Below are 72,089 nucleotides of genomic sequence, written 5' to 3'. Positions count from 1 at the left end.
TATAAAGAGTGACAATAGTTTTATAGAAATCCAAGAGGAATAAAATCTTTATCTTGTGACATATTTGAAAAAAAGTGGTAAATATACGTTGAAAGAAAATGTTGATCCCTGCTATTGGAAATATTTGACTTTTTGCTTCATTCTTTTGTTGTTCTGATGAACTTATCATTACCTCAACTAAAAAAAAGAAGACTTTTTTTTTTTTAACTGGGAATCACTCTCATCTACTTCATGTTTTCTTATTTCATTCATGTACAGTGGAAATAACATGCAAGTTTTACCTTCTGTCATTCAACAAGCATTACATTTCAATATATTTGTATAATTTCCCTGTAAACTTTATGTATTATATGTTGTCATCATTTATAAGATTGATATTTGTGATAATAAAGACAACTAAAAATTACTGCCTCAGACAAGTGCTTTTATTAAAATGGTCCATATAAAAAAAAACCAAAAAAAAACCCCGCAAGTCTCACAAGTTAAAGTTAATACTAGAATACACTCATATGCTTGTTCCTTTCAGGTATTAATATTAAGCAGAATCAAGCCGTAGCCTCTGCCTAGCTGTGAATAGCTGTGGCTTGAAACATTATTGGAAAAGAAGAATAAAAGACAACATAAAGTTAAAACAAAAAATCATCATGTGGTATCCTTAACAATTCAGGGTTCAAAGAGCCACAGAAAATGTAATGGCCCTTGGTGACCACAAGAGGTCGATGTCACATTCAGTGCTCACCACCTTACAAAGATCCTTAAGAGATAATGCGATTGACATACTGTATCATGGCACCTTATTTTGATCCTCAGATTTTGTGTATTGCAGCCCCAGCATGAATGGCAATGCACATGCATATTTTCTTCAAATCATCCTTCATGTTTACATACTGATATCTTTTATTCATATATTTGAATGGATATTTTATTTTTCTATTAAAAGAGTTGTTTTCATTCCAGATGGTCAGGAATGTCTTGGGAATCTAAGAATAGCAGTAAACAGCAGTGTTCCTGTGCAGCCTGGTGTGACGTCCCTTTTGAAGTCGACCCACTGTCTCTTCAACAGTGAACTTGACATCCCTTTCTGACATAAAGACCACTTCCAGAGTGTACATCTCTTGTGTGCAGTTTTTATTTTGTATTTGTATAATATATTAATGAATAAAAGACATTTCGATATAATTTCAAATACATAATAAGACACTGTCGTTGTTTCTGTTGTTTAATATCTGTGAGCTGTTGAAATGTTAAACTGGAATGGGTAATGTCTTGAACTGGGATTCTGTAACAAGCTTAGGAGAATTTCATCACTTTCTTACTCTTTACCACGCTGCAGGCCTGCTGTAGCAGAGCACCTCCCAAGGTTGTAGCAGTCCCTGCTTACACAGAGCAGTACTGGATCAAGCTCGCTAACAAATTTGGCTTCTGGCGTTTTTTACTTTGTAATTCATTTACTTGAGAAACTGGGTCAGTGGTAGCACATTAGAGCTTGATTTGTCCTCCTGGCTTTGTCTCACTAAGGAATCTTCTCTTTCTTTTTGTTAGTAAAATGCTAACTTGCAAGTCTAAAATCCATGCCATGAGGTTCGATGGCCAGTTCTGCTTCACTTAAAATCATCCAATTACTTTTCCTAGATCTGTGCAGTATGCAAAATATACGGTAGGAAGGCAATTTTCTTAATCAGGTACATCTAAAGAACAGATAGAGGACAGTAGAGTGATGGAACTGGACCTCACATGACAGAGAAATACCACCTAGAGATGAGGACCTTTTCTCATTCAGCCGTTTGCTGCATCAGCAGTACGGAGCAGCAGTGCAATTGAATGGCTTTGCTTGGACCCAGTCAAGCATCACACTGCTGACAGAAGGGAAAAGATATAACAATAATAGATAAAGTGCTCATATTAAAAAAGAAAAAAAAAGATGTCCTTGCTTTACTTTGATCAATATTGAATCACACTGGTCCATATGTATGCTCACTAAGGTATTGACCAACCGAGCTGGACACATCGGAGAGGTTTTGTAGACACATGCGATGTTTGACAGACAGTTTAACAAAACAGGAAACAAATTCAACAAGATTAAAAAATAATAATAATTATTGATATGAAACAGAAGGCTTAGTATTAACTCTACCGCTTGGAAATGTTAACACACTGAGTGTTTTTTGTAAACTGGTAAATAAAACATGTTTATTAAGATTTACTATGTAGCATACATAATTTAGTACTTGCTGAAAAATGAATGAAATTAAGCTCTGACCACAAGTCTTAATTGTGCAGAATATTGAACAAAATAGAAAATTCCCTGATCTTATTGGGTCTTTTTATCTTTCTACATGTGTTGTGATTATTAACAGATGCTTGAACGTACCATGTAGTTTATGTGTTGTATTCCTTCATACCTACAACATAAGATTTATTGTGTCATCTTAATCCAATTCACTTGTAAAACATCTCCACCCTAACAAAACCTTGACCCACCACTACCCTGCCCTGTCCTGAATCCTGGCTTTCCTGATTTCGAAACTTCCTTTTTTGGGACTGTCCGGCTCACCAGATGTTTCCTCAACCAAAAGGGCGCTAAGCTTACTCCCCTCCCCTGTGGTGAAAGGCACAAGAAGGACGTAGAGAGGAACTCTGTCATTCTCATTTGGTCCAGCCAGCTACAGAATGATTCCTGGAGTCCAGGACCTGGATGAGGTCCTTTCTATGTGCACCCTCTGCTGCAGAGCTGAATAGCACATATAACAACTGAATTTTACTTTGGCTGCAGTGAAAAAAACATTTGGTTACGCACCTGCAGACACGGACAAGTGTTACACAGACTTTAATTTTGGACCTGCACACCTTTGATAGTTTTTGTAAGAGTTGTGTGAGCTCACTTTTTGTCATTTTGCCAGCTGGAAAGCCAGTAAATTGTCTGCTGACAATGTCGTGGGACTGCGGCCTCAGGTACATGTTCTCTGTGTCCCCTGCGCTGCAGCAGGGGAACAAGTGCATCATACGTGACAAGGAAGACTTGTCCAGACTGGAGATGGTCCAGAGACTGGCAAAGGATGGATGCCGCTTCCTGCAAAACCACAGCAAGAGCCCAGAAATGACACAAGAGGTAAGACTGATTTTACTGCAAACAAATAAAATATCTTAACAATTGCTACTAAACTTTCAGTAACTCAGCTGAACACACAGTGTAACCATGAAATACTGAACTGTTGGACATATTTAATAGAACAGCAATGCCTTATCAGTGTGAACATGTCAGACAGACTACTATACTCTGGTGTATATCGTGCTGCTTTGCAAAATGCTTCATTAATGAACTAGAACAAGACTGTGTTTAAACTGTTACAGAGGAGATGCACACACGGGTTATATACACTCAATGGCCACTTAATTAGGGACAACTTGTACTATCCATTTGGACCAATCTATGCCTTCAGAACTCCCTTTAATTGATTGTGGCAAAGATTCAAAAATTGAAAAAATTTATCAGAGATTTAGATTCTTATGGACATTGTAGCATCAAGGTGGTGCTGCAGATTTGTTGGCTGCACATCCCGTTCTACTACATCCCAAAGGTGCTCTGTTCGATTAGGATCTGGTGACTTTGGCTCCTAAATATCATGACATGAAAAAAAACTGTCTGCTCCTTAGCAGGTTTTCAAATTAAATGAATTCAAGCTCAGATAATTAATAAAACATTAAAATGTGTCATGTATGAAAACAAGAATTCAGACAAAACAGAGGAGGGGGGGGGGGGGGGGGGGGGGCGGTGAGTATAGATATACATGAAGAAGCATGCTTATTGAATTAACTTGATAATTACTGACTATGATCGCCTCATTAAAAGAAAAAGTTTCAGCATCTTTCTGCTCAGAGACATCTGAGACATCATCAGTTATTTTAGAAAAGCAGGTGTTGTTGCCTGTCAATGTACAATTGATAATTAATGTTTTTTGTTTTATTTTAATTCTAAACATGCAATTGCTATCCATATATTAGCATTCAGCGTTGAAAACTTGAAAAGTTTGGATATCAGACCTTTTATGATCTGTCAAGCATGATGTTAATGAGGTGATGATATGGACGTGTTTCCAGTTAAAAGCTGATCACCATGTAGTCGTTAAGTCCTTCATAGGACTTGACTCTTTTATTTACAAAAGTGTTTTAGTATCGAAACTGATGCCAGCTTTCTGATAAAGAGATGCGATAAAAAGAAGAAATAAGATTATACAGTGACCTAAAGTTTAGATATCAACCTGATTAATCTGATGTGACAGATAACGAAGAGTTTAGAAACTTACAACTGAAGCTGTGCTGATTGATTCTTTCTAATTCCACAACAATGTGATGGATTTATTACGTCATCATATAGAAAAGGACCTAAAATATTACTGGTAAAGGTGTTCAGCAATCTACTGAATCAGGTACTATTTTTTATTCAGTAAACAACACATTGTGTTGATTTTTTACCTGAGGTTCTATTTGCTTAACATATGAAAGACTTTGGATTAAAAGATTGTACAGCCTTCTTCTTTCCACAGGACAAAACTGTAAATTGTTTAGAATGGCAGCATCTTCAGTTATTGGTGGAGGTCGGGGGGACAGGTTGCTCCAAAGCACCTTGACTGACATCTCTCACGACAGAAAACATTAGTGCACAAACTGTTCGTTCTCTCCAGTCTGCACTTTTTAAAAAAACATTACATCATCCGGCTGTTAGCTGCCCAGGAGCCACCTGATTGGCTAACCCTGTGGTGGGCTCAGCTTCTCCCTTCCTGCCAGCTGTATTTGCTTGCTGAACTAAAAGACAATTGCAGGAAAAGGTGACGTAGGTGGCCAGACCACCATGCCAATACATTGTGTGGTGTCAGGGTGGGTTCCCGTACGTCAGATCCCTGACCTTTCTTTTATAATAGAGCAATATCTCTCTATTTATGCTGGTATTAACTAACAATCCACTAATCTGTGTTTGATCAAATGTTAGTGCTTTACATAATACAACAATCAGTTGGTTTTTTTTATGTTGCTTTAATGCTGAACAAGTACAAAGTGTCTTATATTTAGAAGGATAAAGGATAAAAAAGGAAGGGGATATTAGCACAAGTACACTTGTGACTCCAGTGAAAATGGCCAGTCAAGTTGGTATTTAATGCTTGACATGATCTGAAAATGTTGGTATCATGTGGGATTATGTGTCTTGACTGTGGAGTGGTTTAAAGTGATGTTACAATGATGCCATGAAGCACATCTGACTCATATAAATATCTAAGTTGATGCATCAGAGAGCTTAGATGTTAGTTAAATCCCAGCTGTTACAAGCAGGGCTGCTTAGTATACATTAGGCTGTAAACCCACATATGGATATGGGTGAGGAATTCAGGGGCAGGTAGGTTGTGAACATCAGGCAATCTCCTTTAGTCCAAATAAGGACATTTCTTTTGATAGTGTAGTTCAGAGACCATGTATAATTAATTTATTGTAAAATATTATTTTTTGCTAAAGAAAAAAACCTTTTCGTTGATCCCATATATTTAACCTCAGTTGCCAATATTTCTACATGTCATATAACAGCTGAGATAATAGTGAGCTTGTGTGTTTTCAGATGTATCTAATGCAGCATTATTTAATCTCTTTTTGATAATGTTAATTTTTTAATTCAATTTTTCCTGCTGATGACGGTCTGATTATTCTTCTCAAAAGGCAAAAACAGACTTTTCTTTACATGCACATGTTTTTATTTGCAGTCATTTTAATCAATCCCTGTGGTTGCCTTGAGTTGATACACAGAGAAAAATGCTTTAGAAACCAAAAATTGGGATAAAACATAAAACATGGAGAAAACAAAACTCCAAATGTTTCAGAAAAAACAACAATTTTTTAAAGATAAGAACAATGCAGTTGAAAAAATAATAAATCTGAAAAAAAGATTCTGCAAACCTAAAAAAGTAAATTTTATGAGTTGCTTTAGCAGGTGTTCAGGGCTTAAAGGCTGAAAGTCCTCATTCCTGCATCAGAACATGGTCTTTTCATAAAGACTTTATGTTACCTTCTTCTTACCATTCTGCAGAATCTACACTATTGGTTGAGAGGAATTAGGACACATCTGCACTCTAGTCAGGGCTGAAACCTTCAGGCATTTTAAGCATTTTATGTGTCCCAGTATGCAGGCAAGAGGGATCCCTCTAACTAAAGAAAGACAAAGTCATGTTTGGTCTGAATTTCTTTTATGTTGGGTGGATTTTTCAGATACAGTTTTATGGTTAGGGAAGGACTTGTGTTGCCTGATGCTCTGATTCACTACAATCATCATTTAAAACGGCTCTGCTGGTTTGGTTTTTGGATGAGGACATTATTAACCACAGAGCCCAAAGCATGGTGAGCACGAGTGTTGAAAAGCTCAGGCAGGATCAATAATTCATTGTGAGGACAGGAAGACTTTTACAATCTACAGAAACACCGGCTTTGCTGTCATGCTTTATGGGATAAAACCTGTCTATTCTGATGAATTTGACAGAGCTAAAATCACACCGTGTGCGTCATGTGTTGATTAAGATAGAACCACTAACGTATTTTTAACTTCCCAAGAAGCAGGAAGCTAGTCAGTGCAGCCTCCCCTTTCTGGGAATTTTCTAATTCTTTTTTATTTTTGCCATATTTAGAAGTCTTGTGATGGGAAATACACACCCTTTCACTGCTTTCATTACGCAGGACCAGTTTGTTTGCATATATGCACGTTTGCAACAGGAAAAAATTCATGAGATGTGCTTCCCATGAATCATGGGAAATACTGCCAAATAATGCAGTTAATTCTCACTATCTTTTTAGATGCACCTCCTTGACTGTAAAGCATTCAGAAATAAGGCTTAGGGACTTGTAAACACAACTGTTGTGTTAGATACATGTGAGCACGTTCTTGTGTGGAATCTTATCTGTTGAGCACCCATTTTGTCCTTTTGTAAGTGTTAATGTGCAAGGAAACCATGCTAAACTGAAGAATGCTGTATGCTTCTCTACAAAAGGCTATTAAAGCAGCAAACTGTAGCCACTTCCAGCCTGACTGCCCTGGCTAATAGCATGAACAGAGGCTTGTGTTGCACCGACTGATGGCTGGAGAGTGGAGGAGGGGTTAACCCTGATGCAGGATGACTATGCATATACTGAACTCCTAAGTAAAACCAATAAATCTGATCTAAACACTCACGCTTGTATCAGAAATCATTATACTTCAGTAGCTGAAACAAACCCCTTTGTTAGATATATTGATTTTTAAACAGACTGCTGAGACAAAGATATTGAGCCATTAATGAAAATACATTTTCTTAGTGTTAAGCTTGTTAAGTGAAGAGGATACAGCATAGCAAATGTGACAAAGTTTACATAATTATTTGATCTTTTTGTACCTCATGTTGGCAGTAGTTTTCAGTCAAAAGAAAGAAAGACTAATTTTCTGTTTTCACAAACAGAGATGTTTCTGTAAATGAGAGGATCAATGATAAATGAGCAACGATCTTAGTAAAATCCCAAGAAATATAGAACAAAGTTAAAAATATTTGGTGTATTTCATTGCTTCTGAAATGGAGATTTCTGGGTCATGTGTGAAATTTACATTAATAAAGTTCTTTTATCTGTTAATGTTTTTTTGTACCAATTTAAAAATCTTCTCTGATGTATATCACATACAGTAACAGAGTGCAAATCACTTTTTTTTAACATTATGTATGTCTTTATTAGATGTTAGACATGGCGTGTATTGAACCATTAAACTAAGAATAAGTAATCACAAGTAGTGGGGCTGAGTTTACTCTAAATACATGCAGCTTTTAAACTAAAAATTTTCTTTTGGGTGTTTTTCTAAATAAAAAACTAAAAACTCATGAAAGTTTGCAATATTTACTGAATGAAATTAAAAGCTATGCAAACAAAAGTTTGTTGCCAGAATTATAATGAAATTATATATATAATATCTCTGTTATGAAACATTTTACATAATATGTTCTGTTTCATGTGCAACAGTATAAAAAAAAGTTAGACATGGAAATGAAAAGTATCAACATTGTGCAAATGTTGAAAAATAATATGGCAGTTAAATAAATCTCAAACTCTCCAGGTCATCCATATTGTGCATTTTTTTTTTTTTTTTTTTTTGGGGGGGGTGGGGGGGGTGGGGGGGGGGCTTTTGGGCAAATTAGTGGTGCAACCATTTATTTACATTACTCCACTGCTCAGAACTGCACAGAAAGATTCTGCATCAGTGTACTTTACCTGAATGTCCCTGCTGTTCTCTTTTCAGTGTGATTTTCAGGGATGAGTAACTAGAAAACTTAGCAGGGAGATGAGGCAGAGATTTGATGTTCTTGCTGATTTAGCCAAGCAGAAAGAGATTAAATAACCTGCTCAGTCTACCTGCATTAGGAAGCAGAGCAATCCTGAATATTAATGGATGGTAATTAGTCTCTGTTTAGTCAGTGTGTTGTCAAATAAATGAAATATTGATATGCTTACTTTCAGATATGTAAATGAAGTAATACGAGTTAAAACAACATCTATTGTCAAATGAACACTGAATTGAAATAAAAATGAGCTCAAATGAAAGTTTAATTTATTTATTTATCTTGTAGGTTGACTTTAATGTGGCATGAAAAATATTTTACGCTAACATACAATTAAATTAGGGCTCACAATACATATATGACTGAGTTTCACAGAAGGTTTGATTGGTTAGGTACTTCCGTGACTGAGATGTGCGCTTGACACCTTAAGAAGTCAGTCACTAAGTGAACTAAATTCAAAGGTGAACTCTGAACCACTAAACCATTGTTAGTATGCACTGTGTGATATGACAGCTTGAAATAGACTGTCCCCAGACACTAGCCATAATTTAATTGGCTCTACGCATGAATCTATGTGGCTCATTTATGTTAATCCCTGAATGGGCCCCCGTGATAAGGACTAAATTATGATATATGGAAATCCTCCTTCATTTGCAGTGCTGTCTTTGACAGAGTATTATGATGGAAATCAGTGGTGATTTGTGTGAGCAGGAGAGAAATACGAGGGAATCTCCTTGGTGATGACACACTCCATCCTCACCTCCCTCCTCCCGTGCTTTTCTCTCGCCAGCCCCGGAGTGACGAGGCAGTCCGCTTGTGTCTGAGAGAGAGGGGCCACAATGTGCTCGTTCTCCAGAGAGTGTCGTCAGAGCAGCCAGCCCTTACTGCATCGGTAAGGGGAGGAGGGAATGTGGAGGCAAGGAACAGGAGGTAAGCCTCTCTACTTCCCCTCCCCTTCTAGATTCCCTCCCTCCCTCCCATAATTTCTCTCCCTCAGCACTCCGTCTCTCATCATTCTCCTTTTCTGTCTCTGCGGATCACACATTCAGTCAGGCATACTTACATCGCAGCTCCCAGCACATAAATGATTACACTGGATACATATAAGTAAGCAGCATGGGGCTGTGAGGCAGAGCGCTGTTGGCAGCCTTCCCATTCAGGTCATTCAAAGGGTTTTTCAGTCGCGACCGTACCAGGATAGTTTGCTGGAAAGAACAGAGAGCAGTGCACCATCCTGTAACTGCTGGAGGTGTATGGATACATTTGTGGAGGTGTCATGCAGCAACATCCACAGCTGGTGTAAGGGTACAGGAACTCTCCAAGGATGGGATCTCGTCCACAGCCTCTGAACCTCCAGCAGGATGAGAGCAGACTGCTCCTGTATGCTGCCTTGGTGGAGCAGGAGGAGGATGAGGAAGATGAGGAGGGCTCAGAGGAGAGCAGCAGCGGTGACAGCACAAGCCGGGCAGAGCCGGTGACAATGCCCACTTTTGACGTCCCCTACTTTCGCTACATAGATGATGAGGGCACAGAGGGAGAGGAGGAGTGGAGCAGCAGCCGATCCATGTCCTCTATTGACGAGGACTCGTCCGCTGACTCTGTTGTGTCTGACAGGTACATGGTGGTGTCAGGGACCCCAGAGAAGATCCTGGAGCACTTGCTGAATGACCTAACCCTGGAGGACGACCGAGGGACAACACAGGGGAAAGAATCAGGTCAGCTTTATACTTTTGTGTCAAGAAAAACCTTTCTTATCATATTTTACCTTACTCTGCTATGTCAACGTGTACAAAAGCATTCTGTATTTTAGAGCCAAAAAAATGAGTCTAGATGAGTCTTTTACCATATGATGTACAAATCCTAAGATGCTGTGCTGATGCAAAAGCTCTCTCTGTGTGTGTGTGTGTTTATGAAAGATAGATTGAAAAGAAAAAAGTACTGCCACTTTTTGTTTTACTTCTGCCCTTCCCCACCTCCTTCCTTCCATAATAAGCTGGGACAGCAGCCCCCTGTGGGCAGTATCACTGGGTTAATCATGCGCTGTGATTGCCAGAGTTTCACTCTGTTCCTTTTTAAAGCCTTTGACAGAGATCAGCTTTTCTCATATCTTTTGAGTGAGGTTTTAACAGATTGTGCGACATCCACTCCAGCCTCACCGCAATGACAAATCAACACACTTCCTCTCATCCCAGCAGGTACATAAAATTGTGGCACTGTTGCCAAGGCAGAGGAAATCCTCTGTTGCTGAAGCTGGAGAGATAGCTCGATGAGAGATGACGACTGAGAGCAGCACCACAGTCAGACAGAGGAAGAAAGTGGAAACAAGGAGAAAAAAAGAAAAGAAACGCAGATTTTCCCCAAGAGAATGAGGTGTTCATTGATGAAGACAAATGAATCAGATATCAGCAATCATTATTTCTTAATGGAATTGATCTCAATGTCCTCTCTGGAGTGCAGGGCATCCTTTACATGTTTTAGAGAGATATATATTTTCTATTACACCACATATCTACTCATATATCAGTGTTTATCATCAACATTGTGGCTAAAGCTTGCTGGCCGCAGGAGGGCAATATGTTGTTCATAAATGATTCACCATTAGTGCATATCATTGTAGCTGTATTAAAGGAAATTCTTCCATATTACTCAGCATGATGCTGTAATGTTTAGTAGTCTTGCTGGCTGTGATTGTGTGAAAACAGAGGTTGTGTGTGCTCTGGGCGAGTGCAGCTGCTGAGCATGTCTTTGGAAGTTCAGTGTAACAGAAGTACAACAGTATGAGATATTTTGACTCTAAAAGATTTGGATGAACCTCTTTATCTGAACATGCAGCAGGGTGCTGTTTCAGTATTTCTCTAAAGCTGGTCGACAGAAACTGTGAAGCAACATGACATCGTTTTTGCTGTCAATTGTGTGTCAGGAAGACAGTTTAACCTCACTGTGGTAGCACTTCTGTTCATAAGTGTATGCCATTAAAATGCACAGAAGCATTCTGTCTTAATGCAAGTGGTGACACTTTTCTAAAATTACCTCAAGTATGTTGAAGAGAAGACAAAACTGCTAACCGCTGCTGTGTAGTTGTCTGATGTTCTTGTGTTTCCTTTGAGCTCACAAACGCACAATGTTGCAGTTTTACCTGTGCCCACTCTCAAGAGTTGTTCCTGATTCCTGCGCTGCACAGATCAGGTGTGCACATTGCCACCAGAGAAAAATCTGTAATGGAACATTTAAGGATTTTAATGAGAGGATGTTCCAGTCATTTCACCAAAGCACCATGTCGAGAAATGATGATGTCTAAGTAGAGTGGAAAGAAACATCACATTATGTGAACGAACATTGGAGTCAAGCTCTATAAAGGAAATGATTAAAGCCCCCCTGTGATTCTTGTGGATCGCATATTAATATACTTAACCTAAAGCTGTGTAGACAAATGCAAAATTGTATTGTCGATTTGATTGATTTCATGCTACAGAGACGGGTAAAATGAATTAATCAGTTCTGCAATTTCTCTGAAAAGGAGGCCAATTTTGTTATGGACCATATGTGACAGAGGACTAACAGAAGTGTAGGACATATGTTTAATATGTCAAATAAGGCCTCTCTAATAAAGCACATCCAAAGAATATTAAACATGGATTCACAAATAATCCCAGCAGGATGCTGAAGCGTATTCCTAAAATTTATAAATTTAATACTCACATGTCTTTGTTTTATGAAATGTCTCATTGCTCTGTCCAGCACTAATGTCCCCCCTCCTCTTGCTATGTAATCAGTAAGAATTTGAAAAAACAGTTTTTGGTGATTGAATTAAATATTTATTCTGCTTTACAACAACAGAAAAGCTGCAAACTGTACAGCCTTGGGAGTAGTAAAGCTGTTACTCCTGAGAAAAAGTGTTCCACTTAAGATAGCTTGGAGAAAACACACATGTAACCATCAGTGTAAGTCAGTAAGCATGGTAAATGTGTGTGTAAAACTGCAATACTACACAATCTGGGTTGTGGTGGTGTTGGTCCTCTTGGTCATGGGCTTTCTGTGAGAAGGTGAGTTACTGTATTCTTTATGGATGCTGGATGTACATGTGAGTGACTGCTCATAAGCAGTGAGTGATGCATCCACAGCTGCTCTGAGCGGATTAACATAATGATGCCAGGGAGTCTTGTGGACCAGAACGCACACAAAGGCCTCAGGAAGCCAGCGAAATTAAAGGGAACAATTTATAATTCTGGATGTGAGGAACCCTTACAGAGGCTTGAGAGGAGGTTGGCTCTAATTGGATTTTTTAAGATGTTGGCCGAGCAATGTGTTCAGAAGCTGGAGCTCTTATCTTTTCCATTCTTAATCTCAAGACAATTTCTCATCTGCAAGCTAACATTATAAGCTAAACAGCTGCTCACATTTTAGATGTTCTATTAGAAATGATTTTTTACAATTCTCAAAATGACTCCAAAAAAATATTTAGAATTTAATCCCAAATATAAATTGATAACGCAGTTCTTGTTACAGGGAGCTTTTAGGGATCTTTTTTGACCTGTGTTGATTTATTGCATTGCCAGAAATAAATTCTATGTGTAACCTTGAAAAGAAATTGTGAAAGGATACACTGGTAGCAAATGAATCCATCTAAACACAATACGATGAATAAAATCAGATTGCTTCCCTGTGAGACAATAGCAATGAAAACCCAGACTTCATCTGAGGTCAGGAAGAGTCAGCTGACACATTAACATTATTGGCTTATCTTCACCGATGCAGCCTGCTGTGTTCAATGTGTGAGAGTGAAGATAATGCCTGAAAAGGCTTGTGCGAACTTGTTTGAGCAAAATAGATCTGAAGACTCCTCTGTTTCTTTTTTTTAGACCGACCATCAACAGTGATGTAAAACTCCCTCACATTGTGTTTGCCTCTGAGACGTCTTTGCATGGCAAATATTAAGTGATATTTGACAGTAAATAATGACTTCTCGTGGTGTTATTAAAGTGTAAGAGGAAAAATTCCGACCATATGAATGAAAAGAAAAACCTACTGTATGTGCAGCTTAGCAGGCATTAATCATGCAGCTGACGAGGTCAGTAATGCTTCTGCCCTTCAGCATCTTGCAGCATTAATGAGGCATGTTTGTGCACAATTAAGCTTTTTTCGTCTTGCTTCAGGGTTTCATTTATTTGGTGGAACTATCTTTCTAAACTGCATCACTTAGATAAGTACTTTTTTTTCTTTATTATTTATCATGTTTATCTATTTGCAGATACACTTATGGACGACTTCCTATTGACCTACCCAGTATTCATGTCTACTGGTGATTTATGTCAAGCTCTGCTTAGACAATATCCTTTTAAGTTTTCAGAAGAAAATATTACATAGTAATTCACCTCAGGAACTTTTTCAAATTATCATTAAACATCAGTCTACTCATGCCAGACTGCATGATGCATTTGATGTAAGCTAATACAATCCTTAACCAACTTCCACCTACTGCACCAAGCGACACAGATGCAAAGAGGATCGGAAAGAGGCTTTGGAGAGGAAACAAAAACTTCTGCACCTGGTGTCTCAGTGGATGTCTCTCTGTGAAGACTTCCTGAGAGAAGATGAGCATGTCAAACTCTTCATGAAGGTAGGGCAGACTGTACAGCTTGTGCAGAAAAAGCTAAAAAGTGGATGTGGGGAAAAAATGAAAGCTGACATTTCCTTCCAGACTTTGTACCGTTACGTGTTGGATGATCTTTATGAACACCCAGCTCTGGAAAAAGATGTGGGAGAGCTGCAGAAACTCTACCAGCTGCATCGAAGACAGTAAGTGGCCATACGCTGACTGCTCGTCATTGGAAGTAAAATAGTTAAGAATCTGGTCAGAAAATTCAAAAAGGAAAAACTGATCATGTCTGGTTTTGTACAACATCCAGTAAGTCCCACTGCTGGAAGTCTCAAAAAAGACTTTGAACACAAAGACTGACTTCTTCTCATCAGGCTCCCTTTTTTAGCTTCTCAACAATGAGTCTATTCAGAAATCAAAAAGTAATTGCAGTGCTCTGGGGTGTTATGTACAGAAACATGAAGGTCACCAAGCTCTTTATTCTAGACCTCCAAAAAAGAAGGAAATCCTGAAATGTTGAAAATTATTCACAAGCTGCCAGAAATGTTTTCCACTTGCTGTAAGATAAAGTAATCGTGTGAAAAAGCAATGCTCCACTTTTAATCTAACTGCCCACTTGATAAATGTATGCAGACCTTTTTAGTCAACCTTCTTTTCTTTATGTTTCTTCTTCCCGTATTTATATTTCATTTGTTTTCATGTAGAAAGGACATTAACAGTATATATTTTGGGAAAAATGCAACCAAAAAAAACCAACACTGTTAATATGGTACATAAATCAGTCATAGGGTCAATTGCACCAAGAGGAGACATACTTTACATTTACACACACACATATATATATATATATATATATATATATATATATATATATATATATATATATATATATATATATATATATATATATATATACTGGGCTTTTATATATATATATATATATATATATATATATATATATATATATATATATATATATATATATATATATATGTATGATTATGAAAAAGAAAGCAGAATACAAGAAAATAAAAGACAGTCACGATTATATCAGGTATTCTTTAGTTGTTCTTCGAGGGACAAGAGTAGGCCATAGGCACCGGAACCATAGTTTTACCCAGCAGTAAGGCTGTAAGTGTAAAATCCACAATCTGTGCCTACAGAACAATGGGATACACACATAAACAATGATGTTGCATCAATAATATCAATCAAAAGATGAAAATTGATTGTTCTTTTATATTTCCCTGTATAATGTGCCATCGTAAGAAAAGTCTTTATTTCTTTCTTATAAATTATTTACTAAATTTTTTTTGTAAGAGCAGCAGTCTTGATTTTTAACACTGTGTATGAAGACCTCCATGTAACCATTATTGATTTTTTTTTTCTCTTTGTAACATATTTTTGGTTTAATATTAAAGCATATTGCTTTTTGACACCACACAATGATCATCCCTACCACGCCCATATCCCCTTACCCTCTCTTCCATTGCATCCCCTCCCCTCCACCTCCAAACTGGGCTTCTCCCCTGGGAGTACTACAACCCGCCACTCATTATAAACCATTCCCTAACTCTGTTTTATTCATATTATCAACGAAGGGGAATCCACAACACCCACCCTACAACAGTGGACTGTGTATGTGGATGTCACCAAGTGACATTCTTGTGTATTTATGAGCATTTTACAATCTGTCCCACACCAGAGGAGGACAAGGTTGACTGCTTTGAGGCAATCTGCTACCAAGTCAAAAGGTGTCACTTTTTTATAGACAGAGGCCTCCCATCAGCTTCCATCTGGCCTTTGTGCAAAAAGAGCATAAAGTCATATGACTGTGAGAGCTCACAGTTGGAACAAGACTGTTTTCTTGGACTTTATCATTCTGTGGCATAACAACTCTCACAGACCTCATTGGATTCTGTTAAAACGTGGAAGAAAAGAGTGAGTTAAATCACTGTCTTTGTTTTGAAATGACAGAGCGAGTCAGGTTTTTCATTAGCGCAGAGATGCTGCCGGCTTCTGAGAGGGGATCCCTTAGGGCAGGCTTTGTGGCAACATGCCTTTTGTGATGCAGAGCCCAGTAAAAGCAGAGGGATGATAATGGACACAGGGCTATCCATCATGCTAGCCAGGACTAACTGAGGAGAATAGTGTTATTAAATGCAGGGATCATGCTGGAAGGCCTAAAATCTACTAAGCACTCTAATCTCTCCTTGACACTGAGCTTCAATAATGGACTAAACACAGTAGAGGAGTATATAGTCTATAGAAAATACGCTTTCTTACACTGATTATAGAGTGTGTGTGTGTGTGTGTGTAGGGTTAAGCTGTCATCAACAGATCAGTGACTGTGTTTGCATGTGGAAGCACATGGACATGGCTGAATACCATGTGTATTTCACTTCATGTGGAACCATTACATAGCAGGATAAGTCAACAATTAATTCCCTCATGTAATTACTAGATTACGCCTATATTTTAAAACACTTTATGACTTTGGACGTCTCATCCCTTTATTCACCTGATAGGTTTTCTGTCATTCACATCATGTTTTACATGTGAAGACATGTTGTTAGATAGTCCAAAACTTACAAATAGTGAAACTAAAAAAATGCAGCAGGGGATCAGCTTATCAGGTAAGGACAGCTGAAAAATGTTAGCTAATAAATTAAATTTATTTAAAAGTCTTACCTTGTTAGCATCCCCTTCCACCAATGTTTTCAAAGATAAACATCATGATGTGAACAGAGTGCATAGCCTTTTTTAGCTCTGCAGCTTTTTTCTTTAGTGGTGAATCATGATATATAAGCTCTATAGATGCCCACACTTAAAATAAATTCACTTTGAGCTGATAAAATAACTAATCATCTCTTTTTGAAGAACAAACTTAATTTCCCACATCAGGATTAATCAACTAAGAATTTAGGGTTTAACTTTCAACAGATTGCTGACCCAGCTTTCTGGCCCTAGTGTGCAACATTAATGCAATATTTAATCTGCTGTGTGTAACAATGGCCCTTGACATATTACATAACAGATGTTATGTCAGAAGATAAATTGAGGAAAGTATTAATGCATGACAGAAGTAAAATGGTTGTTTTAAAAGGAATATGAAGTGGGAAAAACTGATGCACATGGGTTAAGCACATCATGATTCATTTCATTTTTTTCTGTCTTTTATCAGTACTGTGGATGAATATTCACCTCACAGAAAGGTATTGACTTTTCTTTTTCTCTATGAAAAATTAAGACTTAAAGAAGTTTACTGAAGAGACCTGGTGTTAATACCACTGTACTTACATTATTCGCAAAAGTTATTGTTCAGTGGCAACAGTTGAAATGTCATATGTTCTCAGGCAGACTGAATGTGTCAATATCCATGCATTTCCCTTCTTTTAGGGCAAAGCTCTTTTCCACCAATTGAGTTTAAAAGAGTCCGGGCTCCACTCCAGAAGCTCACAGAGGGAGGCCAAGGAAGGTAAGTCATAAAACATGATGTTCTTCACACGTTCTTCCCGTCATACATTGTTTCCAAAGTAAAGATAAGGAAACATTTAGTCTAAACCGTTAAACAATGGAAGTCTTTCCAGAGAATGAATGAAATGTTCATAAATGACGAATTCTGATTTACTGTATGACTTCTAAACTTTTAGGATTGTTGGAATCAGCTCTGAAAAGTAAATGTTTAATCAAGTACTGAAGAAAAAGTCTACAGAAGCCATTTGTTTGTGTGATGTTGTGGTTCAGTAAAATCTGTTGTGTAATGAAAGTTAATAAAACAATATTTTTTCACTTTCCAGTGTTATGTCATGTGTATATCACCATGGACTCTTATCTAATTATGAGGGTCCATTCTGAATCAGTGGTCCAGGAACTGTTGCAGACAGTGGCAGAAAGGCTGGATGTCCCTCAAGCTGAGCTGGTTCTTGTGGCCATCACTTATGAAGGAGGTGAATCCCTTCCAAATGTATATATGTATGATATAAGTATGAATAATAACTTTGTTTTCTAATCTGATTTTCATTCCGGGAAAGACATGTTATAAAGCACCACAGCTCAACACCAGAGCACAGCCGACTACAGCTCAGATGTCATTAGTGAAAGTAAATATTTACAGAGTTTCTTTCCGTATTGAGCGGCTCTAGAACACATGATAGCTGTTATTACCATCCAGTCATATTAAGTCAGTGTTTTCAGTGGCTGAAGCGACTGGCATCCTCAGAGCAGAACCTGGCACAGAGTCATATCTCTAACAACTGATGCTCACATGCTACCTGACAAAATTTTAATGGCAGTTTGCTGTTTGCGATATGTTTTCTGTTCTGCAGGCAGACTCCTTCTACAGCCTCAGGACAAGGTTTTCTCCAACTCTCTACAGTCGGTGGAGAGGCTGCATGTGTGCAGGAAGGACCTCTGTGAGGTGTTGGTAGGAATGACATTGTAATTAATTATTTTTCATGGACTGTGTGTACCGAGAACCAGCTCAGCAAATATGCAAGAAAGTAACCCAAAATAAAAACAACTGAAAGAATTTAAAATAGCTAAAAAGAGAGACAAAAAAGCTCCAGGAATGGATGCAGTACAAAAAGAAAAAAATCCAGATGCACACTAATTAAAAGGAAAAATAGAAAAGGAACAAAAATTATTGCTTTAGCTTTTGTTCTAGATCAGGTAAAGCCATCTAAACAAGGACCTTAATAAGAAACAGATTTTTCTAAGTGAATGCAGAAGACAAGATATAGAGGTCAGAATGGAAAATAAAGTATTTATCAGATCATTAAACTGGATGGATGGATGGATGGATGATGGATGGATGAACTGCAGGGAGGATGCTGCTTGTTTGGCTCATCCCCATCCCAATATGTAAAGTAATGGAACTCACTGACAGTATTTTCCTTTTTGTAGAATCCATTCACAGACAATTCAGAGGTGCAACAGAGGACGGTTCGCATGCTGAGTTTAAATACTTGGGATGTTGCTGTTGCCCTCACCGACTTTGAGTGGACAATTTTTAGCTCAATGCATGAGGTTTGTCTCACAACTTGAATGCTTATTTGCTTCTGAACTGCTTTCTGTATGCCTATAAGGATGTGATGCTGCTCTGCCCAACACCTGAGTGTACATTGTTCTGTTACAGCAAGAACTGGTCTACTTCACCTTCAACCGCCATGTTTGCAGTAAGTACACAATGGCACTGGAGCTGCTTCTGCAGCGCTGCAATGAAGTACAGCTGTGGGTGATGACTGAGGTTCTGCTGTGCACAACACTCTGCAAAAGGATCCAGCTAATTAAGAAGTTCATCAAGATTGCTGCCCAGTATGTAGCTTTATTTACAACCATTTGCACATCAACATTTATTAATTGTCATGTGGACATATATGTTTCATTACACTGGTGTTATGTAAGACAGGTAGATATGCATGGGGACATGACTCCCTCTACTGGTGGGAAAGTAAAACGCATCTTCTTTCATGCTGATGACTTGCATCCCTGGAAGTAATACATGAATCTTTTACAGCTGTAAAGCACAGAGGAACTTCAACTGTTTCTTTGCCATCATTATGGGCCTAAATGCTGCAGCCATCAGTCGCCTTAGTCAGACATGGGAGGTTGTATAACTTGTTTTATTATCACATGAATTCCTTTCTAGCTATGTTACCTTTATGTCTGTAAGTGAAACATGTGAAAAGAATAATTTGTTATTATCCCTACAGAAAATTCCTGGCAAATTTAAAAAGTTGTTTTCAGAGCTGGAGTCACTCACGGTAAGTGTACTCAGTATGGAACACAAACACTCCAACAAGAAATACAAATCAAATGTTTCTCTCAAACAGATGTCTTTTTATTGCTAAAAATATGTCATATATCAGAGGCTTTGTGTGATCATTAGGTCTCTAATCCTGCCACAAGTTTGCATGCACAGGCACACACAGCTGCTCTCTGAGGATTACATCCATTTTCAAACAAATTTACAGGATCCCTCACTGAACCACAAGGCCTACAGGGACTCCTTTAAGAAGATGAAGGCTCCAAAAATCCCCTTTCTTCCTCTGCTCTTGAAAGGTATGCTCATTATTCTGATAATTCAGTGTATAAAACAAAAAAATGAGGGAGGACACACCTCTGTCAGGCAAATTTGAGGTTTATATACAAACTAATCTTTTACCCCTATGCAAACATGTTTATGTTTTAGACATTACATTCATTCATGAAGGCAACAAGACATTCCATGATAACCTTGTCAACTTTGAAAAGCTGGTAGGTTTGTGCATTTCTAGAAATGTTTGTAACACAGAAAATATAAAGATTAACTGCATTTGAAATATTTAACAAATGGCCATCTGTATTTTCAGCACATGATAGCAGACATGGCGCGGCTGATCCGGCAGTGTCAGAGAGATCAAATCGGTTGGTGTAAAAATAATTTGTGACTTATGACATGTCGATGAAAGTTTGGTTCTGTATGTTGATGCTGCTGCTTTTGCTTTTGTAACCCAATGAACATAATTTAGGAAAGAAAATTTTATAAATCTCTTTTCTAGATTTTTAGGCTATGCTCTTGCATTTGTCATTTTTACTATTGGTTATGAACTTTTTACATATTGGCATTATCGGTTAATATAAAAAAAAAAAAAAAATAAAAAAAAAAAAAAAACAACATTGCTGTTATTAGCTAACTCAGTTATTCTTGTTTAATCAATCTCCAGACAAATTATATTCTTCTGGTCAAGGTTTTTAATACCAGAAACTCACTTGACAAGCAAGCTTACAGAAAGAGAAACTTTAAATGAAGGAATGATGAATTAGATTCACTGTCATCTAATTTAACCAGGTGAGGAAATAGCAGCCACTGCACATTATGTATATTTAGATCCAGATGTTGTGCATTTTTGCATGGCTTCCAGGTAAATCAGGCATGTTTTAAAGGTTGCTTCATTACTTCAGTGTTCTAGATGTTAAATCAATATGGAAAATATCTTATTTCACAATTTCTTGGCAACAGTTTGTCTTGTTTAAGCTAGAAGTGATCAAATAAATAAGAAAATAAAAATACTGGAAAAAAGGAAAAGAAAAGAAAATGAACAATATGTAAGTTTCTGGTTTAAAATTTCTGGTTTTCTAAAGGCTTTGTGGGAATTTTAATGTGGATTTCTGAGTTTGCCTTAATGCAGCAATGCAGAGAGAGAACAAATTTAGCAGGGCAAAAGCTTGCTCTAAATTGAATAAAATAAATAACAGAATAAAACAAGAATTAGTCTTTCAAATATCGAACTAATACTGAGAACAAACAAAAAAAAAAAAAAAAAAATATATATATATATATATATATATAGCTGCTGCATCAAATATTTAACAAAAAAAAATGTTTTTCTATCTAACTAGGAAATGGAATCACCCAGAAAAGCAGCTCAGAGGTTCGAGCCTACATCGACTATCTTCATATCATCGACAATCAGCAGACTCTGTTTGAACTGTCGCAGAGGCTGGAGCCTCGAGCTTAGAGAACAGCTCCATCTCCCACTTTGTCATTCTGTGAAATTGCCAAGGAACAACCTATCACTGTCTCATCTCGTATTGCTCAGGGTTCAGTCAGCAGTTGCAGGAACACGGCATGATACTCGCTCGACAGAGGAGGGAGCCCTTCAATCAGCAGACTGTTGCCACAGACATAGATAAGCAGAAGACGACACATCTTACAGGGACTGTAAGATGTTTGACAGATCCATAGCAACTGTGAGCAGACTCAGCCATCATCATCTACGTGTGGAACTGCAGCGCCAGCAGTTTAACTGCAACAAAAGCAGAAGCCTCAAGATGCACACGTTTATCAAATACGTCTACATGTGTGGGGCCAGAGCTGTTGCTTTTCCTTCCCTGTCCACTGGATGGCAGATGTTTTCCAGTGTGCAGATGTCCTGAAGGATGCTTGCTGAAATGAACAGAAACAGCCTGTAAAAACAGCATCCTCTTCAGGAGGTTGCAGCACATCTCAAAGTTATTTCGATCACATGATGCGGGTTGGTTCATGATAAACCTTTAGTTTTGGAGTGTTGTAACTTCTGGAATGAAAGGTCATTTTATCAGATTTAACCAAAGAACAATTCAGCCCACAAGTCCGTTGCATACTCATGTCTCAAATCTCAGCATTATCCAGACATTTGTTTTTATATCAGGTTAAACAGTAAAACTGTGGTGTGTTGAATCAATGACAAAATGGCCACAATTATTGAGTATTTAAAATAATTTGCATATTTTGGAAATGTTGCATTTCCTGTATAATCTTAATTGCACATTTTTTTCCATGCAGTATTTTTATATTTACGAGTGCAGCATCATAGAGGATGATAGATTACACATAACTGAATGTATGCTGGTTTGTGAGTTATAACTGGTCATTCTAGTGCCAAATCCAATATGACTAAATACTCATTTCTCCTTTACTTTTTCCTCGCCATCTAGTTGACCCATAATGTTACAAATATGCCACGTTACGTTACATTATTGCATTATGTCTCATGTTGGTTACAACTGTCTGAAGACTGACTTCAGCTCCTGGTTTTCTGGTACTTAGAAAACAAAACAAAAATGTTATATGATGAAACTTCTAAACTAAAGTTTTCATACACTACCAGTCAAAAGTTTGGACACACTTTTTCCATTAAATCCAATGGGAAAGTGTGTCCAAACTTTTGACTGGCAGTGTACCTGGGAGTGAAAAAATGTCACTGAGGAGCAACAAAGAAATCAGTTACAGCAAAATCATAAGAACATAACTGACAAACTATTGGTAATGTGCTGTGTGTAGTAACACTCCAGTGTGCATCTTTAGCGTGTTGTCATGTGTGGACTCTCATGAGCCAGGTAGGTTAAATCAGACCAGTTCAAGAAGGCATTGTGCAGTCTTTTATGTGGATCTATGGAGGGTCCAGTTTGTATATTTTAAATGATAAAGTCCAAACAACATGCTTTAGTCGTATCTCATTCTAAAAACCTGTTTGAATTAATAGTGTTTATTCTGTTTGTACTGTGTACATATATGTTAAAATTCTAGATATGGATATTTATTTTATTTGTCAGATAGAAATCACTTCAGATATTTTTTTGTTTTATAGTTTTTGTACACTGTTTTGGCTGGTCTGAATGATATGACAAACCATAGACTGACCACCATTTTCAGCTGTGCATGCAATAAAATATTTAAAATAAAATATTTAAAATATTTTTCATCATCATGTGCAAAAAAAAAGATTTTGTGTGGTGACATTTAGAGTTAATTTTATAGGAAATGGAGATGTTTTATGACCAACAATGCACTGACTTGAGAAATTATAATTTATCATTTTTTAAAGTGCAGAGATACTAAACATTAAAAAAAATCTCACAAAAAGAATTTTATCAAACAGAATAAAGTTTAATTGTAGCACACATGTAATACATAGTATGGTTAGTATGATACAATATGAAGTTAACTTTAATGTGCTTTTAACATAAAGCAAACTTATCTCATCATAACAGAATGACAACAAAACAATTAAAGGCAGTGGGCTCAATTGTAACAGGAGCAGAAGTGCTCACTGCAAAAAAAATCTGTTTCCAAACTTTAACAAGAGGAATAGAAAACCACAGTGGCATTTATTAAAACAGATAAGATGACCATAAAAAAAAAAATCTATATTTGTGAACTTTGAAATGAAAACGTCTCTAAAAAACTCTGATTCCAATGAGCCTCAGCCATGAAAAATGATGTTGCAGTTATATTATAGGCCACACATACTGTGTTTATGAATAACTTCTTAGTGTAAGTTTGTCTTTAATGTAATTTGTGGTCCTTCATCAAATTAGCACAAAGCAACATTTTGGTTATACACGAGCGCTGCATTAATGGATTCTACTAGAACTATTTTATTCTGCTGGTTAAATTTTAAAACTAAGTCGTTTGACATTTCTGTCCAACTACAGACTGAATTTAGTTCCTTTTATTTATAAGCTACCACAGTAAAGCAGAGAATATTTTAGATGTTTCTGTAAATGTATTTTTTGTTTATTATTCCCTGTCTATCTCAGTCTTTTTTTTTTTTTTTTTTTTTTGGAAGAACAACAAAACAATATAGTTTTGGTGCTGTCAGGCAACAGGATGACCCAGATGCCCTTTCTGCCATTAACCAGGTGTCCTGCTTGGCCTTTAACATGACTTATCTGTGGCACGACCCCATCTATGCTGGGCCTCGTACCCTGCCATTTCCTCCCAAACACGACCAGCACTGTATCATTTCCCTGTCACCAAATGACTGGCTAGCTGCTGCAGTGTGCTAATGAGAGGAAGAGCAGGCAGATGAAGAGAATCTGCAGGAAGACCAGTTCTTCATTTTCCTTCAGCAATACAATACACAGAATCAATCTTCCATCCTCCATTTGTCTGTCTGTAGCCACTTGGGCTGCAAGGAGGAATTAAGAGCAACACAACAGTTATTAGTGTTAAAGAAAAGAAGGGTGATGATTTGACCTCCCCCACCTCCCAAAATACACCAGTGAAGCCACAATTTGCAATGCAGATATGTCATTTGCCTTGTTTTTACATGAGCATATTAAGATCATAAATCAAATGCTCTTCTTAAAAATATATAAAAGAAAGAAAAGTTAGAAAAAAATTAATTTAACCCATTTGCAGTTTTATCTATTGTCTCATCTCTTTACTGCTTAACCTCTCAACTTTGACTTTGCTCTAAAACAAAGATAAGATACCACTTCACTTTAAAGTCTCAGTCGAAATTTAATCTGAGCATCTTCCCACTTTTCAGTTACCTTCAGTTAAACTGGTTTAAAGAGATAACATTTTAGATAAGGTGATTCTTTCCACACACACATCCAAAATTAAAAAGGTTTTATTTGGTTCTTATTAAGTTAATCAGACTCTAACAGAGCGAGGAAAAAGATAAAGGATGGGTAATCTAATGTGTTGCTTTCTCATACAAAGCTATCAGTGTCTTTGAATAGGTTTTTCCAACAGGCTCAACTGAATGAATTACACTAGTCTGTTAGTATGCTGCCTCTGCCGTACAAAAGGTCAATGTCAAATGCACCTCATTTAAAAGTCAATAGCAGCCATGCACATCATCTCCTGGGAATTTGGTCCGGGAACCCTCCAGACAGCATTGTGTATCATTCAGTTAGCAGAGGGCAGCCAGAGAGCTTTTTTAATCTTGACCTTTCAATAAAATATGTTCCCTATCTAGAATTACATGGTTTAAAATGGAGACATAAGCTCCCAACAAATCACAGCCAGGCTCAAGGGAGACGCGTAACAGTGTCAGACACAGACACAACAGGTTTAACGTTGGCAGATAAGCAGTTGTTACGTTCATAATTCCTATAGTTTGGGATCTAAAATGTATTTATGTGCTTTGTTTCCAGGGTAATAAAAAAAATACTAAACAAAAGTATTTGATTAAAACTGTATTACTATGGGCGGTTAGTTACTACAAACAAATATAAGATAAATGGTATAAATTGTTAGTAATACATGATAAAGGCCACCTAAACATACATGTTTTGTATCCTATTTACTAAGCACTGTGGGTTGCTATTAAAAGTATCTTACTGTAACTTCAATACTTCCTCACACTGACAACAATAATGCAACACCAGCTACAACCCACTTGGCTGGGGGTTGTTTGGTCTTGAGGTGGAAGGATGACACATATGTGACCCCACGCTGTTTAGTGTGATACACTGGGCACTCAAAAGTGTTCTTTAGCTCCTGCTCCTCTGTAGGTACAGCTCGAACATACATCACCGGCATGGCTGAGGTCAGATCTCTTACGAGTGCCTCAGAGATGATGCCCGACTGCATGTCCCAGCGTGCTCCTAAGAGGACACAGGAAGTGTTGCATGATATTTTCTGTAGGTTGTAAAGTGTTGTTAAAAATACACAAAAATCTTTTTTAAGACAACAGTATTCACTGGTGTATTTAATTTTGGGTCACGTAAATCTAACCTTCTATGAAGAGTCCATGGATGTAAGCTCCCTCCCTTGGAGGATGTCCGAAGTCATCCTTCATCTTCTTTGTTACATCCACAGTCAGAGTTATCTTGTCCAGGGGCCACTGATTCTTGCGAGCGATGCTTTGCAGCACGGCTGTAAAAAGACATTGTGTTAATATTTCTGGTTCTGGTGGTACAAGTCTTGTGAAAATCAGTATCTCGTTCACAGACTGGAATCTCACCAGTAAGGAAGGACTGGGGGTTAAACAGTCCTGAGAGCCAAACAACTGAAGGTAGAACAAAATCTTGAGTCCAGCTGTCCAGCTCATGACATCTAAATATTAGATCACCAAACCTATAAATTAATAAAATTTTATCAATAATATGTAAAAGGAATATATAAAAGACAGAATTAAAAAGAATACGCTAAAGGCCATTGGAGTTAAAAAAAAAAAAAAAAGAAAAGAAAAAAAAAAGGAAACAAATAGCTGAATGATAAATTTACCATTGTGTCAGTGTTTTAGTGGAAGGATAAGACAGTCTAGTCCAGGAATCTGGAACAAAATCACTGAATAGTGCAGACTGCAGAGTCTCCATACTAGAGGAAACGGTGAGGTTTCCCTGTGGAGAAAAAAAACTTTTTTACTTTATGACGTTACTGTAAGTGCGGTCCAAACAGAGTACATAGTCACTGTAAACTGTACCTTTAAGCCAAGATCCAGCTCACTGAGGGACTTCCTTATTTCTCCTAGCAGAAGATTCATACGTTCACACTCCTGAAAGCACACCACAGTGTAGGGGCTTCGGTCCGTTGTCTTAGTCATCATCTCTGCCACGTTATATTCCTCAGGAAGCTTTTCAAGAATCTCTTCAATAATAGACATAACCTGTCAAATACAATAAAATTAAGTGTAATAATCTTATCTCTTTGTAATCTAAGCAGCTTTACAAGAGGAAGCTTTATTCTGCCTCTTCACCTTTTCATCTGTGCTCTGAACCACCCCGTCTCCTCTTAAAGAGTCCTGTGGCTGCAGATCTTGCAGAGATTTGAAAAGGTTGTCTGAGATGACAGTGAGGCACTCAAGCTCAGCATTTGGATGGAGACCATATAAAGTTGGGTTCTCAGTGGGGAGATGCTCATCGATGTAGCTGTGGTAACCACTGTAGTCCAAATATGGAGGAGCCAAGAAACCCGGGCACAAAAAGAGGTCTGCTTCAAACTATGAATTGAAAATTTACAATACACAGAAGACAACAGTTTAATTTCTTTTATATTAGATACTTACCCAAACCTTTCAGAAAAGATTAGGCTGACTGATTAGACTACAGGCAAGACAGTAAAACAAAGCAGTTCCTGTCTGAGTAAAATTGCTGTTCAGTTTTCTATCCCAAGAGGGCACCATTTACCTTAACAACACAGAAATTGTATTAACCTTTTCAAAAACGTGAACCTTTTTGAAGGTGTAGAAATCAAAATGACCATATTCTTCCTTCAAATAAACTGTTGAAATTATTCTGAATTTTGAAGCGTGTGCTTTTATGATGGGTGAAATTAACTTTAGGGGCAACTGTTCTGTTGAAAGTAAAACCACATGAGAAAATGAACAAATATTCTAATCACCACTGACTCACCATTTTTGGATTCATGAATTCTTGCAGATAGGTCTTGCACAGCCTTCTATCCCAGCCATCAGTAATGTGCCCCCCATACATGATCTCTCCAAAAAGATACCACAAGTCCTCCCAGGGCACCTGCATGGACTACAGCAAACTTAGTTTGTTAGCCGACACTACATCGCAAAGTTAAGGTATCTGAAGCTCTACAAAGATTGATTCAAACGTTTTACAGCAATGATTAAAATCTTATAATTCAAATAATTTTCAGAATGGTTTAAGACTTTTCCTTTTTTTATCCACTCATCCTTTGAAAGATAAAACAGTAGCAGGTAAGCTCACTGAATAGTAATAACCATAGGGAAATGCAAGAAAATTATGTTTCTTTACACAAACTGATCTAATGCCTAACAAAGGAGTTTTTCTCTCAGCAGGAGATTATGATCCTTCAGGGTGAAGGAGGAAGAAAAGAACCTGTGATTCATAACAAATTACAAAAGCTGTAGGTTCACAATCATTTGTACCTGTATTGTTTTGCAAATTGCTTCCTTCATCAGCTCTAATTGCAGTGATCACTTATGTAGCGTTGTGAACTGTCACATTGGCTGCATGTAATTACATTTAGGATGACGCTTCATTGCCCCCCTAATGAATTCTCTGTATACGCACATACAGGTTACTGTTTGGTTAACATAATGAAGGACATTCGTTTTTGGAGGACAGAAAACCTAGGAGATGTAATTGGTTATGACCAGAGTAATAAGAGTTCTAAGAGAAATGCATTAGGAGCTGAGAGCAGCGCAGCGCTGAAGGAATGGATTTTTTGTCTTTGTGAAATAAAGCTAAATTATAGGTTGGGTTTTCATAGTTCATAAGATTTTAAAAAAGGGAAAAAAAGAATTTTTTTTACAAATAACTCTGGAACAAAGGATTTCAAGAAATAATCAGACACCGCACAGCAATTCAACATCCCTGTCTAATGATAATGACACGGCTAATACCATTATTATTCTAAATTTAAACAGCTCAGACGACTGGAGAAAAGAAACCGAAACTTTTATTACGAGTACTAAAGAAAGAAATTGAAAATGTTAATATAGCTAAAAAAAAAAGTTATTTCATTAGATTATACTTTCGTGTTGGCCTCTAGGTAGTTGTACAACACATTGACTGAAATGGTGAGGTCTCCTGTGCTGAAAGGATAGTTGTGGTTCCACCCTTGTGGACCAAATTTACGCCGCTCTGTGACACAGGCATGAAAGAAGCAGAGTGAGAAGAACATGGTGTTGAACTCTTGTTCTCTAGAGCACATTTCCAGGTTTTCCTGAAACAAAAGAAAAGTTTCATAAAAGTTTTTAAAAAGCAAAACAAAGACAGAAAAAACAAAACCATTTTTGAGATGTGAAAGGTTTCTAGATAAAGTTTGAAGTTTTCTGCACACCTGACTGAAATTATTGAGGGCTGCATGCAGACTTGCATTCATGCCAGTCGGGGGCTCATTTGTAATTTTAATGGCATTCTCCAGTATGCCTCTGGGAATTATGTGCTGCTCAGGACTATGTACTGGTTCTCCAGTGATAAAAACCCTGAAGCTGGGATGGCTGTCCACCGCTGTGATCTCCAGAAGAGCCTCCAGAGCGGGCAGCCAGCAAGCAATGAGGTGAACATTCTAAGTAACAAACATATTGAAAAGATTAAAAAAGTTGGAGTGAACATAAAATGTGAAAATAACTAAATAAAATTAATAAAAATTACATCATAATACATTTTTTATTTCAAATGTGCCATAACATCTAACATAAAGCAATAAGTTAGAGGAAAGACGTGGGGAAGTTATTACTGTCATGCACTGCAGCATGGAGTTACATTCACATCTTACTGTGACAAAAGAAGTCTCACGTTAACTTTCAGTAAATATGTGTAGAATCTGCACAGACCAACCACGCTGTCATCTGACACAATTCCAAGAGCCAGGTTCTGTGATTATACAGTATTGTATCCGATCTTTAGTAAAACTTGTTTATGCTTTTACAATAGCAACATTAATGTAAAAAGTTAAGTTGGGTTTTATACTTATTTGTAGTCACTTTGTTTTTGTTTTCGGAAATTAAAAATTTTTCTCCATTTGGATTTAAAAAGAAAACCAAAATGGATTAACTTAGCAACAGGTTTCTTCTGGAAAGAGCCATTTATGGAGCTTATCTAGCCAATTATAGGTTTTATTGAACCAGATTGACACTATTTCCCTTGTTCAGGGGGATGGGATAATATCATTAGGAGCAGTACAGGAATGCTCCAAGTACTGAATGAAATCACTACAGTTCCCTGCAGAGTGAGTAGCATAATCTTCTACCTGGAAAATGACCCAGTGTCCCTGTTCAGAGGCATTCCTGAGAACCCTCTCAGCTACTTCCTCTTGGCCCTGTCCCAGAGACACATTGTGTAAAGTTCCCTGGTCAATGGAAAATCCCAGATTTAGACCTGCACAAAAACAATATTTAGAATTTTTATCCAGACTAAGAAATATTTTGTATGACCCGTCAGTAACAAGTAAAAGATGCATAGTACCTAACTTCTCTACATCTCTGAGTGGATCCACTCCAGGTGAGAGGATGAAGAAGACTGGGGTTGAGGGACTGCTATCCTCAAACAACTTTTCAAATTCCAACCGGACAGTTTCCACATATTTCATTCCCATGCTTTCTTCAACAAATGCCCTGTAAGGTAACATTATTAAAGATTAGTACTACACATTTGTTATAATTACAAATGTGCTGTGGCTATTCACTAACTTCAGGGCATAGGTTATCCTATCAGGACGGAGCGCTCTCAGAATGATCAGCTTCTGAAGAGAAGTCTTGTTCTTCCAATCCCCAGGCAGCCTTTCATTTTCAGGACAACTGGATTCAACAAACTTCCTCCAACGTTTGGATGAGTTCTCCATGTCTTTGTCAAGTCCACAGAAGTCCTCCATTGTAGATATTGTCTGAGACAAAGAGGCATTGTTACTTTAAATTACAGTCCAAAAAACCATAACCTCTAAGGTTTTACACCCCATTCACAAAAGACCTGCACTGTACCTTAATAGCTCCCCAGGTGTGTGGCGAAAGAAAGGACACTGCACTAACTTTACTTGTTTCTACTGGGAAGTGCAGCAGGAAGTCAAATTCTTGGACCTCAATCAGGCCCCGCTTGAGCAGAATCTAAGGGAAAACACCAAGAGTTGTATTTGTCCTCTTTTTCAACAGGAAACTAAAAGCAAACTTAGGACTGGGTTAACTTTTATTGGCTGAAAATGTGGCAGCAAATGAATGCAAAATACCCTTATGAAGGACAGCCTTCAAAGTAGCACAATTTCTATGAAGAAAACAGTTGGTGCAATGACAGATAATTGCATTATGCCATGAGAACCAACCCCCTGTCAGAACCAACTGTCTGAACAGCAGCCATGGAGCAAAGTGTGAAAGGTAATCAATAGCAGCGTATGGTATTGCTGGCTGCTTTTAATTGAAGTTAATGTGGGGGCAGAAAAGTACTTTGATTGATGAGAATGACAGCAGGCCCCACCTTTGAGGCGGACCTCAGTCCCTCACCTGGAAGGCAATGTGTGACAAGAAGGTTAACTTGTCTCTCTCAAACAGGCCCTGGCTGGTGTACAGGAATACAGAATAGGTGATGGCCTCAGTGAGGGTGTGCACTCTGGTCCTCACATCCTCATCCCATTCTGCACGCTTCATTGCTTTATTAAAGACTGAGTTGAAGGTCTGGAATACAACAAAAAAGGTAACTGACTGACAGAATATGTGGCATATTCAAACACATTTCTACATGTAGCAATGTGCCTAAAACAAAAAGTATTTGAAGTGGAATTTGTGAATTATATGTAACAGTCCTCTTCAAAGCAATACAAGGGTGAAAGTTTCACCTTGAGTGAAAACTGGTACATGGGGTTAATCTTGCTAAGGTCATTGACAATAAAGAAGAGGAGCGATGCTCTCTCAGCTGCAGGGCGGTATAGTTCTCGGGCCTCGTTGATCTTTGTCTCGTTCTCTGTGGCCTCCACCACCTGTGTGTGTTCCAAATGCACAAGATGAGCTATTAGGGTCTCAGTCATGCTCCAAAACCCTCTCATTACACATATTCCTAAGTACAACCAATTTTCAGCTAATGTAGTAAAATAAGGCACTTTTACGACTTTCAATATCACCTAAGCAATCAAGAAAATAAAGAAATAAATACATAACAGCATAGAACTATTTGATGTAATAACCTTACCTTACACTGGATGTGAGCAGCTGTGCTTTTGGTGTTTTCAAGTTGCACCACCAGAGAAATATCACCCAGAAAATTGCCATGGGCTGCTGAAAGGCGACTCAGCAGGTCATCTTCAAAGCTTTTCAGTGCAATCTTGAAATGGTTCTGCTGTGTGGTCAGCTCCATCTTGGTGAATAAAATGATATTTTATAGATCTCCCTGTTTGAGTTTATGACTAAAAGATTTCAAATAAATAAAATACTTCAGTCTGTGTCTTAAAGTTTCACATAATATGAACATGTTTACCTTTAGGGCTTCCAGATTAGGTCTCTCGTAGGACACTACCTGTCCCAGCAGCTGTTCCTCCAGGCCCACAGGAGTCACTGTGAAGTTAATGAGGGTGGTTTGGGCCTGTAGCTCAGGAGGGAAATGTGGATTGGCCAATTTGGTGTGAAGAATGAGTTGAAAATTACTGTTGTACTCACACTCCTTGCACCCAATAAGAATGTACCTGGATAACATGATAGAAGAGGATTTAAAGTATTGTGGGAAGGGGAAAATGATGGCGTAAAAGCTGCTTAATTATCTATATAAAAATTGATAAGGAACAATATAAGTAAATGCAGCAGATTTCAAAATAATCAAAACTGTGTCACTGCAAAAACTCTGCATCTTAAAAGTTTGGCCCTCACGTTTAAATGGATTGCAAAGTTTGTGTTGGTTTAAGTATTGCTTCTGTAATAAACCAGTTTTACATAATTTTCTTAAATAACTTTTATTTAACTAAGAGACAACTTTTGAGATTTCAAATTTCTTGTCCCTGTAAAGACAGTGCTCTTTAAGATTCAGACAGTTTTGCACCTGATTTAAAAGTATGATAAAAAGCATATTTTTGCATATACACAACAGGCTCTAAGTGCAAGTAAAACAATTAATTAACTAAATAAAAAAATAATTACAAAAGATTATCAAAATATCAGCCAATACTTATCTGTCCCTGCATTTCAATTAAATTAGCACTGGCTTGACAAACCTGGTGGCTTTTCATTTATCTCTAATTACCCTGCTGATGTCAGGCAAGGCCCCAATTTTTATGGCACAGGTTCCTCGTGGCCTTGGTATGGTTCAACTCTATATCTTCACAAGCCAGAATTAATGTACTATTGATAGAACCATTACTCCACCAAATTAAAGTCCTTGCTGATGGATTGGCTTGTAGTCTTCCGTCAGCCATGAAAGGAATAATTAGTATTCATTACTTCACACTCTACAACATTCCAATTATTAATGAACTTCAGCTGTGGAGCCCTACCAGATCCATCATGACTGCCCCAGCAGGTTGTATTAATCATCGACAGAAACAAACGCATGGGTCATCTACAAGGAATAAACTTATAATCAGATTTACTATGATAAATTGTTGAAACTCGATATTCATGGTCATACACAGATCTCAGTGCAAGATGTAGACGTTTCTAAGGAGGAAATCAAAGCAGAAATTCAATATGTGGTTATTTTTCATTTATGCTGTTGGTTGTTCAGTTTATGGAATTTGCTGTATTTTTCTTTTAGAGGCTAATTGGTAACCGACACACTTGCAAAGCAGCTTTGTTGCAGCTAATTTGGTGTAAATGGTGTACTGAATTTGGAATTGGATCAGACTGTGCTGCAGAGGTGCACATCTTTCAAATCAGGTGTGACTGATCTGCTCATTTTTTTAACTAGTTTGCTCTTTTATGTTTTTTATGGAAGTTATGTTATGATTTTCTCGCTATTATCTGTTTGTCTGTTTCTTTGCAAGTTCATGCAAAAACTACTGGGCAGATTTTTAATTTGCTGTCTTTTTCCTGAGAGTGGGTCTTATTCTAACTTACATTAAATTAAATTTGGGTAGGAATTACAACCACAGAAATGTTTAAAGATTCTTCACAAGATGGGTGGAGAGATGAGCTGCTTGGTGGAGGTCTGTGCTCTCTTAGCATTTTTCTAGTTTTTATTATGAAATGATATGATAGATAATAATAGATAATAAAAGTAGAGTCTGGCATGATGAATGAAGTTTCTTGTTAAGTACTTATTTAAATTAAGCCCATGTAAGATCCCACTCCATCTTGGTAAGAATGAAGTCAATTTCATCACGTTAGTTTTAAGGAAACATCACTTGTAAGTGTTGTAAAAGTATTGACTGTTTCATTGGATCTTTGTTGATGGAGGACCACTGAATCTAGTGTGTTAGATGCCAGCATTTTGTGGGAGACAGGGCTGCTAATACATAACCATGCCGGTCTTCAATTCAGCTTTTACGCTGAGGCTCAACTGTTCAATATTCACCACACCTAAAGAATATAAACACACAAATATACATCTATCACCCGTCTTGAGCGACCAATCAATATGTTGGCCTCAGGGATTCAGGACACGTGCCGTAAATTCATTTATAATCTAAAGAGTGGGTAATAATAATGCATTCAGTCATGTCTTGCTGGTGTTTCAAAGTTCAGTAAGGTTCAGTCATCTAGAAAATCTGCACTTATTGTGCCACAGAAATGTTAGGACAAGTTGTGTGTGTATCAACTCAGCCATGGATTAAAATATATACAAGGATGATAATGTTTCAGTACAAACCTTCCTTTTTTAATGGTTTTTCTACCTATTAAAGGCTCCAGGACTGGGTCAACCTTTTCTGGAAGATTCTCTACCAAGACTGTTTCACCACTGACAAGAGCCTGCTCAATCACATCTAGGTATCTGAATTGTCAAAAGAGAAAGATGGAAAAAAAAATATGTGTTTGCAAAGGTACATTTTAATGTTGTATTGCGAGTCTAAAAAATTAAACTCCACCTTCTCTCACCTTTTCTGTCCCAGCTGCACCACCCTAAGCTCTGACCCAAGCTGGTTTCTGATCCATTTGATTCCCTGCTGCTGAGGGTCAATGATGAGTGGCCAACGCTCGCTGTTGGTCAGGATGGCAGCGTTTTCAGTGGACATCCTATCATTTGGCAAGCCCTGGTTATGCCAAGCAGCCACAGTGGCATCATCTGTAAGCATGAGGATTGGATCCAGGCCGTCTGTTAGGGGAACAGAGACCTGGAACAAAAACAGAGGACTGATATCAGTATGAGTTAAGTTCTTGTGGAAGTGTATTCCAGTTAACAACTGAAACTGTGACGAATATGGACAGAAGGAATTTTACTGTTTGAGCAATGACAGTCTTAATTTTTGTACAAATCTGGCCTTACCACCTGAGACTGAAGGAAAGGAATCCATGCATTGTTAAATAGCTCCTCACGATACTTTCTGGTAAAGTAACCCATGTAAGAGACAAAAGCTGAAGTAAGGAGGACATCACCACACAGGGTTTTCTGTTGTTTTTCATATTGGACGATTGCCTGGGACCAGCGCTCCCTCTCTGACTGTAAGAAATACACAGAAAATAAAAAAATAAAAATAAAAAGAAAGTCCTCCTACAGTACCGCTTCAGGTAAACAGCAAGGTGACTCTGGGCTTCCCCCTCTTATTTATTGTACAAATAAAACAATATAAACACTACAACAGCAAACCCTTCCCAGTAGCTTCCAAGTTTTGCCGGAGATCCACTTAGCATCAATTTAGCATTTATTTAAACCTTCAATACTATGACTGTGAAAGTCTACAACAATAAATCATGCATGGCATTTTCGTACAAGGAGCTGTGGATCTAGAATATGTCACATAATAAATTCTCAGACAGTTAAAAATCACTATAATTTTACTCTAATGCATTATGGATCGCCTGTAATATCACTCAGTCTGGGGTGAGACATTGTTAATTTCCAACAGCTGTTGAGGCTTTGAGGTAAGTTAATGATTAAATATAGACGGCCTGATTTATTAGTCTGTACACTATTGCTTCCAGGTCAATGATATAAAGCCAAAACATTTATCTTGATATGTTTAAAAGCCAAGCTGTTCCATGCAAAGCACATTTATTTTCTGAAATAAGAAAGTCGAACAAGCAAGATGGCCCCTGATAACACCATCCTTTACTTCACATTAGGATCAATAAAAATAAAAATTCCCAATTAAAGCACACACAGAAATGAAAAACATTTGAATGTAATATTAAAGTAATTATAGAACTTTGTAGCATTTGGGGTTAAGACATGCAATCTAGTCAATTAACTATCAATCACCTTTTGATTATTTAATCTGTTGAAAAAAAATCTATAGAACTTTTTTTTTTACTACTTAAACAAAGCAGATATTTAAACATGTGCAAATGTATGCATTGCATGTAGTTTAGTACACCAACAACAACAAATACAAACTATTTCAGAGCACACAACCTGTCTACCTGTCAGAAAGAGGGCACTGTTAGAGCAGTTTTCTTGCCATCTTTATTCCTTTCTCAATTTGGGAACTGCTCAGCCAGTCAGTTGCCCAGATCAGTCATGCATTTTCTGTGGTTCAGCCCTCTCTACCTATCTCACATGTCTGTAGTGGACTGCTGGGCCAAGCTGTAAAATCTCTGTTAGACTGTCCTGCCAGGATATTACAACTTTTTGTCCAGATTACTGATGCAACTCGACAACCAGCAATGTGCCCAGCAAATTAATGGTTAATTATAAACCAGGTCAGGTTCAATGACACAACCAAAATCATCTGTCTCTTATCGTTTACCATTAGGCCTTTGACTAGCCGGTTGGCCAGGTCGATAGTTTGGGTGGTTTGCATCACCTCCTCCTGACAACTGATTTTCTCAGCTGTAGCCCTTTCAAACTGAGCGGTGAGGCTCTGGAGGCTGGCATCGAGATCCTTCAGAAACAAAAGAAGGTATGCAGACAACATTACCAAATTCTAGCATTTAGCCTGATTAACTTCATAGAACAGCATTGCACTCACTGTCAGTTTTTTATGAACTGCCAGCATTTTGGAAGTTGCTGTCTCTAGTTCTGCATTAGCTTGTGTTAATGCACATCTTTTTGGAATAATCTCACAATAAATCTACAAAAAAAAAAAAAGAAATAAAAAGAAATATTTCAGAAGACTCGTTGAGGAAAAGATCATCAGGAATTAAAAATTTTTAGAATAATCAAAGCTCCTGTGAAGGAGATGTCTGACCTCATAGTATCTGACAATATTAATAGTCCAGGCACAAAGACCAGCTGCGGCTGTAGATTTGGTCCAAACTAGGTCAGGGTGGAAATCAGGGTTTCTCAAATATTTTTGTTTCACTACAGTTAGGCAGGTCTCTGGGATGTGTTCTTTGTCATATGACACCAAGGCCTGCAGAAAATCATCCACCTGACATAAAGACAAAAGCAAGCAATACTTAAAAAATGCCACATTTAGAGCTATGGGCATTTTAAAATATGGGTTAACAATCTCTACAACAAGATGCACAGGAAACATGTTGTGAATCATCAAGAAAAGAAAAACAAAATTTTACAGCTTAAGCTGCATTATTAATAGCAATAGGAAAAGATACAGAGTGGGTGAGCATATTCAGAGCTATAGAGGTATAATGTGAGCAGTGGAGAGCTGTCCAGGGCAGGTCCAAGTTCAAGGCTCTCTGAAAAATTAGATTGACATTAATCAGGCAGATGTGATTGGCATGATGACAACTTAACCTTGCCCATGAAGGCCCGTGCCGCCTTCCAGCTCCGATCCTTAGGCACACGCCCACGTGGGGCTAGCAGGACCATCACAGCTGCTGCAACGTTGGTTACTGCTGCTGGAGGGTTAGGAAAGGCTTTCAGCTCAGTAAGATTGACCTAAAATAGAATTTTATATATTATACATTATGTATAAACATAACTGATATAATAAGAACTTATTTAAACTTAATGAATCACGTCATTTGATTATAATATACCTTGTTGAGTGTGTCCAGTGCTGCAACCGCAGCTGCCAGGGCTGGCTCTGCCTTTGCAAGATCATTTTCACAGTCTTTCTGTTTAACAGCAATTTCTGCCTGCATGACAGCAACCTGACCAAATGCAACCATAACAAACAAATCACAACAAATGCCTGTAATGGATATCATGTAGTATGAAAATTGGAATGCCATAAAAAGTGAATGAAGATCAACATGTGACAGGTTACCCAACCTTTTGTGCTTCCACATCTGCAGCTCCTCTCTTAATGCTAACCTTCTCTGTCTGCAGTCCAATTTTTGTTATTAGAGCTTCAATATTTTGGTTCTTAAATGTCAGCTCAGATTTCTGCCATGCTAACTTAGCTTTTAAATCTTCAACCTGAAAAAAACAAAAGCAATAATACAAAAAATAGCATTCTTTTTCAAATGTAATTCAAGTACCCTTAAGCACAGAATAAAGATGTTTACCTGAGCTGCAGTAGTCTGGAGTTTCTGAAGGCCTTTGTTGAGCCGGTTCATCTTGTGCTGAAGCTGAGCGCTGCTCTTTTCCAGAAGGTTTCTGTACAGGGTGATTTGCTGGAGAAAGCTCTTGGGGGTGGTGTAATTGTACCTTTTCTCATTGCGTTGGTATTTTTCACTTGCCTGGTTGACACTGGTGTGAACGTAGGCCATGAAAAGACTGATGGATTCCTGGACGGCTGGCTATAAAAATAAGCAGACAAGTGAGGAGAAGGGAGAGCAGGGCGAGCTGGATTGAGTGGAGTTTAACATCCCCAACCTGATGGGAACTGAAATATTATCTTCATAAACTTAGAATTCATCTACAAGTTCAGCCACCTTACGTGGCTGGCCCTGACTTACTCAATCTGAAATTTAGGTGCAGCTAGCAGAAATGATTATACTTTGAAACCTCTGAGAAAATAATGTGTTTGTAGCCCTGACATGCAGCTTGTAAAGCATGCACACTGCTTACATTATATCTGGTGTCCTCCAACTTTCTAGCACTGTCTACCGCAGATGTGGTACAACATTCCAACAAGAGATTCATCACATGACACACAAAGACAATGTCTCCATTAATCACGCAGTTAGCAATCAATTAAAGCTAAAACAAATGAGAAGAGAATGTGAGGATCAAACCTGAACATAACTCACAAAAAGCAGTTGTTAATGATCATACAGCCAGTAGGGAAAAAAAATCATTATTAATTAAGATCTGACATAATGTATTTTGACAAAGGATGCTGGGTTGTGTTGAGATGCAAAAGAAGCTCATTGATTGGCCTTGTATAGCAATTATTAGCAGGTCCTGCATTTCTAACTTTTAATAAATGGTTATTTTAGTTTTTGTGCCCCTGCCACCTAAAGAAGGAACATTTCTTAATGATTTGGCACATAATGTTTCACTTATTGGTCTGTTTCAACTTTAAAAAAAAAAAAAATGTTGTTATTGATGCTCAAATGCTCAAATCAACACAAAGTTTTTCTATAACTCAAAGCGTATTTTATTAAAGTGACGTTCCCTAGTGTGCACCCTTCAATAGATCTTTGGTTTAAACATCTTTTACAAGCTCAATGCTTGAATGTGCCCCGCGACCCTTAACTGGACTAAGAAGCTGAGAAAATGACATGACAGGACGTCCATGATTCACTAATTATGCAGCTTCAACAATTATTCATCCTCACTTGCTACCTCACATCAGTGCTTAGGTTGCAGCTTTTACTATGACTGTGAACCAACTGTGAATGTCCTAAAAATATCACAACATTGAAGCAGTACAACTACTAGAAAACAAATTTTCTAGACATAAGAATCTGCACATGGGCCAATGCATGCACAGAAAAGTGGGTAGTAATAATCTGGCACATGCTCACATACATGATGACACTTCCTAGTCGTAACAGCTGTGCCACCTTAAAAGGGTCGTTATGTGCTTAATCAGTCTTTTCTCATTATCATAAATGATTCTGGGTTGTGATCGTTCCACTACTATGATGGAAAACAATGATATGCCTGCGCTCACTGTGAGTCTCCAGGCATGTGTTCAGCTATTTATCAGGACCTGAGTAGAGGACTAATGATGAAGAATCTATGAAAAAGTTAATCCACCTGCACTGAAATAATTAGAAGGTGTTAATTAGAGCATAAACCAGGCTGTAGTATCAGGATATATGATAAAACTTTGTAAAATATTGTTGGACCTATATAAGTATTTTGTTTTTTTTTAGTAATATAACATAGTTCAAACACATACAGTGAGAAACAGAGGACCACAGAAAATAGTCATTTTAGAATGTAGGTTTCTCAAAAACCTGACCTCAATGTCTTCAATCTCTTGGATGAACCTGTAGCTGACCAACTGCAGAGCTTCAGTTGTCCAAGGATGAAACCAGTCAATGATTGTGCAGTTGACAAGAGCTGGGAACTGACAGGCCCTAATACGAAGAGCACTGCCTACAGGAGACAAACACAACACTACCTACAGAAAAGAAAGTAGGGAGACAAAAGATTCACCTTGTCAAAATTATACCAAAAAGTCTGTATTTTATGATTACAACATTAATCATACAGGTCGTAGAATCAAAGTTATCAATCAACAAAAGGGAAACTTTCATGACTGGAAGCCCTTTGAGTTGCCACTTTCATCAGTGTAGCATGTGGACAGCAGCCACATTCCCAGTGGGCTTGAGCAGACGGTGACGCTACCAGTGGCCCTGGCGCAAAGACTAGCTGGATGCCATACATGTGCAGTGAGGACAATATTTCCTTCCTTTTAACCCCCCAGCTTGTCTGGCTTGGTTAATCCAGCTTGTCAAACATATTTCATATTATACAGCAGCTGTGCCTTAATTTTTTCTGGCTCAAAAACATTTTTGCATGAACAAGTTTTAATAATTCACTTCTTGTTGTCAATGTAAACTATAATGGCATGATCAAGTATAACCAAAAACATAATCTGCAGTGAAACAGTAATCTGGTTTACATTTTCAGTTTGTGTTTAGTCATTGGAAATACCCTCCAGTTTGATAACTGATGAAGGTGAAGCATATATCTAGAAAGTAAATGTTTTCAGTGGCAGACTGTAATACAATTGTGATACGGGGTCTGAAAAAAATCTGTTTAATCTCGTCAGAGACCAACAGTCCGAACTAAACAAAAAGGGGAAAAAAAGCAATGAACAGCTTGTGTCATCCTCTGTCCTGCAGAAATCCTCTGACATGTTTTAAACACTAAAAAGAGTTGTCTTTTCTTTTCTCACATCTACTTGCATAATCTATAAATCAAAGATTAAATATTGAGAAACCTGTCAGTTTTTTATATGCCTTGTTTATCGTCAATGATGGTCTTATAAGCAAGAGTCCACTGGGTGTAAATTTTAATCCAACCATGAAATAAAATGTCATTATTCTCTTTTAAAAAAAAAAAAAAAAAAAAAAGTATTCTAAAAGAAAAACTGTTTTCTGCCTAAATAAGCTAAAATAAAAAAAGTGTACACTAGGCAGGGTACACCCTGAACATGTCACCAGTCTATAGCAGGGCCAAACAACCATTCACAAACAGTCCTACTGGCAATTTAGAGTAACCAGTTAACCTAACATGAAAACCCAGAAAAACATGCAAACTCCACAACCAGTTGAGCCTCCCCTCAGCCAAGAATTGAACCAGTGACTGTCCTGCTGTAAGGTCACAGTGCTAACCACTACGCCACCATGCAGTCTTAAAGCTTCTCTTATTTTGTAAATCACTAATATTTATTTGTTTTTAACAAATCTTATCTCTTGAAAAATTCATTCATTCATTTTCTAAACCCATCCATCCATCCATCCATCCATTTTCTAAACCGCTCAATCCAATTCAGGGTCGCGGGGAAGCTGGAGCCTATCCCAGCTGGCCTTGGGCGACAGGCAGGGTACACCCTGGACAGCTCGCCAGTCCATCGCAGGGCCACACAGAGAGATGGACAACCACTCATGCACACACTCATTCCTAGGGGCAATTTAGAGTAACCAATTAACCTAACATGTCTCTGGATGGTGGGAGGAAGCTGGAGAACCCACGCATGCACAGGGAGAACATGCAGACTCCACACAGAAAGGCACTGACCAAACCCCTCCCCAGCCAAGGATTGAACCAGTGACCTTCTTGCAGTGCTAACCACTGTGCCACCGTGCAGCCCCACTTGAAAAATATCAAAAACATTTTATTTTACCTTGAAAATAAAAGTAAACTTATATTACATTGATCTGAATAGGTTAATTGATTTCTTTTTACTTCCTTACTATTCCTTGGCAACAAAAACAGTTCAGAGCATTTTCTGAGCTGAACTTCCTCAAAAATCTAAATGGCTCTGGGTGTCATTAACCAGATAACCACAAGTTAGTCCTTCAGATAGTGACACTGTGTTTGAAAAAATATGGTTGATAGTGAATTTAACCCATTGCCAAGATCAAAAGTTGGTCAAGAGGAAGCACGTTAACATAATATATTGTGAGGGACGTAGTTTAAATTTTATTTGTTTAAAAAAAAACCAGCAGAAATAATTTCAGTACAACTCACTGTACCGTGAGTTGCAGTCGCACACGGTCTGTAAAGAATCTCCAGCAGTTGTCCTTGTTGTCCAGCAATCCAAGGCCTCGTACCTCAGCTCTCACACTGGATATAATATCCTCAACATCCTGTTCACTGAAGACCTCTGGAATTTCTCCTGGAGGGGAAGACATGGACATTATTATGGAAAATTGGCCTGATGAGTATTCGTGCGTAGACCACCGTACAAGAGGTATGTGTTGGCCAGACAAGTAAAGTAAAATACAGCTGTCATACTTTTTTCATCTAACCTGATGCCAGTAAGTCATTTATAACAACCAGAAAGCGCTCATCAGGTATTTGAGCCTCGGTCACAAGCAAAGCCACACGGTGATTTTTTACTCCAGTCTTTAGGAATAGTCCTGCCAGATCCATCTAAGAAAAAAATACAGTTGTCAGATAACTAATAGTTAATACTTTCACATTTTAGGAGCTATTAAATAATTACATTGACAAACTTGCTGCATCAATAAGAAATAAAATATTTCTGGGTGGTTTTTAATAGTATCTGACAATTATTTCCTGCATGGCTGCAAAAGATCAACAAAATTGCATTACATCAATATTCCCCAGGCCGTGTGAAGCTAAACTGACTGAGCTATTTTTGTAATTTTAAACCACATTTAATTTTAAATTGCATATACATAATTCAGGGGCGTGTCTTTAGAGCATGCGTTTGTAAAAACAGATTATGTGAATGTATACAATGCTTTGGATCCATCACTTGTAATAAAATTTCCATTTACCTTGAAGTCCTGGATACCATAATTGTTACTGAGAGTGAGTTGAAAAACATCTACAGAAGAAATGAAGGCAGCCAGACGAGTCAGACTCTGCTTCCCACTGCCTCCAACCCCAACCAGTAAGGCATGGCCCCTTGGAACCTCCAGGATACGATTGATACGACAACTGACAGCAACAAAATCCTAGTTATGATTTCAGGGTACAGATTATCCCTGTTAATTTATCCACTGACAGAAAATGTTAGTTTTTGTTTTGTTTTTCCACTTTTATTAGGTATATTATATGTTTTAGGATTATCATACTGACATTTAGACCAACGATACTTACACATGTTGCATAGCATCTTCAAACAGCACTAGATTCATGGCTGGATGGAGCTCATTGTAGCTTTCCAAGGCATCAGTGAGGACTGTCCTGAGTGCAGACCAGTCTGTCACAGGGGCATAGGAGGGTTCCTCACCCATGTGGGCAAAGTGACAATAGAGGAGGGGTTGTTTTTTCACCTTTTCGTCCTCTAGTCCCTGGAAGAGGACAAGCATTTGAATCTTTTAGTCAACATATTTATTGGCAGGTGAATAACAGCAATTTATTCTCCCACTCAGAACCTACACTGTACCTCAAAGCATTCATGCACTGTCCCCATCTGGTGCTTTTGAAAAAGCTGCTGGTCCTTCCCATCTACCAGTCTGTCTGAATACACTCTGAAGGTCTCATGGAGCCATACCATTGCCAAGTCAGTGCTTTCTTTCAAACAATCGGGGCCACATAAAAGAATACCCTTAAAAACAGAAATAATTATGTTAACATTTTACTGATAACTCCAACACCTAAGGGTAATCGTATGCTTAGTATGAGCACAACCTGAAAGACATTTGATATGTCTCGAAGATTGAATGTGTAATGAAACTTGATGGGTGTAGGCGGAAAATTGTGAACCATCTTGCAATGAAAAGCTATGGCAGCTTGGACCACAGCTGCAGCGCTGTCCTTAACCAGTGGACTGAAATGTAGCTGCTTCAGATGGGTGCACAGGATCTGACTGTATATTGACATCTGAGATTCAGAAGAAGGGAAGTTCACAGCAAACACTGAGAAATGTCTCTGTTGGAAACAATGACACAAACCAAATTTTAAAAACCACCAACAAGTTATGAAACACAACTTTTGCATCAGTTTACCTGGAAATAGTTTATTTACATTTGTAACTTCATTTTCAAACAATATAATCCAGAACTAAAACCAACAAGTATTAATATTTATTTAAACTTTAGGCAAAAATTTAGGGTTAGCTTTCATTATCATATTATTACAATATATTTTTTCTTTTTAGCAGATCTGCAGATCTAGATTTCCTGAGGTAAAAAAAAATGTCAAATGAAAATCTGTGCATTGTGGGAGTTACAATAAATGCCAGTTATGACATTTACTAAGAAATAAGAACAAGTAAAAACAAACAATACTCATAATAACAAGTTTTGTTTTTTTTTGGATGACAATGTGATTATAAATAAATTATGTCTGATGTAGCTTTTGTTTTATTTAATTTTCTTCCCGTTAACAGTGTTAATTTTGTAAACTACACAACGTCATGCTCTCACCTTTAGTTTAATTAACTGCAGAAGAGCACAGACAGGGATTAAAGCTAAAAATGAGCATTTTAAAATATTCTACTGACATATTCATTGGTTTGGCCATGACTGTGTGTTAAAAAAATCTGGAAACATTGACAATGCTCATCAAGTCACAAACACCTTCTGATTTTCTTTTTTTTTTTTTTTTAATTAAAAGATAGCCTGCTCTTTAGAATTTGAGCAAATCTGATTTGTATAACAAACAAATTGTTAATTTCATGTAACTTTTTGGCAAACCTGAACTTAAGATAATAAAATAGCAGTTTTATTTGGAAAACATACTGTACCTGCAACCTTGGGTTGATAATGAAGCTCCCAGCTGTTGGATTCATACAGGCAACATACTGTGTATTTTGTATTTCTTTTAAGGTCAGTTTTTGTCTGCCATACCTTCAGAACACAGGGAAAATAAACAGAAAGGTTTGGACAAATAAAGAAACTTAAACTACAGTTAAACTACACAAATGAATGACTACCATACTAACATTTTATATACCTGTCGAAAGTTTGAAGAGGTGGTTCAGTATGTTCCTTAATTTAAAGGTCATGGTTTGATAGAGTAAGGGGACCGTCTTGCATGTATGTTTTATTTACTTATTAAAAGTGTAAAAAGCATTCTTTTTATGCTTCTTAGAAATATAAACAGTTTAAACTCTTCAGAGGAAAAAAGACTTTCATGTTTTAATCTTTTCATGCTGATTTCAGGGTCAAGCACAGTTTATCCAGAGGGAGTTTTTGGCAAAAGTACATCGTCACCCTCATGTTAAAGGGACAGAGCTATAGCAGGAACAGATCACAACACCAGAGACTGCTTTCATCTTATACACTTGTCTTTGTCCATTTACACACACTGTTGCTGTTTCAGGATGAGCATGTACAAGGCAGTTACTCGTCCACGTAGATACTGGGTCCCCTCCAAACAAAAAATATGAATACTACTGTGAATATCTGTATGCTGTGTAAGGCTTTTATTATTTGCCCCAGTATACAGGAAGTTGTGAGATAGAATTAAATTAAATGAAAAAGAAAAACAAAGAACTTTACTAATCTCCAAAGGAAAATTGTACAAACTGGTGTTTTTTTAGTACCAAATGTGTAAGTGTCTTCTTACCAGTGCCCATAGTCCAGATGCTGCCGCATAAGGGTATGAGGCTGCACTGTTCCATAGCTGTCAACAGCTGATATGTTCATGTCATCTATAAAATAGACCAACCTCTTGTTGCCTGCAGGAGAGTAGCTTCTCCCTGCTCTTTTTTCTAGTGGTCCCTCCAGGATTTCTACATGGGGAAGCAAAAACAACAAAATTCAACTCACCCAAAACAATATTTACTAATAAAAAGCAGAAAAATAAAAATAAAAAAACAATCAAAACAACCTTTAGAAATGTATGGATACCTGGGTAATGTGGCTAATACAATAATTTAAGGTTCTCCCCTAACTTGAATTTAATCTTTGCCAGCAGATGGTGCTACAGTTTTCTCATAGTGCTAATGTGTTCCCCAGAATAATCCAAAAACCACTCACCCTGCAACATAAGTGAGGTAGTGTAGTGGTTGAAAGGTACTTTTAAGGTCCTGTAACTCTCTGGCAGAATGTCTAACTTGTTTTTTACAAGGGTAGTTTTCCCCACTCCAGCATTCCCCACAAGCATCAACGGCTGCCTCCTCTCCAGCAACAAGTCCATGAAGTACCACAAACGCACAGTCTCTGCTGTGTGTACCAGAACAGCCTGCAATCATGCAAACAGCGGGGAGACACAGAACAGAAACATACATGGTTATTATGGCTTTCTTTGGGAGTGATTTATTGACAGACATGTGTTCAGTGAATTGTATGTGATTTATAATTTCTCGTATTTCCCCAGAACACCACAACTATTCTGTCATAATAGCATCATTTGCTCAGAACAAAACCCCACTAATTATGGCTCAGCAAGAGCCTTTGGAGCATTCACAGCTGTACACAGGAACATAAAGAAAGACAAAGGAGTGTGGGTGATAGCTCAAGCCTTGTTGCTCATGCCTTCACCCCTACACACTGTGGTACAGGGAGTAGTAAATGGTAATCAGACACAGTGGCAAGTCTAACATCCATTTCAGAACCCCTGCCATAACCTCATGATGTGACTTCACCCTCCCTTATTATGTTCATTGAGGCATGCACACATTTTTAATATTCCTGTATTGTTCATTTTGGTTATTTTGCTTGTGATCGTCATTATTTGTCAAACCTCCTTGAAAAGTTTGTGGTTCTTTCTGAAGAGTCCTTTTCTGCCATGTAAAAGCAGTCGGTATGCTCTTACCTGCAGTGGTGTGCACATTTCCATTTCAAACTGTGGCACAATGTCAGTCCAGGGAAGGAAACGCCTAGTTTGATGGTCAAGGTAGTAGTGAAATATTGTCCCTTGTGCTGGCAGCTTCACTGTCTTCATTTCTTTGGTCCACCACTGACTGAACTCAACCTGATAATCGTGGAGCTGAACGAATCATCAAAAAATTTAATATCACACATTATGATATATATAACTTATATAACTTATAGTTAAGAATATAATTATGGTAACCTGACAGTTTTATGATAATGTTGGTCACTTGATAACACTGACATGTCAAATCACAAAACGCTGTGTTGTGAATCATCAAATATTTATGCCTTTTGTAAATATATAGTAGGATACATGAATAAACCTAAACTAAGTGAATACCTGATCTTGACAGAGGGCTCCCCCAAAAGCCCAGATGCAGGCAAAAGTGAAATAAATCTCATAGATCTCAGGAGATGACTCAGATGGAATATTTTCTGGTGTCAGGAGGCAGTCTAGCAAAGTGCAGAGTGTCTAAATGAGAAGAAAATACAATGAAATTTTCTGACTCTGAAGACTAAAGAAATAAAGAATACACTTTATGCTTGCATGGTATGAACCTGCACCATGGAGATCTCTGGGATTGGAGTAATGGTCTTGAAAGTGTTTTTCATCTGTTCTAGACAACGTGGAACATATCTTTCAAACAGTATGGTGAGGTGAGCTCTTTCCGTCTGTCGTTCTCGTTGGTCAATCCAACTGGCAACGTACCTGAGCAACAATCCACAAAAGGGTATCCAAAACCGACCTCATAAAAACCCATTTGAGATTATGTGAGAATTATAAGACAAATTACAGCTATTGTAACTTACGGGTTCCAGCCCAGGTCATGTTGGTTGACATAGAGGATCCCTGCTCTGGATACAGTGGCAGGAGTGGCCATCCTTAGGTGACTGATTTCAAACACAAGTCTCATGGATGAGGTAAGTGGGACACGCTCATTACTGGCAAGAGTCAGAACCTAAAAGGTATTATGAAGTATAACATAAAATTCTTCACAACTAGGGCTCCACAACAAGTAAGTAAAAAAAAACACTTCCATATCTCAGGTCAGACAAACTTGCTTTAGACTATTTCAAAGGCACAAGATCACCATGACATGATTCATTGCTCTGAAAAAGAAACCCCAAGTACTCACTGCAGGAAGTGATTGCTGAAGGAGGAGGAAAGAAACATCTTTTTCTGTATGTACCACCCTCACTGCTATGTGTTGTACAATAGTGTATGAGTGAACAGGAGGGAGGTACCTTGTTATCATCCATCACTGTGTTGAGTGATTCAATCCACATTGGATCAATGTCTCCATCCAACACAATCCACTTAGGCCCTAGGTGGGAGATGTTTGCCTGCTCTCGCATCAGTGATGAAAACAAACCTTGCACAGAGATTAAAGGATGCAACGAACAACAGACATTGTTCAGCGTTAGTGCTTTTTAAACACGTGAGTAAAAACACATTTTTGCTCTAATTATATTTACAAAGGGGAAACCAAGCATAGTTTTTCTAAAAAACAACATGCAGACTATGTTATCTCTGTCTTATGATTTACTAAAAGTAAAGAATGTGTAAAGGCTATTTTGCCTCTTGCCTGCAATTCTCTTGTAACTTATTTCTAAAAGATTGTAAAGCTTTTATCTCCTAATTAATGAGTCCAGTGTCTAAAACACAGAAACCAAAAGCTGTAGCTTAGTATGCCTTTAAGTCTAGATCTGTTTACCATCTTTCCACTCCCGTGTTGCAGGATGGATGAAGCCAAATAGTTCATCTCTGTCTATTGCTTTTGGATTGAGGTCATTCCAGACTGGCTTCCTCTTCAAATTTCCATAGGTCTTATGGAGGACTCTCAGTATCTGCGAAAAATTCAACACCCCACATTTAACATCTGTTACATTAAGCTGAACATTTATTTTAACAACTCCTGAGATACGAAAAGCAAACCTGGCTTTTTCCAGTCCCTGCATTTCCAACGACAAAGACAGCATGACGAAATGTCATGAGCTCCTCTAGCTGCACCACCTGACAAAAGTCAGAAATTTATCAAAGCATACACTAACTCCATAACACCTCATCCCTTGAACCCTACCATTTGGCCCTACCCCCTGTATTTTGTAGAGCTGAGGTAAACAATAAAAAGGACCTTTATCTGCAAAGATGAAGTCTACAGATGGAAATACAGATGGCCACTACTCCTTCATCTACAACAGAACAAGGGAATCTTACCTCACTAAACTAAAGAGGTAAGATCAAGGAGAAAAACTGATGTTAGACCTTTAATTTTTACATGAGTTTATCCTACTTTATATCGAACCTTGAGGATAAAGGTCTCCTCAGGCTGCAGCCGAAGCTCAAGCGTGGCGTCTCGGATGGCTTTCTCAAATTTAGAGTCTCTCTCTCTGTCCACCTCCAGGCCTGGGAACAAGTCTCCAAGCAGTCCCAAAAAGATGCTGACATCCTCAGTCACAATTTTAGGCATGTTGAAATCCCGCAATGCACGCATCAGTACCTTAATGCATGAATTAACATAAGCTCTTACATAAGAATATGCTCCTTAATATAATCTTATATATATAATATTATAGATCAATTCACCTGATCCTCTGGTCCCATCTTGTTTTTTCCTCTCAGAGTTCCAGCCAGAACCAAAACAGACTTAACTGCACGTAAACCCCAATCATAATGATCCTAATGGTAAATCAAAAAAAGGTTTCAAATTATCATAAATAATATCATGTTTGTAATGATATATATTGGATGGTTTCATGTTTCACCGTGCTACTGATGTAGCTGAAAAAAATCATTTCTGTCCAGTTTTTTGAGATGTGTTTTTTTCCTACCCGTTTGGAGAGCAGTTCTTTGCAGAGACTGTACAAAGTAGTAAACTTCCTGGCTAAAGGCTTAGCACCACAGAAGCCTTCTGCCACCAACATTATCTCACAAATAAGCTCAGTATCAGGAACCACCATGGCACAGGGCCTACGGCACAAATTCAATACACACAACTAACTTTATACTGACAAAAGAAACACTAAAGACGGCTGCAGAATGGTACCAACCTGAAGAGAGCTTTGAGGTTTTCTGGTAGCTCTGCCCTTCCTGCATAGCCGGGGTTCATAGTAATGAAAATCCCTACCAAGTCTTTCAAGACAATGTCTTGATCTAGGAAGAGGAATCTGTGGAATGACATATAACATTTACTATTGCTTTATTCTGCACAATTTCATGAGGACTCTATTCAGAATCTATTCAGCCTCAGTTACAGACCTTTTCTTTTTAGCACGAATGGCATCCTGAATGGTTTTGACCTGTACTGCTACAACTGAGAGAACATCCACAGGAATACGATTGAATTCATCAAAACAGCCCCAAGCTCCAGTCTGGGCTAAACCCTTGTAGATATTTCCTATGGACTTCACATAAACACAGAACAAGTTTAGTTTTAAGCGGAAATAAATAATCCATCTGTTAATATTTCAAACTCTGGTGAGTTCAGCTTACCTTGTAGTCCATCTGTTCAGAGCAGTTAAAGATGTACACCATGACACCCATTGCTCTGCCGAGATCCTTTGTAGTCTCAGTCTTCCCAGTTCCAGCAGGACCTGCTGGGGATCCGCCCAAGGTCAAATGAAGTGACTGAGTCAAGGTGATGTAACATCTAGAGTTAAGTAGGTGTAGATTTTCAGTCATTCAGGTCATGGTAATCGTAAGCTTGAAGGCAACTGGACTTATTTTGGTGTCATTAAAACTTTTCACCTTCTCATCCGAAAGGCATCTTCAGTTTTAAAACTTGAGGAAGCTTTTTGAAAAAGAACCAAAAGGTTTTCAAGTGACAAAAGGCGGTCCAGTTGCCTTCGTTTCAGGCTTCATGCAAATGCTGTCAATGCTGTGAACTTCTATGGATATTGTGATGGCCAGACCAATGGCCACACATATAAAGGCGGTAAAAGCACCACATTGTCAGTTTTCTTTATATTTAAACTTAGTTTAAATGCTTTGGTTTCTTTTTGTTAGCGCGCACATTAAGGAGCCACTGTATTTTCAACTGTTTGCGTTTTGGTTAATCTTGTTTCTTTTTACTGGTGCTGAAGGGACTAGCTTGGGCATTTGGGGGCAGGAGTGTGCACCGGAGGGAAGCCAGTGAGCAGGAAGTGCCACGGGCCTTTGGGAAGACCTCATCTTCAGAGGGGGAGATTAAAAGTTTAGTTTAGTTTCTTCAAATGTTTGTTCATTTTCTTTCCCATTTCTGAGTAGTTTGAGTTTATCTTTTGTTAGTAGTTTTGTTAAGAATAATTAAGCTAACCGTTAGGTTCTGTTTCTTTGTCTAGTTTGTTAGTATGTTTAATGTGTTACCCCATATGTTTTGTAACTGGTCTGATCAGCCAGTATTTAAGTTCTCCTTTGTTTTTTGTTTGTCAGGTCAGTATGTTTTTGTGTTATGTCGATTATGTTCCCTAATCTGTTAGTTTAGTTATTTTCAGACTTTGATTTAGGTTTCGCTTAGTTGACCTCTTTTAAAGGCCTAATTCATTTATATTGTTTGGGCAAATAAAACCCTTTTCTTTTGAAGCCACCTGTGTTCCTCTTCCTTCGCCAGCTTGGTCCCTCACCGATATAGAGTGAAAACTGATAAGCAGCCCTTACCTGTCTGTGAGGGGAGTGATAACCAGACGTGGAGTATTTCCAAGATACTCATATGAGTAAAGGAACTGAGCATCACAGATGTTGATATAGCAGTTCTGAAGCTGCTCATTCCAGCAATGCCTAAGCTGGGAAAGCCACTGGAACGCCTGTGAGGTGATGACCTGTAAGCACACATGGTCACAGTCAAACTACACCATAGAAATACTATGCACAGATGGTGTTTGATCATAATAGCTTAAATGCCTAAATTAAGTTTATTTTTATTGTCTGTAAATTAACTTATGTATTTAAAGGAAACAGAAGCAAGCCCTCTCTTTTAAATCTTCTCTTAAGAACATAAATATAAATTAATGATTCTAAAGCATCATGATGAACTTTACTGTTTATATACAAGTACCATGTCTAAAGTGATCAAAATCTGACTTTTACCCTTTGCAACACATACATTCTAGCCGAGAAGTAAACTGTTGCCATTGTTGTTGTGATTTTAAAATAAACTGCATCCCTTTTGTTCAATACATATAAAATCTGTTGCACCATAAGCTCAGTAGTTACTTTTATGTAGTTTATTTGTGTCAACCTTTTGGGCAATGAGACCAGCAACAATGTCTCTAGCATGGACATCAATGGTGCAGATAGTCATGATCTTCTGTCTGTTCCCTGGGCTGAGTTCTCCCAGCAGCATGCCAATCAACAAGTTGAGTTGAGAAATCTGTTGAAAAAAAAAGTTTCAAAGTTTGACCAAAAAAAAACCCAGAAGATATGAGGAGAATTGAAAACCAAATTCACACCTGGAACTGAACAGAACAGCCTGTTTAGGTTGAATTTTTGTCTCGCTGATGGAAAGTGTAAAAATTAATTTAAATTTAAATCTATGCAGAACATCAAACAGTGAACTTTGTATACTTTAAAGACAAACAAAAGAAGTCTTGACTAAAACATTTCTCAATGTAAATTATTCCTTTTCCTGTATAACAGAGGATCCAATCAGAGCCATGCAGTAGGTGGGGGGAAGAGAGATTATTCAAGCTGCAGACAAGGACATGTTAACCTTTAGTAGCACTGATGAAACTGACAAGAGTGATAATCCAAGTGTGAGCATGATCTATAGTGAGGTTCCAAAAGGCCCAGTCCAGATCATGTGAGAATAAATAGACACTTATTTGATTCATATACAGTACCAGTCTTTTTGGACACACTTTGCATTAAATCCAATAGTAAAGTGTCTCCAAACTTTATAAATAATATATTTATATTTATATTATTTCCAGCCAAAGGTCAAATAATACGATGACAAATAAGCTACATTTGGCTGGAAATAACATTATGTGAAAAGGAGTAAAATATTGCATTAATTTTATTAGATAAATTATAACAAGGCATAGCATTTTTTAAGACACAAAAAAACGGACAAAAAGCTCAAATTAATGATAAATATTATAAACAGAATATAGTGAACTTTTTTGGCACAAGAAAGTTATTGTTAAATGAAAATGTGCTGTAAGCAAGGAACTTTGCATGTTTTCGACCCATAAAGATATGCAATATCACAGAAATTACAAGTTTTTTTAATCTATTTAAATGGACCCTTAAATGTTATTGTTTACACATCACAAAGTTTACCTGCTTCTTGCTGTAGTCTTTTAGTGCCGAGTTAAATCCTTCCTCTAGTCTTCTAAACACATGCTCCATATCATTATTCCACCAGATCTGTGATCCAGTGAGAGCAATTTGGGCAGGAAATTCAAGAATCCACTGCTCTCTGGGTCTATCCTCGTACACAGACACAGCTTCAAACAGATGACCCCTGACACACTTTCTCATTGACTCTTCAAGGCAAGCAAGCCAGACCTCCGCCTAAAATGAATTATTTTTTGTCAGTGACTTAATTTTTTAAATGTGACTCACAAACTTTGACAGTGAATATGATCTTACAGGCCCATAACAGCAGCATTCAGTTTGGAAAGGGACATACTCCCTCTCCTTGCTGTACATCCCCACAACGCGTTTAGGATTATCCAACATGTCATTTTTGGCAAACTCAAGATCTGACATGTTGTCAAAAAGTTTTGAGAGATGGACAGTGACCTGAGTAAAAAATGAAAACCATATGTCATGACAGATTAGTAGACACAATAGCGACATGTAACTATAATCAGCAACATAATTAATGATTAATACTCAGACGAGGAAAATCCAGGAAGTTCTATATAACTTTACCTCCCTGGGACGACTGCCTTTTGAGAGGATGTCCAACAAGTCTGAAGATGAAATAAAGTAGAATCGTGGAAAGGCTATTCTCTTTGTCTCCAGATATTCAGCAAGAGCTTTTTCACAAGAAGCGAATCTGTAAACAAAAAACACAATGATTCTAAGCAGAGATTCTTAAATAACATAGTAAAAGTTTTACAAAATAAACAAGGACCTTTTTTGCAAATCCTCTAACTTCTCAAATAGATGCGGCTTGTTGGTGGCCTCGATGACATTTTTAGTCTTAGCACTGTTCAACATCAGTTCCTTAAACAAACAAAGCATGTTTAAAATGTTGAAAAGAGTTTAATTTACATAACTACACCACTGACATGTAGGTGCAGACCTGGAATTCAGAATCTATTTCTTGGAATCTGTGTGCATCTGCAGGCAGCTGCTGGCAAATGTCATCACAGCCTTTGAAGATACTTTCAAGATAGACCCATGTTCTTTGCACTTCCATCCAGACGGTCAGAACAATGTCAGCCACATTCAGTTGATTTTGTAGTTCCACTGCATGGAACAGGAAGTGATCTACATGCTTGCTCTGACAGACTGTCTGAAGCTGAACCTTCGGAAAAGAAAAACAAAAATGAACATAAGTAAACTACAAAATTTCATTAATTGCAAAATTCAACATGCACACCACAACTGAAACTATGGTAAGAAAATGTAATGATAACTAGATGTCATTACACACACATACATACACACAAATCTATCTATCTATCTATCTATCTATCTATCTATCTATCTATCTATCTATCTATCTATATATATATATATATATATATATATATATATATATATATATATATATATATATATATATATATATATATACATGTATATGTGTTTTTTCTTTTTATCTTTTTTTTTTATGAAACCCCTTTCCACCTCATTGTCATAGCAACCCAACCATTTCAACAAACATGGAGACACTAAAGGAGCAAAACTTTTAATTGTTGGTTGTAACCCTCTAATACATCTGGTGTGCATGTTCAAAGAGCACCATGGTGCAACAATGTCCTGCGTTCCCCAGCGGCTATAAATCCAAGGACTCAATAGGGACCTCTTTAGTCACAGCTGTGCTGCCAGACGAGAGTGCCATTTGCACTCTCAAGCACTAAACTATCTGTCCCTATCACAGACAAATAATCTTGGGAACAAATTTTTTAACTTTGCAACTATTATGTAATTTTTAAATTGTGAGACCAGGTGTTGGGGGTTCTTTGGAAAAAACGTAGGCTACCTGATGATCTGCTAGCATTTCAATAAGCTCCTCATCAAATTTAAGCAATGGCACCAAGGTTTGGAAATGTTTATCATGTGAAAATTCCACTGATGTCCATGTTTGACGTATTTCTGTTACAACCTGAAAGAGACATGCAAAACATAATATTGATGACAAAATGCTCATAATACAAACTGTATTCCCTGAGTGGGTATTTTTTCAAACTCATTACATTTGATACCTACATTATAAAATAAAATAGAGCATTAATATCAGGTAATATGTGTTAAAATACCAATGTGGAATGTTACATAGTATAAATGATAATTACAAAGAGACTACTGATAGTGGCGTGTTTGGTCATGTTTTGTAATAACTGAAGAAATACCTTCTCAATGGCCATTTCTTTGACTGCTTTATCTACTATGCTGCGAACTTCATCTTCAAACAAATGAAGTTGCAATGCCAAAAGCTCTCCCAAGGTGGTACTATCTGTCACAGTGAAGTCCATCTGTTAAAAAAATTATAGACATGACAAATTCTGAGATTTATAGTACGCAAAAAAAATAAATAAATAAAATAACAACAACAACAAAACAATAGTGCTCTATAGAAAGACCTCTGCTGTGTGTATTTAAGCACCTGTGTTGTTCTAATTAGCTGCACCCAGTGGTGCTCTCGTATTGCCAGGTTTTGTAGTTGACTCACAGCCCTCAGTGACGTTAGCAAGTTCTTTACATAAAGGTCCAATCCATTGTACACGTCCCACATTCGAGCGTCTTTGTCAAGCTTCTGTATGTCCTACACAAACAGGAGGTAGGTAAACATAATTAGTTATTAGGGGCATCTGTTACAAACAGCAATGGCGCATGACAGCAAAACAGCAGGAGAGATGAGCTAGTGTGATGTAGCACTGTGGGTGACCTCACCTTGGCAAACCTCCTCAATTCTGCATCCATCTGCTCTACGTTTATCTGCCTCCATTTGGTCATTGTCCAGTTTTCTACACTGCTCTGTACAGATAAAGACGCAGGCACAGGGGTCAATGGGCTGATGAGGGTAGCATGTATTCAAAGACTAAATAACCCCAAGCCCGGGGTCATGTAGGTCAAGTCATTTAGGTACAGTACAGTAGGCCTCCAGCTGTATTCTAATATTCAACAGAATGATTACTGTTAAGCTTAGAATACAGACTAAGCTACTTGCCTGCACATATACCACAAGATCCCACAGTTCTTTTAGGACAGTAATCTCTCGTCTACAGAGCTTGATCTCTCTGTAGTCAGGCATAGTTATTTCAAACAGGGTGGTAGTCTCTTGTAGCTCTGCTACTTCTCTTTCCATATCCCGGATTGCCTTTTCTGACTAATAAACACATTAAATTTGTAATTCTTAAAGTCCAGTAGAATAGAACATGATTTTCATTGTACAATGAAGCAATTATTAAACTATTACCTTTTCCAGACAACCATAGGGATTCACTGCATCGTGAGTGAGGGGTGCTGTTGATTTGAAAAGTGCCCTGAATTTGTTTTGTTTTACCTAAAAAATAAAGGAGAAACGACTTTGGGATTCTTATCGTAGGATAAAGCATTTACCATGCATTTCAATTCAAGTTACCTCGAGGTGAGAGCTATACTCATATAGACGTGATGCAGTGTTTGCATGTGTTCACATTTGAAGGCTGTTCCAGTGCTCCAGTTGCAACATTATTTTTAGAATATATGAATAATGATTATGCAGAAACATAAAGACAAAGTTAATAACTGAAAATATAATCTAAACTTTTGACTTCTTGGAGGTATCTCCTGTTTCTGTTGTTAGTCATTTGAAGACTGAGAAATAGAAATTTTGGAGAACCGCTTTAAACTTAAACAACCAATTTGATCTGAACTGGTTAAATAAGTTTCACCTCAAAGTCCATGCACCGTCTTCTTAAAACCATGACTTCTACACCCTGCATGGGTGCAACTTCATGCCTCACTTTCAAGGCCAGCTTTTTCACCTCATTCCATTTCTCTGGGAGCTCCTGTGAACAGAATTATTTTGATTATTTGAAGCCTAAAAAAGCACAAAATTAAAATGCTGAGAAAATGATCCCTTTATTAATCTTACCTCCATTTGAGTGTAGAAATGTTCAGGTATAGCTACACCATAGCACTCTAGAAGATTTATTGTGTCTCTAAGAGGTTCAAACATCTTATCAGTGGCACTTTGTCTGTCTCTAACAGCCAACAGGTGACTCATAACCTCCAAAAACCCTTGGTGGTCATCTCTACGAATGGGATGGTTTAGCCCCTCAACCGTGGCTTGGAGAAATTTCTGCAGCTCATGAAGACTGAGAGTGAAAGCTTACAAAGTGAGAACAACTTATTCAAAAGTGGCTTGTCTTGCGTTGAATCGTTATGCAGAAGTTCGTTTTACCTGTTTGTCACATATGTCAGAAGGTGCTCTTTGAAAAGCCAGCTCCACTTTTTTATTGTGTTGAGAAGGCTGGCTTTAAAGAACTTGATATCCACCCGAAGCCATCCGTCAAACACTGTGAAGTCTTCCAGCTGGGAAACTTCACCAAACACATCCTCATAATAATCAATCTGTGAAATCAAGACAATATAAGACATGAAAATTTATGTTATAAATAAATAAATAAACATGTGTTTTAGATGTTTTTTTCACCTGCTCTTTGAAGTTAGAGATTGTAGGAGGGTTCCCAGGAAGCATATCTGCTACATTAGTCTCAATCTCCTCTGTTGTGAGAACTCGTCCATATCGGAGGAAAAGGCTGAGAAACTCAGCCCTGTTATCTTGCCAAAGATGGGCATAGATATCAAGCTTTCTCTGGTACTCTGCAGCTTTTTTCAAGACACTGTCTACTCGGTCCATTATTTCTCGTCTCAGGTCTAATAAATCTACCATATCATCCATTACATCCTGTGATACAAAAAAAGAATTAAAACATCAGGGATATTGAAAGCAGTATATGCCAAAGTATACACAATAATGAAACAAAATATAAATATACTTCTAATTAAACAATAGAAAATTTGAACATTCTGAACTTAAAAATTTGACTTGTATATGTTTTGGCAATTTAAAATATCCTATTAACTTTAAGTCAGACTTACCTTTCTAAGACTATAATCTAAGAGAGACAGCATCTGTTTGTCGGATATGAAAATATTTCCTCTGGTAAAGACTTTTCAAAAGTCAATCAACAGAATTGTTCATGTAATTCTGTTCAGTAACAATTACTAAATAGATAGTGTTATAAAGTAAAATTAGAATATTTGAGCTTGTATGCAAAAGTACACTTTGTTCATTTTTCTTTTATGTGATTTTATGAGAATTACAACTGAGGTCACTGTGAACAATCAATCAAGCATACTAACAATGTTTTGTGCTGTCTCAAACACTGTATTAACACTTTTTCAGAAAAAGTAATACCTTCAAGTTAAGTGTTGACAAAAGCATCATGTTCTTTAAGCAGAGTACCTGATAACTCTCCATGCTCAAATGGGAAGCAACTCTCCTGATATTCACTGAAGTCTTGAATACTTCTCCAACCAGTCCCTCGATCAATTCATGGAGGCCATCTCCTGCATCTCGATCCATTGAGGGAATAAAGGTCATCCCTGAGCCATCCAGCATCAACCGAGTCTCAAAAAGAGGAGCCTGGTTCAGGCATAGCTCCATGTTTTCGACAAAAAACTGAAGTGAGTGGTTGATGTAGCCAAAGAGTCCCTCCACCACCACCTCATCTATGAATTCAAGGTAGGATTTCCATCCTTCTGAAGTAGGGTCAGCATGGAATAGGAGCATATTTTCCTAGTAAGATATTAGAGAAATGTTCATTCAATAATTCATTCTTTTACTGCTTAGTCCAATTAAGAGTCGCAGGGAAGCTGGAGCCTATCCCAACAATCACCAGGCAAGGTAAACCCTGGACAGGTTGTCAGTTCATAACCAGAGAGATATTAAAAAATGTTTAAATGTTTTGTCTATTTGATTATAAGGGATGTTAAAGGTGGAGTATGTAAGATTTTCAATATTTTCAAAATTAATTAACAAAAAAAATAACTACAATCATAATTAGATAGGTTTTTTTTAAACATGTAGGTTCCAGTCGGTCCATATTTGATGTGTTATTAAATTACAAGTTTAATTAATGACAAAGACCCTTCTTAAATATTTGCCTACCAGTAAAAAAAAAAAAAAGTGCTTTTTGTCATTTGTCATTAATTAAACTTGTAATTTAATAACGCATCAAATACAGACAGACTGGAACCTACATGTTCAAAAAACTATCTAATTATGATTGTAGTTATTTTATTAGTTAATTTATTTTGAAAATATTGAAAATCTTACATACTCCACCTTTAAAGGAAATTGAACTTATTTTGAGCTGTTGCTTCATGTTAATAACAACTTAAATATTTCATGAATACAGTATAATTATCTTACTAAAATAATGTCAATATTTTCTAATATGTTAAAGAATACGTGGAGGTCAGATTATCATTACCATTAAGAAACCTAAAGTGATTACTAAACACAAACAATGAGACATTTAGTAAACATTAAGAAAACTAGAAGCACTCAAAGAATGCGGACCGCTTCAAAACCATTGTAATTTAAAATTTCAGACAATGATTCTGGAAATTGCTTTTAGTTAGAAGATTTAATGCCAAAATCACTCCTATCTCTCCATGGTGAATACTCATTAGTGAAAAATTCCTGAATCCAAGCAGCAATCTGGATCAACCCAAAGTCAAATTATTTGTTCCTTATATAATTTCTGAGAGTTCCTTAAAATGTATCAGTCAGTCCATATTTTTTAATTATGTTGCTAAAAGACATAGAAACCAACATGACCTCTAGCTTGGCAGAAGAAATAAAACAAAAAAAAAGATTTTAAATGGCCAGTGAATAGAACTCTACTTTGTGCTATATTTGAATGAAGATAAATGTATCATTGCAACAAGCTCTTGTAGAACAATGTGTATACTCAGGCTTTAGTACTCACTTACATTAGAGAAGTTTTTGTAAACCCAGCCATACACACCTGCACCAGCTGATGTACATAGTTGTCATCCTTCATCATAGTGCTGTACTTCTTATTGACATTGTCTTCCCTGTCATCCAGCTGTATGAGTGACCCTTTCTTGTTGTCCTTTCTGCAGAACATGGCCTGTTTACTCCACCCCTTCATCACGGACTGAATGGCATCACAGTTTCCCTTGGCCTTAGTGATTCGACATGCAAGGTCTTGAACAAGGTCCTTGGTGGTTTTGATGAAGTTCCAGCATTCCTGATCTTCCCATGTCAGGCACGTCTCTGCCTTTACCAGCTGCAAGTCTATGGATACCATCTCTGTTTTGATGAGTGGAAGTTCCACCTCCAACACAGTCAGCTTTAACTTGTTGTGCAACTCCACTAAAAGCTGCAAACCCCTTGTGAACTAGAAAAAAAAGACAAATTGGAAAAAGGACTATGAAGTGAATAAAAAAAAGGCATATCGCGTATTTAATGTAAGTGAGAGGGTGTAAATTATTTTAATGTAACAGGTTCTTTTCTTACCTTGGTGAACATATGACGCTTTTCAAAAACAGTTAATGCAGCAGCAGGGATGCTGATCTGTCTGCGTGTGTGAAAATACTTCATATCCTTCAAAACTTCAATTAGCTGAAAGATGAATGGATACAGTGAATAACTCAAAAACAACATGCGCTGAAATATCTATGAAATACTGTGGAAAAAGGACTACCTTTAACCACAACAGGGTTGTTTTTAAACTAATTATTGAATCTTTTTTAATTGTGAGAAATTAGGATTGAGCCAAAAAATGACTGACCCATGTGAACATATGAGCTGCACCAGGGTTTTTTGCTTGTAAAATATTATTAATCTTTTCCTGTGTGTAACTGACAAAGATCTGTTTTGGTCTCGAAGGGATTTTAGTAGCTAACAGCAATCTGACATGATTTCAAATAACAAGATTTTGCATTCAGAACACTTAATGAGTTACCTTTGGATTGAAATTTACTGAGATCAGGCCAGTTGAGTCATTTCTACGGATGAGAGGCTGGTTTAGGTTTATCAGGCAGGCCTGTTCCAAACCACTGCACCAGTCAGAGTAAATGTCCTCTTCATATTGGTCCAGAAGACTCAACATCTCCATGTATACACAGTGCTCATTCACCATCTCCACACCTTCAGTAGGACTAGAAAAATGACACAAAAAGTTGTCTCGTCTTTTTTTTTTTTTTTTTTTTTTTTTTTGTTTAGTTTGACTTAAAAGTTATGGTTTTTAACTTGAGTTTTTAAATTCTATTTCTAAAAATTTTTTACTAACATGTCAAACAGTAATTTGAATTTTTCCCATGGTGTTTGAATGCGTTCTTTCAGCATTTTTGTCCACTTTAAAACTCCAGATGTATGCGGCATGTTCTTCACCAGACCACTCTCCATCTGTAAATATAGAGGGAATCAAACGCTAACTTCATCATTTCTATTGTAAATGTAATGCATTCTACTCATATGTAGGAGGAAAGCACCTGTTTCAGCTGAGACTTGAAGAGATGTTCACAATTTTCGAGTTCTTCTTTGAAAAGCTGCTGAAGCTGAATGAAGGTAGAACTTAACATCTTTCTGATCTGTGTTTTCCCCAGGAAGGGCCCAGCAATGATTAGCATCTAAAGAATCCACACAAATATTCATGATTATATAACTTTTTTTGTTATATAAATTCACATGTTATTTAGAATAAAGAACCAAAAATATATTTTGTAACAGCATCTACAAAAGAGTAGGAAATGAGAAACAACTATGTCACTTTCTTTGAATTGTGTCATTTTCTTTAAGCATTATTTAAGCTGTCAAAAATATAAAACTCCCAGGGTGCGCAGGCCTCCAACAAGCAGCTTATTTTCACCCACATCATAAATCTTTTTAAAAATTCCTGTCCATCCAGATCACAAAATTGATTAAACCCCAGATCACTGGGGTTTAATCTATTTTGTTCTCTAAAATCAAAACTATTGAAAAAAAGTTAGCCAAAAGGGAAAGCACCAAATAAAAAAATGTTCAGTGATTTTTAACACCTCTACAAATGCTGTTACCAAGATAAAGCAACTTCATACTGTGGCACGCTCCAATCAAAATTAATTTAGCATCCGTCTTGTATCTTGTCTCTTCTCTGAGCTCTTTTTAGCCAGGATAAGTCAGCCTGCTGTTGATACTTGTCTTACGTCTTGCTCTGTAACTTTCTCTCCTTATCTTTCCTTCTTTTGATAATAAGCTCTTCCGTGTCTTTCATAAATAAGCCATGGCACATGTTTAGAGCATCCAGTATGTTGCAATAAAGTTATTGGCATGTGACATAAAGTAAATGCAGCTGTAACATGATGCCACAAAAAATGTAGTTTCTCTGTCTAAGGGACAGAGCAGGGTAACACCATCAACACCAGGGCAACCCAGGAATGTACATAATAAATGTTAGAATACCATTAAAATGTCTCAGAAGCAGTGTTTTAAGGTCAGAAAGTTACGTGGTGCTGTTTTAAGTGCCACCCCGCTATTTAGTCTTGTTTACCTTTAAAGCTGATTCCAGTCCTGTGCAATCCTTAAAAGCCAAACAAAGCATGTTGGCAAGGTGGGATTCAATGTCGGCAATTCTTTTACTGAAATCCTTGAATTCATGTTCAAAACACTTTTAAAAACAACAAAAAAAGAAAAATGGTATTTAATCACTTGTGTAAAATACTGGAACATTAAGCTTTTATGTAGTAGTTGTCTCGTCTAATAATGCAAGAACCTGCAAAAACGAATAGTTTTACCTGAGACTTTAAATCAAGTGGACTGTTTTTACTGTTCTTCAGTGCTTGGCAGTGGTCACTGAACACACTTTGCATCCTGGCAACATGCTCATTGTAGAGCTTCCCTTTGAGTCCTCCAAATTCCAGCTTCTCCAACCTCTGAAAGTCCAGCTTGGTTTCAAACAAGTTCTGCCGCATTGCAAAAGAAAAGTCCCACAAAAATATCATTAAAAAGAGGCAAGTTCAATATTGTGCCTTAACAGAAAAGCAAAAAACATTATCTCACCTCCAACTGTAACATGCGATTTAAGAATTGGCTGAAACGTGAAAAAACCATGGTAGTTGGGAAATCCCAGGGTGCATGTTTCCCTTGACAAGCCAGCTTCTCCCTCTGGGTCTGGTAACTCTCTTTGAAGCAGCTAAGGACTTTAATTACCCTCTTTACCATTTGTAGACTTTCCTCTGGATCCTCTCTGTGCAGCAGATCTGCACTAAGGTATGAGGAAGCCTACAGGGTGAAAGTGTTTAAATGTGTGAGTTTATGTATACATACACACACAGCTCACAACTTAAATCAAAACAATGTAGACAACTGACTGCAGAAACAGGTCTTGTCTCTGAGTATATTTGCAGTTATATCATTTATTTAACTACACTAAGTGACCGATCTAACCTGTTGGATGAACAAATTGCAAAACTCCTGTAGTAACACCACAATGCGTGCTGGTTTTTGATAAGACTGACAGTTGGTCCAGATCAGGAAGAGTGTGTGGAACAGAGCAGGAGTGTGTGCTTGCATGTGAAGAAATCCTTTCTTCTCCAGTTGAGTCAGTTGTGCATTTAGTGGCTGGAGATAAAGGTCAATGTCCTGAGCCTCTTGAAGTGCTTTGTTTTTTCCATGTTTGGAGAAACAAAAAGGAAAATTTTAATGTTACAAAATAAGAAACCAACATCAAATGTTTGTTAAGTACATCCGTGGTTCTCAAACTCAGGATCTCTAGATCATTTCAGAGTTCAGAGTCTAACATAAGATTACAGATTATTGTAAGAATAAATTATGCAAACAATTATCAAATAAATTTGTGTTTTTTATTAGGACTGTCAAAATGAAGAAGTTAATGCAAGACTAATTTGTGAATCACCATGTTAATTTTTTAACACACAAATGCATGAACAAACTCATGTACTCATGCGATAATAATAATCCAAATTTAGTTTAATCTCTGTGAGAAAAGATGATTTTGGGCACATAGGTGCTTTTGTGACTGATGTGACTTTTGTGATGTATAGCAAAATTAAATACTCATTAGATGGGTGAGGGGTCACAAACACTAGCATAATTTATCTTGGGAATCATGAGTCAAAAAGTTTGAGAACCACTGCTACAGTGTATCAAACATCTGACAAGATTCAAGCTTTGATATGACCTCTCTGAAAAAGAAGCCAACTACCATTACCATTAGACACATTTCCAATTAGAGTCTTGATTGTCATTTGATAGCTGCTGTCCATCATTTCCAACATCTTCGCCATAGTATTAACAACAGGCCTCTGAAGCTATGAGTAAAAATTGAATGAAAAAAGCTGAGAGGATGGATTGAGTTTCATCAAATGGCATTGTTCAAAGATTAGGGTGAAGAACCTTACCTGGAAATAAATACTCTCTATATTGGTCTTTCTGGAGGCCCAAAACTTCAGCTCTGCATTGGGCTCTGGATTACAGCCTGTCATAAGTAGGTCTGATGAATCCTCCTTTAATATTTTCTGTATCATATTTGACCAGTTGATGACGTGGGTCTCTATGGTATGAACCAGTGTCCTGTCATACCTGTCATGCCTAAGAAGCAAAGTAAAATTACTATTAGAGTAATGCTAAAGATATCAAATAGTTTGTGTGTCTTCTTACATTTTAAATGAGTATGTTTTTTCCATCCACTCTTCCACAGCCGGTATAGGGAGGACAACTTTCCCTAAAACCTGCCCCTGCACGACCGATGTCTTTCTGCAAATGTGCTCAACATGTCGAATGATGTCTTCGGACATCAAATTTGTCCAAATGTGATGGTTTTTCATGTTTGTCAGCAGGGGAACACATACCTTGTCCAGAAAAACAGAATTTATCCTCTAAAAATCAGGCAACACACAAAACTGACAACAATTTTTTTTTGTAATATTATATATCAAATGTTTGATAGACAGTATAAAACCACCTGCTCAACTGTGCATAACAGCTGCGGAAGCAGTAGTGAAGACAGATGGCCAAAAAGCAGAAGTTCCCTGCAGTTCTCAGAACTGATGGGAACAGCTCTCTTTTTATGAACATAGATGTGCGGGTTATGGGCCAGAGGTGGGATCTGCATTTTAAACAATATAGAATTTTTAAAATGAAATATGTCATATATGTCCATCAAACATAGCATATGGAAAATACCTTGTACAAAACAAGCTTTCAAACTTACTTTACAGTTTATTAATAATATTTATCGTAGCTTCTTTATCAGCCTTACCTCATTAGAAGCTAGCAAACACTCCTTTTTTGATGTAAAGAAAATCACCACTGACTGCTTTTCAAAGAAGTCTTTCAGGAGAGTTTGAAACTCTTCGTTGACAGCATTCTTCTGCCATGTTTGGCTTTGAAGTCGCAAAAGACCACATACTTTCTCCTCGACAAACTTTACTCTGACGTCTTCAAGAAAACACATTTTCTTCGTCAGATATTACTGACCCACCACCATGACCAGCCTGTCACTTCTCACGACGAAATGTAACAGAAGACAACATATCTGGGACAGCTGAAAATTTAAAATCCTTTAAATAAGCTCTCCACTTTGTCAAAAATACGTTTCAAGTAGCTGCATGGGCCCGTCTAACAGAGCGAGCGTGGGAGTTGTAAAGCGTCATGTTGCTAAGTAACCGCCACTGTCTTCAATCAGTGCCAGCGGGTTACCCATCTGACTAGCTGCAATATGGGATGAATTCTGTCTTTTCATGCAGCTGTTCATTTTTTTTTTCAACCGGTTAAACCCATAGCTCAATAGTCTGTGGTGCTGAGGGCATAATTCAATCAAATTAAACCTCTACAGAACCGTGAAATGTAACTAAGTGTGTGTGTGTGTGTGTGTGTGTGTGTGTGTGTGTGTGTGTGTGTGTGTGTGTGTGTGTGTGTGTGTGTGTTTAATATTTGTTCTGTTGGCTAATTATCTGAAAGTTTGTAAAAAGTTGCAGAAGAAAAGAGAAGCAAAGGAAATGCAAGAAGTTAAAAGCTTTATAAAAGTAACATTCTGTCAGAGTCAACAAAAAGGAAGAAAAAAATCCTTGGTTAATTGCTATGATGAGAGAAAAAATTTAACCAGAAAGTTGTTTTTTTTTCTTTTCTGGGTAGTAAACAGACAATAATTTGAACAGTTTTGATAACTTAGGTGTACATCTATGAACCCTAATTTGAAGAACTGGAGATGCAGGCAGTAGTAAAATCCATGTGATATGTGTGAATTCTTTGCCGTCTTAGCAACACAACACACTGTCACCAATCTTTACAAGTTACTTTACTGCACATAGTTCCAGAGCAGCGCAGTGGTTTCATTGCTAAGACACAAAACATGCTTTGTACTTTTGGGTGTAACAGTGACATTTAATTAGCTGACTGATTTTTTTTTTTTTTTTTTTAAAAACAGTGAATATATTCTGTAGCATAATACAAACTAAAAATCAGTTTTGATTAACACTGATATGAGTTCATACAGTTCCTACTAATGTACATTTTACTGTAGGTCAAGTACAGCCAGAACAGAATTCATTTTGAAATGTGTCGAATGGCATGTGTATAAACTCCTCCGATTTGCAGGTGGCACCACCATTTTGGACCTCATCCCAAACAATGACAAGACCACCTACAGGGAAGAGATTGCCTGCCTGTTGCTATGGAGCTAATAACAAGTTGAGAGCAATGCATTCAAGCAGTTAAGATGGAGATGGCTCCTGATGTAATCTACACACTCATTTTACTCAAAAAAGTCAGCACAGATGTTAACATGTTTGGAACATCAGTCATTCCATTTGCTAAAAACCAGAGAGCTGAAATAACCTGATATAGGATGTGTTCATAAAACTATCATGACAGGGAGGCAAATAAAGGTCGGCATCTTGTATTTAATGCACAAACATGAATCTGTGTCCATGTTCATGAGAAACAAATAAAGATCCACTATATTGCTTATTTCTGATTCGAGAGCTTCTGTTCAAGAATGTCTCCATGGATTCTCACTCTATCAAGCAATTAATACCAATTTATTTAGACACAATACAATTAAAATCTGGCACCATATCTGCCACATCGACAATTTTCCTGCCATGCTGGAAGCCTTGTTGGAAGCCATTTTGGCCTTGCTGAAAACGGCTTCTATAGCCAATGCTTGTTGTGCAGTCTACCACCAAAATTCAATTAGTTTAGGACTGGCAACTACATTTCTTGAGAAAAGCTGTCATCTAATATACAATGTGTTTCCTTGTTGGCCTGTTAATAATACCGTGTACAGCAGTATAAACTGTGATAGCTGAGACTTTGAAATGGTCTGAACTGCTGTCTTTTAGTTATCAGTCACCCGATATGTGTGAGAACATTAAAGAAGCACTCAAAAAAGAAAATGTTTTATGCAAGTCGAATGTATAGCTTCTTAAACTGTGCCAAGTTGGTTTTGAAACTATACATGTAGACATTGTTTAAAATTTTCATGCATTACAGAAAAAGTCATTTTTCAAGGACTTAACAAATATGTTAAGTATATTAAAACGGCCACCTTTGTAAATAATTTGGTTATCAGAAATATATATATATATATATATATATATATATATATATATATATATATATATATATATATATATATATATATATATATATATATATATATATATATACATATATATATATATATATATGTGTGTGTGTGTGTGTGTGTGTGTGTGTGTATAACTTTTGGCAGTTTTTTTTATATATCTCATTCAAATGATAATATACTATGTTGAGGGGAAAAAACTTCAACATAAAAAATGCAAATATGTTTCAAAAAACCATGGAGAAAGAAACCACATTAAAACAAAAGTTCTGGGTTTGTTCACATTTGTTTGGTCTTAATATTTGTTATTCTATTGTTTTAAAATTGTGTAAATATATTATTCCTCAAGACAATGTAAAGTTTTGTTTTATCATGAACGTCTCCTTTGTCAAGTATCTCACCTCCACTCAGAAGGTCCACACGGCATGGACCTCTACAGGACTCAGCAGAGTTTGGACTGCCTTCACCAGACTCATCTTATCATCTTGTCTATAGCCTGCACAGCTTATTCTTCAGATTTTACTTTGGGTTTTTATAAAAATGAAAATCACTATTCGTTCATTATTCATATTCTTATGATTTTATTCTTTCCACCACAATTGATAGTTATAGGAAAAACAGCAACAACCAAAGAAGTAATGGCTATAATGAATTGGTCCTGCCAGATAAATATGCAAGATTTATTTGAGACGAATAAGTCATGGTTTATTGTAGCTTTCAGGGGTTTGCTGTCTTTTTCAGTGTGTGCTTCCCACCTGTAGAGGGCACTGGCTTTTCTCTTTTGAAAGCTACTCCATGCAGGTCCTGGAGACGAGGCCCCAAACATGGAAAGAACAGTAAGAAACTAAGAGATTAATTAGATAGATAGATAGATAGATAGATAGAATGCAGTTTGTAGACAAAAGTATATCTTTTATTTTATGACTCATATTAAAAACACAGACACGTGAGGAGTGAAGGGCGCAGCAAGCGTTTATTGTTTGACAACCTCCCGTCAATAAAATAATTGTTCATATTGACAAAATAATAACATCTTGTCAGTCATCCCGTCAAAAGTTATTGCTCCACCTGTCTGAAATTCAGTTTCGACGTGTTGGTAGCAAGTGATAGCCTTCACATGGAGAGATTTTCCCCGTAGTGAATGAACGCCTATGTAGTCTAATGAATGTTAAAATCCTGCAGGTTGCTTGCTGTGCGTTCAGACTGGCGGTGGGGATCTCTCTGTTGGCGCTTCACGTTCAGTCCTACTGATAGTCGTGAGACTCTTGAAGTCTTATGTAAAGTCCGGAATGAACAAATTTGTTAGCCCACACCTGAGGGCATCTGGTGATGGATATGTGGTCCTGGGGGACAGGGGAAGCGTCAGTTCAACAGCCGGCCGCTTATCTTGAAAGGCTTGTTTTAAGTGTTCCTCAGCTGAGAAACAAAAGCTTTAAGAGCACCCATTATCTTACAATTGATGTACAGTCCCCAATGTTCAGACAGTTTACACACATAGGTATTAGAGCATATGGCATATACGTAGAGTTAAGTTTGAAAGTAATAGAAGTGGCTTCTTATATAAACTTCTCAAATTCTCAATAACCCGAATAAGTCTCAGATTGGTTACTTCTTGTGTAATAAAGTTCATTCAGTAAAATGCATTCAAATTGAACACATGGGGAGGGAGCTTGTATCTTCTGATGTGTGTTTGCCCTTGCATACATGTGTGCTATCTTTGAGGTGAAGCTGGGTCCAAGCAGTGAGAGAGAACCCCCACCCACTCCATCTAACCAACCTATAGCCTGGCCACTTGTGTGTGAGGGGTTGGTTTATCCCACTTAATCAGCATCCAGAGAGACTGGCACTGCCCCCATGGCCATAAAGCATGGGGTCACTTTAGGCTCCTCAAAATAAGGGGCAGCTCCAGCAGACAATGTTGCTGTCAGTCAGCCTTAACCTGATCTAGGCCCTTTATTCCTCATATAGTGTACTAGTGTAATCATTCACTCCATAAATGCAAATTAATCTCATCAATGTTTTGACTAACATGGGGCACGGATATGTGGAGCTTTTTTGAAAATAAAACCAAAGATGCCTATGTGATGCAAAGAGATCAGAACTTTACATGACACACAAGTAAATGGATATATAAAAATGTGTGTTAGTGAAATAATAAATTCCACATGTACCTCAAGGGAAGATAACTCTTCACATGTTGTTGAAAATACATTTATCTAGTAACTTAACAAGATAATGAAAGCACAGGAGAGCCCTTCCTGCAATTTGCAGTCGCTCTTCCTCTCTGTTTAGGCAATAATTTGTACTTGTATGGATGGCACAGACAGTCAGTGGTTTGGGGTTTGTCGTGGTAATGTCCCAGGTGCTGTTGTCAGTCCAGAACCATTATAAATGACACAGCTGCGTTAACCTCCTCGGCTGTTTCTTAACATACTGCCTTCCTTGGGACCTTGTGTAGCATTTGTGGAGCACGTGCCCTTATGATTTCCTAATCCCAACACGAATTGTGGAATGCTGGCTCTTCATGAGATATTCCACTCGCAAGCAGTGATTTATGCTCCTGTGGTACAAGGCTCAGTGGTGAGAGGATCACAGGTGGTGTCAAGCCTCTGTAAAAAAAAAACTTTTAATATGTACACCTTGTGGCCTGGCTCAAGGATTACTGTCATTGGAGGTGGTGTGTGTGTATGTGGTGGGGAGTGGGGGGTCAATACATGTTTAAAATTCATCTGATGCTTTACAATCTGATGGCTTTTATGTAAACATGTGATTTTTTTTGTGTGTTTAAGGTAGAGCAGCAGCTCAGTTTAAGTCAGCATTGAGTTACACACATAAAGTCAAAATCAATGCACTTTATTTAAAATATTTGTTTGCATACACACACTATTTTATTTAAATAGTAATGAGATACAAAGCACCTGATAAATAACCAGTGTTATTTAGTATTTGGCACCTTTGATACTGGTTGTTAATTACAGCTCTGTTGACTGTGCAGTTAATGCCCACTTTAAAGTAAAGAGGTCGACCTTTGCTCCGGCCACAGTTAAAGTCTCAGCATAAGAACAGCAGTGCAAACTGAATGGCTTTCATTAAGAGCTCAAGCACTTGTCCTCCCTGTAGCCAACACATTACTTGATTTCATTTAATTAAAATTTGTGGAGGTCATTCTTTATTTTATCATGAAAGCTGAAGTAAAATTTTCATTTTCAATTAAAAGGCTTTTATTGGGAAATAAAATAAGTGATGTTGCTGTCAGGCTTATGATTGTGTTACAGTGTATTTGCACAAGCTATACCATGTTGTTTTTGTGAGGGCTTTAGCACAGATTATTAAAATAAACTTCAAATTCATGCCAAACTTCGTGTGGGTCTGCAGGAGTTATTGTTTGGCTTTACCTGTAATCTTGCTTTTATTCTCGATCAGGCTTTAACTGACAGGGGAAGCAGATGCAGATCATCATTATAAGTGATGACATCAATGATGCTCTATACTTCAATCAAAACAAAAAGCCCATTCAGATTAGTTGAGTTTCTTTCTGCCAGAGATGTAGATTTTGTCTTGACACGTCAAAGACAACTTCATGTTCACTAACAACCTTCCTGCAGGATTTAATAATAGTGATCTGTGTTAATCACTCACCCTTCCTTTTCCGCTTTTCACACTTTGCCAGAGGGTTTGCTGTAAACCGCACCAACTAACCTGACTATATCAGCTCCCCTTACACCCCACTCCCCCCACCCCCACATACACACACATACACACACACACACTCTTCTCTGTGACATGTTATCTAGTCACAGGGGTCAAGAAGGCCTTTCAGTTGAGTAACTGAGTGTGTGCTGGAAGTTAAGTGACCTTTTCAACTCCTTGAAGCTGTTGCGGTTCAGGCTGTTCTTTCTCCCGCTATAAGACTATAGTCTTCATTCTGGATGCTATGTTGCAAATTGTAGATAGATTTATAGATTTAATGATAGATAGATTTATAAATGTAACCAGTGAGTTATACTGCTGCACACTCCTGGGTTTGACAAAGCATTAAAATAACAGTGAAAAAAGTATTTTCAAAAAGCTACAAATTGAGCTCCCATTGAAAGGAAAATTGCTTTAAGGGGAGCTGATGTTAGGAAGGCAGTAGTAATCGAGTAAAATGCTAAACATTTTTTTTTATCTAAATGAGTGTTTCACTAAGTAATATACATTTTTTTAAAAAATCAGAAACTGCCACCAAAACTATCAGCACTTTAAAATTGTCTTGAAATACTGGCAGCCCTGACAATATTGCTACCTAGGCCATACAGTTAATCAATGTAAGGATTCATGAAGAAGTTACTTAAATCACTTGAATGTGTTTTAAAA

The 72,089-nt window shown here is 37.5% G+C and overlaps 2 protein-coding genes across 2 annotated transcripts; one reads left to right on the top strand and one right to left on the bottom strand.

Moving 5' to 3' along the window:
• The first annotated feature begins 2,672 nt into the window (after window positions 1–2,672).
• rapgef5b (Rap guanine nucleotide exchange factor (GEF) 5b) lies at window positions 2,673–22,522 on the top strand. Its single transcript, XM_079240859.1, has 18 exons — window positions 2,673–3,109; window positions 9,124–9,263; window positions 9,948–10,048; window positions 13,582–13,660; window positions 13,806–13,950; window positions 14,032–14,129; window positions 17,114–17,144; window positions 17,329–17,407; window positions 17,730–17,879; window positions 18,258–18,355; window positions 18,835–18,957; window positions 19,067–19,245; window positions 19,448–19,538; window positions 19,644–19,694; window positions 19,905–19,992; window positions 20,123–20,187; window positions 20,283–20,337; window positions 21,313–22,522. Exons 1-18 carry the CDS (start codon window positions 2,930–2,932, stop codon window positions 21,429–21,431), a joined length of 1,872 nt encoding a protein of 623 aa, XP_079096985.1. The 5' UTR covers window positions 2,673–2,929; the 3' UTR covers window positions 21,432–22,522.
• Window positions 22,523–25,546: 3,024 nt separating this feature from the next.
• LOC306756378 (dynein axonemal heavy chain 11) lies at window positions 25,547–65,600 on the bottom strand (the record flags this gene model as incomplete). The annotated part of the gene is made up of 82 exons (XM_079241107.1): window positions 25,547–25,794; window positions 25,925–26,065; window positions 26,154–26,266; window positions 26,417–26,532; window positions 26,616–26,798; window positions 26,889–27,131; window positions 27,544–27,672; window positions 28,658–28,849; window positions 28,967–29,194; window positions 29,879–30,006; window positions 30,094–30,242; window positions 30,318–30,511; window positions 30,606–30,728; window positions 31,119–31,289; window positions 31,451–31,591; window positions 31,801–31,965; window positions 32,086–32,290; window positions 34,405–34,527; window positions 34,632–34,867; window positions 35,020–35,193; window positions 36,440–36,574; window positions 36,662–36,763; window positions 36,881–37,063; window positions 37,390–37,533; window positions 37,635–37,748; window positions 37,870–38,016; window positions 38,106–38,339; window positions 39,956–40,117; window positions 42,201–42,343; window positions 42,477–42,600; window positions 42,972–43,134; window positions 43,297–43,490; window positions 43,586–43,747; window positions 43,831–44,070; window positions 44,888–44,990; window positions 45,712–45,877; window positions 46,125–46,329; window positions 46,903–47,076; window positions 47,305–47,436; window positions 47,523–47,673; window positions 47,775–47,923; window positions 48,210–48,337; window positions 48,680–48,812; window positions 48,901–48,978; window positions 49,271–49,465; window positions 49,552–49,644; window positions 49,797–49,935; window positions 50,016–50,132; window positions 50,224–50,369; window positions 50,458–50,614; window positions 51,601–51,761; window positions 52,181–52,312; window positions 53,224–53,457; window positions 53,536–53,688; window positions 53,821–53,947; window positions 54,026–54,117; window positions 54,197–54,421; window positions 55,103–55,225; window positions 55,473–55,595; window positions 55,727–55,885; window positions 56,014–56,097; window positions 56,291–56,449; window positions 56,540–56,626; window positions 56,997–57,113; window positions 57,200–57,422; window positions 57,509–57,678; window positions 57,761–58,015; window positions 58,577–58,909; window positions 60,147–60,542; window positions 60,662–60,766; window positions 61,110–61,305; window positions 61,437–61,552; window positions 61,639–61,776; window positions 62,676–62,792; window positions 62,920–63,087; window positions 63,185–63,406; window positions 63,572–63,783; window positions 64,356–64,455; window positions 64,546–64,735; window positions 64,805–64,995; window positions 65,109–65,252; window positions 65,406–65,600. 82 exons carry the CDS (start codon window positions 65,598–65,600, stop codon window positions 25,547–25,549), a joined length of 13,362 nt encoding a protein of 4,453 aa, XP_079097233.1.
• Window positions 65,601–72,089: the final 6,489 nt, after the last annotated feature.

Source organism: Telmatherina bonti (assembly GCF_933228915.1).
Source record: "Telmatherina bonti genome assembly, chromosome: 5".
In the NCBI taxonomy this organism is placed as follows: domain Eukaryota; kingdom Metazoa; phylum Chordata; class Actinopteri; order Atheriniformes; family Telmatherinidae; genus Telmatherina; species Telmatherina bonti.
This window is presented reverse-complemented; position numbering and strand designations above follow the sequence as displayed.

Bases quoted from the DNA above. Each gene is read 5' to 3' on its own strand.
- rapgef5b (XM_079240859.1), top strand. From the start codon at position 2,930: ATGTCGTGGGACTGCGGCCTCAGGTACATGTTCTCTGTGTCCCCTGCG. The intron at 10,049-13,581 runs GTCAGCTTTATA...ATCTATTTGCAG, and splicing joins AACACAGGGGAAAGAATCAG to ATACACTTATGGACGACTTC. The intron at 13,951-14,031 runs GTAGGGCAGACT...ATTTCCTTCCAG, and splicing joins ATGTCAAACTCTTCATGAAG to ACTTTGTACCGTTACGTGTT.